This window comes from Erinaceus europaeus, chromosome 2, assembly GCF_950295315.1.
Source record: "Erinaceus europaeus chromosome 2, mEriEur2.1, whole genome shotgun sequence".
In the NCBI taxonomy this organism is placed as follows: Eukaryota; Metazoa; Chordata; class Mammalia; order Eulipotyphla; family Erinaceidae; genus Erinaceus; species Erinaceus europaeus.
The window spans coordinates 2091280-2163368 of NC_080163.1; the positions used below are offsets into that span (position 1 = coordinate 2091280).

Consider the following 72089-nt stretch of genomic DNA (forward strand, 5'->3'; position numbering starts at 1 on the left):
AGTCCTGAGTTTGATCCCTAAGCAGTGAAGGCACCAGAGTGGTGCTCTGATTTTCTCTTCCTCTCCCCATTTCTCACTAATGATACATATTTTTAAAAGTCATTGAATGGCCTCAGGAGACAGCAAAGATTCTCATATTTCAGAGGTTGAAGGGGCAAAGGAACCCTCCTGCACTGCTGGTGAGAATGTAAATAGGTCCAACCTCTGTGAAGAGCAGTCTGGAGAATTCTCAGAAGGCTAGAAGTAGACCTACCCTATGATCCTACAATTTCTCTCCTGGGGATATATCCTACGGAACCAAACACACTCATCCCAAAAGATCTGTGAATACCTATGTTCATAGCAGCACAATTTGTAATAGCCAAAACCTGGAAGCAACCCAGGTGACCAACAACAGACGAGTGGCTGGGAAAAGTTGTGGTCTATATACACAATGGAATACTACTCAGCTATTAAAAATAGTGAATTCACCTTCTTTACTCCATCATGGGTGGAGCTTGAAGGAATCATGTTAAGAGAGATAAGCCAGAAAGATAAAGTTGAATATGGGATGATCTCACTCATGGACAGAAGTTGAGAAATAAGATAAGGGAAACACAAAGCAGAACTTGAACTGGTGTTTGGTGTATTGCACCAAAGTAAAGGATTTGGAGGAGGGGTGCTTTCAGGTCCTAGTGCCTGATGTTGGAGGAGGACCTAGGCTGGGGGTGACAGTGTTTTGCAGAAATGAGAAATTTTACACATGTACCAACAACTGTATTTACTATAAACTATTAATTAATTTTTTAAAAAAAACTTTCATGCCTGAGGCCCTGAGGCCCCAGGTTCCGTCCCCAAGCATGGTCATCAGCTAGAATTTAGCAGTACTCTGGTCTCTCTCTTTCAAATACATAAATAAATAAATATATTTTAAAGCATTGCATAGTTAAGAACAGACATTTCACTTCCTTAACAAAAAAACAAAACAAAAAAAAAAAATAGGAAGAAACTATTTAGTCAACATCTCACAGACAGACCCAGGAAATTGCTAGATGATTCTATTGATGACAGGACTATCAATTTTTTAAAATTTTTTTATAAAATGAAACACTGACAAGACCATAAGATAAGAAGGGTACAATTGGGAGTCAGGCAGTAGCACAGCAGATTAAGCACACATGGTGCAAAGTGCAAGGACCAGCATAAGGATTCTGTTTGGAGCCCATGGTTCCCCACCTGCAGGGAAGTCCCTTCACAAGCAGTGAAGCAGGTCTGCAGGTGTCTATCTTTTTCTCTCCCTCTCTGTCTTCCCCTCATCTCTCCACTTCTCTCTGTCCTATCCAACAACAACAACATCAATAACAACAATAATAACTACAACAATAAAACAACAAGGGCAACAAAAGGGAATAAATAAATTTTAAAAGGGGGGGGAGGTACAATTCCCACCACCAGAGCTCTGTATCCCATCCCCTCCCCTGATAGCTTTCCTATTCTTTATCCCTCTGGGAGTATGGACCCAAGGTCATTATGGGGTGAAGAAGGTGGAAGGTCTGGTTTCTGTAATTGCTTCCTCACCAAACATGGGCATTGACAGGTCAATCCATACTCCCAGCCTGTCTCTCTCTTTCCCTAGTGGGGAAGATCTCTGGGGAAGTGGGGCTCCAGGACACCCTGGTAGGTTCCTCTGTCCAGGGAAGTCCAGTTGGCATCATGGTAGCATTTGGAATCTGGTGGCTGAAAAAGAGTTAACATATAAAGCCATACTTAATCATGAACCTAAAGGTTAGAATACTGCAGATGAAGGTTTGGGGTCTCCGTTTTGGAAATAGCTAGTAGGTCTATTTTAGATATATTCCAAATGACCCAGGACTTTATTAGTTTTTGCCTGAGCCTGACATCTAATATGCAGGTGGACCCAAGTTATTGTCTGGGAAGATGATGTCATGGCTGGAAAAAGGGCTAGAAAGCTGGATCAGGGAAGAGAGTAACTCCCAAATATGGGAAAACTATATAAATACTGTTGACTGTAAACCCTCATCGATTTGATCTAGGGTCCTTATTCAGCATAGGAGCCTATGTAACCTCTGCATCCCTGTAGGTCAGAACTTGCATTCTGTGGTCATGAGTAGGAACATTCTGAGCTGCAACAATTTCAGGACCCATCTTCTTCAGGTGGTAGGTAGAGTATATTATTCAACCCCCCTTCAGAGGATGGAACAGTCTCTACCATTGTTGATCCACACTGAGGGCAAGGTCCTATGCAGGACTCCAAAGGGGTCCATTATGTTGTTCTTGATGGAGATGACCAGTGACAATGGAGAGAGGAATCTATTCAGTGTCTAGGCTCATCATGTCTGTGTGGGAATCCTAGGACTCTCTGACTAGGGCCCCAGCTTATGGGATGGATGGAGGACTGTCAACCCTTGGGGACCCCTGTGTTCCCCAGAAAATGTCCATCTGGGCAGAAAGCTCCTGGAAAGCAAGAGGTCAGGTGTTCAAGGTGGTATAAAAGCACCAACAGATAACAAACAGGCCAAGGGACATCTCGGCTTCATCTCATTTTGTGTTAGCTCACCCTTCCATTTCCACTGATTTTTGTTGTTTTTGTTTATTTGTTTGGGGATTTTGTTTTGTTTTGTTTTACCAGAGCCCTGCTCAGTTCTGCCTTATCATGGTGCTGGGGATTGAACCTGGGACCTTTGGTGCATAATCATTAAGCTGTCTCTCCAGAGCCTCGGCTGATTCTGATAGAAATCATCTGGACAGAATACTGCCAGCTTGGTTTTCCCCTGGTCTCAGAAACCCCAGAAGACCCTGACCCAAAAGGGGTCTAGTGGGCTCTGTAGCTGGGAAGGGCCAGATTCTGAGACCCCAGAACCTGACCCAGTAGAGCCCAGATCCCCAGACCTGAGGGGCTGAGGGTGAGATGTGCAGGTGGAACTGCTGTTGGCTGCACCCCAACACCATCCTCACTCTGAGCAAAGCCAGGAGAGCACCATATCTCTGGAATTCAGGGAGGGGACTCCAGCACAAGAGTGGTCTGGGAACACCCCCCAAAAGGGCATTTGGACCACCAAGGCAGGAGGTGGGTGGCTGGGTGGGGAAGTCCCAGGAAAAGGATGAGAATAATGCTGGGCACTGGCTGGCCAATGGGACCTTTTTGAAAGGCCTCCAGGAAGGGGGTGGGAGACAAGGCTGTCTTTGGCCTTTCTAGGGTCCCCAGCCTCCCTATTCCCTCCCCCCTCCCCAGATCTTGCTCAATAGCAAAAGCATGAATGCTCAGCTCAGAGAGAGCAGGACTTGCCTCCCTCCCCCTACCCTCCCTCTCTCTCTCCTATCTTCCTTCCTCCTTTTCCCTCTCCAGCAGATGAAATGAATGAAATCAATCAGGCATGGATTTTAGTCAGTCTTAGAGAGTGGGGCTGGGAGAGGAGGCTGAGGGTGGGGTCGCCCTCCCCAGGTGGGGCAAAAGCTGCAGGTAAGAGGGTGAGGTGAGGGTGTGGCTTCTGGTGTGTTATAAAAAGCCCCTGTTGGGGGCAGGGAGGGAGATTTGAGTGGCAGAAGGTGACAGCAAGGTCCCAGAGAAGATGCCTGACGGTGTACCTTCCACAGGTGAGCTGAGGCTCCAGCGAGGGCCTAACACCAGGGAGGCCCCATATCTTTCGGAATCCCCATCCACCTCCAGTCTGAGCAGCCCTTCCAGACCGTGGGAGGGGGCAGAGGGGTGTAATAATTGAGGATAGTAAAAGATGTGAACTCAATAGGCCCAGCCTGATGCAGGACTGGTGGGTGAGAAGAAGCAAAGACTTAACTCTGGTCCCCAGGGTGCCTGTGTAGGGGAGGGGCATGAGAGAGGTGGGGCTGGGGCATTCAGAGGTGTCATCAGGTACTGTTTCTCCCTCCACCAGGTTTCCCAGCTTGTCAAAACACCAAGAGGCTCAAGCGCATCATCTTCACATGGGAGCAGCTGTACGAGCTGAAGAGACAGTACATGAGGGAGCAGTACCCCAGCTTTGCGGAGCGCCAAGCCCTGGCCCACAAGCTCAAGCTGCAGGAGTACCACGTGCGGGTAAGACCCCCTGTAGCCCCCTTAGCCACCCCCCCACCCCTTGGCACTCCCACTTACCCCAACCACAAACTCCAGGCAGAAGAGGGGGCTGAATCCTGAAGCACTCAGTGCTGCTCCCTCCCACTCCACCAGTTCAAGCTCCACCAGCCCACATTGCCGCCCCGTGACGTCATGGGTCTGGATCTAGGAGACCCTCTTCCTGAGTTTCAGGAGAACCCAGTGTTGCCGCTCCCCAGCAGCCTTAGAACCCCCGTAGCATCTGATGGATTGTGGGAAGTGGCGAAGGGTGCAGGCAGAAGCCTGGTATTTGGGGCAGCCCTGCTCACTCAGTTTATTTTGACTTTTAGTAATTTTTAAAGATAAATTTGGGAGCCGGGCGGTAGCTCAGCGGGTTAAGCGCACATGGCACAAAGCTCAAGGACCAGCGTAAGGATCCCAGTTCGAGCTCCCCACTTAACGGGGTCGTTTCACAAGCAGTGAAGCAGGTCGGCAGGTGTCTTTATCTCCCCTTCTCTGTCTTGTCCTCCTCTCTGGATTTCTCTCTGTCCTATCCAACGATGACAGCAATAACAACGACAATAACAATGAACAAGGACAACAAAAGGGGAAAAAATAGCCTCCAGGAGCAGTGGATTCGTAGTTCAGGCACCGAGCCCCAGCACTAACTCTGGAGGCAAAAATAAATAAGTTTTTATGCGGGCTGGGGGGGTGGTGAGGGCGGGCAATGGAGCACCCAACTGAGTGCACAGGTTACTATGTGCAAAGACCCAGGTTCAAACCCCCAGTCCCCACCTGCAGCGGAGGAAGCTTCATGAGCCAAGAAACAGGTCTGCAGGTGTGTCTCTTTCTCTGTCCCTCTCTAATCTCCCCCTCCGCCTTTCAACTTAATGATTTCAAGGAGAAACAAATGGATTTGCCTTATTCCCTGAAGTAGAGGATAGCTGTGGTTTATTATGTACTGTTATAGGGACTCAAACTCCGGACCTCACAATTCCCTCTGTACTCTCTCCCTGGGGTTGCAGGTTCTACGTTTTTGTCTGTTTTTTCTTTGTTTGGTTTTGTTTTATTTTGTTTTTCTGTTCCTCTCCATCTCCCAGGTGTGGTTCAAAAACCACCGGGCCAAAGTTTCCAGGACGCTGAGAAGCCGAACGGAGAGGGAGCTCGGGGGTCGGCCTGTAAGCCCCAGGCCTGTGCCTGACTTCAGCGTGGGCCCAGATTTCTGCAGCCCCGGCATCCCCGTCTGGGCCCGGGCCTGGGCACTCTCTTCCTACCTGGAATTCTGTGTGCTGAGACCCCAGAGCGTCCCACCTACCTGTCCCTGCCCAGGTAACCCGCTTTCTTGCAGCCCTTGGAGAACCCTCTCAGAAGATCCCTGCGTCTCCACGCACGGCCAGGATTGGGGGTGCCACACTGCCTCATCTTCACAGACTCACAACCAGGCTTGGGGAGGATCCCATGCAGGGCACCCAGGGAGCCCCCCAGGACATCCTAGGGCCCCCGTTCCTGGCCTTCCTCTCAATTCAACGCCAGGTTTGGGGGGGACCCTACCCCTGAGTCCCCCTTCTGGATTCAAGGCTGGACTGGGGGAGGACCCTGCCCAAGGCTCCCCAGGGGAAGTCCCTGAAACCCCTGAAGCATCCTCACCCTGGACTTGGGACTCCCACTCAGATAAAGTGGCAATTTCCGATTTTGAGAACGTGTTCATCTCTGACCCAGATGACTTTCCATTGTCATAGCCAACAGCTGAGCACCAATAAGACATGGAGCCTGAGGGCCTCTCAGAATCTAGAGGCTCAGTGGAGTTATAAGGGCACAGCACTAAGCGCCCAACTTTTTTCTTTTCTTAATCATCAGTGATTGGTTTTATTCCACAAGGTGAGTGCACCCCATTGGTCACCGGCAGGGGGCGCACTCGCGGTAGTGCCAACTGTCACACTGTTGTGTAGGGTCCCCTCTATAGTCGGGCCACTCAAGCCAGCTTTTCTGGATTCTTCTTGGGAGGAGGGATCCGGGGGTAGTGGTAGTGGGGAACAGCATTGGTGTTTTTTTTTTTTTAATTGACAGTGGAAACATTTTTTCCAAATGTCCTTCAGCAGCAGCTGTCACCTCCAGCTTTAAAGCCATTAACTTCCGTATTAACCATCCTTCACCAATTACTACAGGATCCGTTTGGCTGTTGAAGACAAAGTGTTCTGTCTGGAGATTTTTTTTTTTTATCCATTTTAAATCTGGTATTAGAAAAGACTAGGTTCCTTTTTCTTTCTTTCTTTCTTTTCTTTTTTTTTAAGAAGGAAAATACTGAGGAATTAGAATACTAGGCCTATTTCTAATGCTTCTTAGACGACAACCAAAACTTTATATGGCATTTTAACGTTTCCAAATGATCTATTTTTGTCCTGTCGCTGGGATTCAGTTGGTAGATTTCGTTTGTACGTGGGAGCTTGGTGGGGTGACGGCTCCATTTGTTTTTTTAATTCGAATAATTAATCTGCATTTCTATGGGACTTGGTCATTTGGTGCTTAATAAAGTTTTGTGGTTATTCAATCAAGTTTCATTGTTTCAGTCAACGCTTGCCTGCGCATTTAAGAACCCCCTACCCCCAGGCAGACAGACAGACAAGTGTACACACACAATCTCTTCATCTCATCACCCACTGCCTTTGCTACCCCCTGGCGACTGACCTCGGGAATCACAGTTGGTTCCTTGACCCCGTTCTGGTCCCTCTGAGCAAATGTTTCCAATCCTCTTAGGCCATCTGGGCCCCACTGGGGCAGAGAGAAAGAATTAGATCAGATTCTTTTTTGAGACGAGGAAGTGCTTGCTTATGTGATGTACTCTAGAAAGAACTGGAGCCAGAGGAAAGATTGCCAGGATAAAATGAAAGCCCCTGCCCTCATCTGGGGAGATGTACTGTTGTAAATGACATCTAATTAAAATTAACTTAGCAAGGCAAAAAATGAGTTGAAGCAAGGCATTCTTTTGCAGAAGGGCATGCTGCCAACAGTGGCTGTCGGGCAGCAGCGCACGCCCCTCAATCTATTCCCACCTCTTATTTTTTAAATTTCTTTATTGGGCAATTAATGCTTTACATTCAACAGTAAATATAATAGTTTGTACATGCATAAAATTTCCCAGTTTTCCATATAACAGTACAACCCCCACTAGGGCCTCTGTAATCCTTTTTGGATCTGGATTCTCCTCCACCCACCCACCCCAGAATCTTTTACTTTGATGCAAAACACCAATTCCAGTTCAGGTTCTACTTGTGTTTTCTCTTCTGATCTTGTTTTTCAACTTCTTCCTGAGAGTGAGATCATCCCATATTCATCCTTCTGTTTCTGACTTATTTCACTTAACATGAATTTTTCAAGGTCCATCCAAGATCATCTGAAAATGCTGAAGTTGCCATTTTTAAGAGCTGAGTAGTATTCCATTGTGTATATATACCACAATTTGCTCAGCCACTCATCTGTTGTTGGACACCTGGGTTGCTTCCAGGTTTTGGCTATTACAAATTGTGCTGCCAAGAACATATGTGTACACAGATCTTTTTGGATGGGTGTGTTGAGTTCCTTAGGATAGACCCCCAGGAGAGGAATTGCAGGGTCATAGGGTAGGTCCATTTCTAGCCTTCTGAGAGTTCTCCAGACTGTTCTCCACAGAAGTTAGACCAACTGACATACCCACCTGCAGTGTGGGAGGGTTCCTTTGACCACCTTTTAAACCTGAGACAAAACTGTCTCCTCCACCCCTGGGCTGGGCTTCAGAGCTCATAATCTCCCCATTGCCTAATAAGGAAAGGAGGAAGAGAGTCAGAGGGTCTCTGCTGGAGGATTGGCGAGCACGGCAAGGAGCTGACCTAAAGAATACAAAACTACTGGCCACAGGTGGTCAGATAAAAATTTATAGAAAGAATTTTTGTGGGAGCAGGGCAGTAGCACAGTGGGTTAAGCGCAGGTGATGCAAAGCCCAAGGACTGGTGTAAGGATCCCGGTTGGAGCCCCCGGCTCCCCACCTGCAGGGGAGTCACTTCACAGGTGGTGAAGCAAGTCTGCAGGTGTCTGTCTTTTTCTCCCCCTGTGTCTTTCCCTCCTCTCTCCATTTTTCTGTGTCCTAACAATGATAACAATATCAACAATAGAAAACAAGGGAAAATAAATGATTTTTTAAAAGAATTTTTGTACTAAACAGTTGTTCTAGTCATGTTATTTTGAAGAGAAGACCTAACCATCTCTCACATGTACATTCAAGTCCACAAACTTAAACCCCTACCCCAGCCAGGCCCTGTCTGTGGAAGGCTGGGCAGGGAGGAATCCACTTGAAAATGAGAAAACCAGAGTGTCACTCTGATACATGTGATACTGGGATTAAATTCAGGACTGTACTTGAGAGTTCAGTGCTTTATCCACTATGCTACCTCCCTGGCTATAATGGGGAGGGGATGGGATACGGAGCTCTGGTGGTGGGAATTATGTGCAATTGTACCCCTCTTATCCTATGGGGAGGGGATGGGACATGGAACTCTGGTGGTGGGGATTATGTGGAATTGTAGCCCTCTTATCCTATGGTTTTTGTCAGTGTTTCCTTTTTATAAATAAATAAATGTATGTATGTAAATAATTTTTCTTTTCACTCTTCACCAAAAAGTCCTCTCAGTAAAATGCCTTCCAAGAAGTAACCAATTAAAAGTGCAGATTAAAAACTGGTGTCGGGAGTCAGGAGGTAGCATAGCAGGTTAAAGCACACATGGTGCAAAGCGCAAGGACCGGCATAAGGATCCCAGTTTGAGCCCTCGGCTCCCCACCTACAAGGGAGTCGCTTCACAGGTGGTGAAGCAGGTCTGCAGGTGTCTGTCTTTCTCTCTCCCTCTCTGTCTTCCCCCCATCTCTCCACTTCTCTCTGTCCTATCCAACAATGACAACATCAATAATAACTATAACAGTGAAACAAGGGCAACAAGAGAGAATAAATAAATAAATAAAAGCTGGTGTCACAGTAAGCTACATTCTTTTTTTTAAAAAAAATTATTTATAAAGTGGAAACATTGACAAAACCATAGGATAAGAGGGGTACAGCTTCGTACAATTGCCACCACCAGACCACCAGACCTCTCCACTGAAAGCTTTTCCCTCTGGGAGTATGGAACCAAGGTCACTGTGGGATGCAGAAGGTGGAAGGTCTGGCTTCTGTAATTGCTTCCCCACTGAACATGGGCATTGACAAGTTGATCCATACTCCCAGCCTGTCTCTCTCTTTCCCTAGTTGGGAAGGGCTCTGGGGAAGCAGAGCTCCAAGGCACATTGGTGGAGTTGTCTGTCCAAGGAAGTCTGGTCACATCCTGCTAGCATCTGGAACCTGGTGGCTGAAAAGAGAGTTAACATTCAAAGCCAAACAAATTGTTGAACAATCATGGACCTAAAGGCTGGAATAATGCAGATGAAGAAGCCCTCCATTTTATAGATAGCTAGTAGGCATATTATAGTTATATTCCAAAGAGCCTGTGGCTATACTAGTGGGTTTTTTTTTCCTGAGCTTGAAATCTGAAATGCAGGTGGATCCTAATTATTGTCTAAGGAGATGATGCCATGGCTGGAAAAAAAAAAGGATCAGAAAGCTGGATCAGGGAGGAGAGTAGCTCCCTAATATGGGAAAGGGGTATAAATATTACTGTAAACCCCATAGATTTGATGTAATCTGGGGCCCATAATTAGCTTAGGAGCCTGTGTGACCTCTGCATCCCTCTAGATCTGAGCTCACATTCTGTGGTCATAAGTAGGAACATTCCATGCTGCATTCTTACATACTCCTTAGACCAGAGCTGTGGATGGTGGTGGCATGAAGGCTGGAAGGCACGGGCTTCTGCAGACCTGCTGCTGTGATATTAGCCACCAGGGGGCACCAACACACCGCAGCTCCAGCCCTGGAACATTGTGAGGATGTGGAGAGACCCCACATGCCAATGGGGGAGGACAAAGAGGTAGAGCTAACCTATTTGTTTCCCTTAATATCATCTCCTCCTCCTCCCTCCTTCTCCCCCTGCCCTCCTCCCTCCCCTCATCATCCTCCTCCGAGCACTGAAAAAGGGCCAGAGACAAAGAGCAGAGGATTGGTTCCCTGTTGTATATGATGCTGATTTTGAACCCAGGGCTTCATACATGAAGGAATGTCCTCTTTTTACAGATGAGTTGCCTCCCTGCCCCACACCCACTAGTGTGACTTAAAGCTGCTACCTTAAAAAAATTTTTTTTGTCTCAGTGAATGATTCACATTTAATCTTCTACATAGATGTCATGCAAACAATCACACAATGTTATATGTGTGTTATACATTTAGCATTACTCCTTTAACAGGGTTCTACTGTTGCACACACTTTGAAAAAAATCAAACATGTAATTACATAAATTTCCGTTAAGTGACCATTAATACATTATTAAACAATCCATTTTTTATATATATAAAAAGAAGTTTGTATTAAATACATATAAAGGATTTTTAGATTTCAAAACAAAACTAATCAATCATTACAGTAATCATCCCATATTCATCCTTCTGTTTCTAACTTATTTCACTCAACATGATTTTTTCAAGGTCCATCCAAGATCGGCTGAAAACGGTGAAGTCACCATTTTTTACAGTTGAGTAGTATTCCATTGTGTATATATACCACGACTTGCTCAGCCACTCATCTGTTGGTGGACACCTGGGTTGCTTCCAGGTTTTGGCTGTTACAAATTGTGCCGCCAACAACATATGTGTACACAGATCTTTTTGGATAGATGTGTTGGGTTCCTTAGGATATATCCCCAGGAGGGGAATTGCAGGGTCATAGGGTAGGTCCATTTCTAGCCTTCTGAGAGTTCTCCAGACTGTTCTCCACAGAGGTTGGACCCATTGACATTCCCACCAGCAGTGCAGGAGGGTTCCTTTGACCCCACACCCTCTCCAGCATTTGCTGCTGTTACCTTTTCTGATGTATGACATTCTCACAGGAGTGAAGTGATATCTCACTGTTGTCTTGATTTGCATTTCTCTGACAATCAGAGACTTGGAGCATTTTTTCATGTGTTTCTCGGCCTTTTGGATCTCTTCTGTGGTGAATATTCTGTCCAAGTCCTCTCCCCATTTTTGGATGGGGTTATTTGTTGTCTTGTTGTTGAGTCTGGCAAGCTCTTTATATATATTGGTTATTAAACTCTTATCTGATGTATGGCATGTAAAGATCTTCTCCCATTCTGTGAGGGGTCTATTGGTTTGGGTAGTGGTTTCTTTTGCTGTGAAGAAGCTTTTTAATTTGATGGAGTCCCATAGGTTTATACTTGCCTTAGTCTTCCTTGTAATTGGATTCGTTTCATTGAAAATGTCTTTAAAATTTATGTGGAAAAAAGTTCTGCCAATATTTTCCTCTAAGTATCTGATAGTTTCTGGTCTAACATCCAAGTCCTTGATCCACTTGGAATTTACTTTTGTATTTGGTGAAATACAGTGATTCAGTTTCATTCTTCTGCATGTTTCAACCCATTGTTTCCAACACCATTTGTTGAAGAGACTCTGCTTTCCCCATGTAATAGTCTGGGCCCCTTTGTCAAAGATTAGATGTCCATACATGTGGGGCCTCATTTCTGGGCTCTCAGTTCTATTCCACTGGTCAGTGTCTCTGTTCATGTTCCAGTACCAAGCAGTTTTGATGACAATGGCCTTATAATACAGTTTGAGATCTGGGAGTGTGATACCTCCGGTTCTGTTCTTTTTTCTCAAGATTGTTTTGGCAATTCTAGGACTTTTCTGGTTCCAGATAAACATTTGTAGCATTTTTTTCTATTCTCCTAAAAAATGTGCTTGGGATCTTGATGGGGATAGCATTAAATTTGTAGATGGCTCTGGGTAATATCTTCATTTTGATGATGTTAATTCTTCCAACCCATGAACATGGAATATCTTTCCACTTCTTTGTGTCTTTTTCAATTTCTTTGAGTAGTGACTCATAATTTTCAGTAAACAAGTCTTTCACTTCTTTGGTTAGGTTTACTCCTTGTTTTTGTTGCTATAGAAAAAGGAACTGATTTCTGGATTTCAATTTCTTCTAACTTAGTGTTTGCATAGAGGAATGCCACTGACTTTTGAATGTTAATTTTATAGCCTGACACCTTACTGTATTTCCTGATGATATCCAAAAGCTTCTTGCTGGATTCCTTAGGTTTATCCATGTATACTATCATGTCATCTGCAAATAAGGAGAGTTTGACTTCTTCTCTTCCAATCTGTATGCCTTTAATTCCTTGCTCCTGCCTGATTGCTATGGCAAGAACTTCCAACACTATGTTGAATAGTAATGGTGATAGTGGGCATCCCTGTCTAGTACCTGATCTGAAGGGAAATGCTTCCAGTTTTTCACCATTGAGTATGATGTTGGCTGTAGGTTTGCTATATATAGACTCCACTATCTTCAGGAATTTTCCATCTATTCCCATTTTTTGTAGTGTTTTGATCATAAAGGGATGTTGTATTTTGTCAAAGGCTTTCTCTGCATCTATTGATATAACCATGTGGTTTTTGGTCTTGCTTTTGGTGATGTGGTGGATCACATTGATTGATTTACGTATATTAAACCAACCTTGCATGCCTGGGATAAACAATCTTTTTGATATACTGCTGTATCCAGTTGGCTAGAATTTTGTTCAATATTTTCGCATCTATGTTCATCAGAGATATTGGTCTGTAGTTTTCTTTTTTGGTTGTGTCCCTGTCTGCTTTTGATATCAGGGTGATGTTGGCTTCATAGAAGCTGGCAGGGAGTATTCCAGTGCCTTCAATCTTCTGGAAGACTTTTAAAAGTAGGGGTATTAGTTCTTCTTTGAAGGTTTTGTAGAATTCATTTGTAAAACCATCTGGTTCAGGACTTTTATTTTTGGGAAGATTTTTGATAACTGTTTCAATTTCATTAGCTGTGATGGGCCTGTTCATGTTATCCACTTCCTCTTTACTTAGTTTTGGAAGTTGGTAGGTATCTAGGAAATCATTCATTTCTTCCAGGTTCTCTAGCTTGGTGGCATATAGTTGTTCATAGAAGCCTCGCATGATATGTTGAATTCCTGCAGTGTCTGTTGTGATATCTCCTCTTTCATTTACTATCCGATTTATTTGGGTCTTCTCCCTTTTTTGTTTTGTGAGTCTGGCTAAAGGTTTGTTGATTTTGTTTACTCTTTCGAAGAACCAACATTTACTTTCATTGATCTTTTGTATGGTTTTCCTATTCTCAATGTTATTTATTTCTGCCCTAACTTTAGTGATTTCTGTCCTTCTGGTTGCTTTTGGATTCCTTTGTTCTTCTTCGTCTAGGTCTTTAAGATGTGCAATCAGGCTGTTTATTTGTGCCTTTTCTTGTTTCCTAATGTGTGCTTGTATAGCTATGAACTTTCCTCTTAGGACTGCTTTAGCTGTGTCCCAAATATTTTGATAGCTTGTGTCTTCATTTTCATTGAACTCTCGAAACATTTTGATTTCTTCCTTGATTTCCTCTTTGACCCAGAAGTTGTTAAGAAGTGTACTGTTGAGCTTCCACATTTTGGCACTGTTACTAATCTTTTGTTGATTGTTAAGTGTTAGTTTAATTCCACTGTGGTCTGAGAAGATGCTTGGGATGATTTCAGTGCTCTTGAATTGGCTGATGCTGTCTTTGTGGCCTAACATATGGTCTATCCTTGAGAAGATCCATGTGGATTTGAGTAAAATGTGTATTCCAGTTTCTTGGGATGAATGACTCTGAAAATGTCCAATAGTTCTAGTTTATCTATCTCTTCATTTAGCTCCCTTATGTCTTTACTGATTTTCTTCCTGGATGATCTGTCAAGTTGAGAGAGTGGGGTGTTGAAGTCCCCTACTATGATTGTGTTACTGTTAATATATTGCTGTAGCTCTTTCAGTAGAAGTTTGATGTATTTAGATGGATTCTCATTGGGTGCATAGATATTAATAATTGTTAAGTCCTCTTGATTGACTGATCCTCTGAGCATTAAGTAGTTTCCATTCCTATCTTTTTTAATCTTATCTTGTTGGGTAGTATGCCACCTCCCCCTGGCTTCTGCTTAACCACATGCCTATATAGGGATTTACTGATCCCATTCAAAGCTTTGGTCTATTTACATAAATCACTTTTACATTTACATAACGCACTCCCTCCAGGGCATTGGTGGTTCAGTGATAGGATTCTCGCCTGTTCCTCCCCCTCCTTGTCACACTCTGATTTTCACCAGTCACTTTTCTCTCCACCCTCTCTATATCACATCCTGTTTCCACCCTACTTGGAGAGTATAAAAACAGCTGCTCTTCTGATTAAAGACACTTGGAAATTGCTTTCCAGCTCTGAGAGTTCCAGAGTGTATCTCCTGCAGAAGTTAGTGTGGCACGAATTCCTGATCCCTCTCCCACGCAGCAGCCTAGATCAGCTCCAGTTGAGTTCTCTCCAAGCCAGAGAGCACTAGCTCGGGAAGAAGTACCCTCAGGTTATCCCGGCATTATCTATTTTAAAGTCTATCATGTCAGATATGAGAATAGCTGTTCCTGCCCTTTTTTTGTGGGCCATTGGCTTGTATGATAGTTTTCCATCCTTTCACTTTAAGTCTGTGTTTGTCTTGTTGAGTTAGGTGAGTTTCCTGTAGACAACATATTGTTGGGTTGTGTTTTCTGATCCATCTTCCTACTCTGTGTCTTTTAATAGGTGAATTCAGGCCATTGACATTTATTGATATCAAAGATTGAAGATATTTTATCGCCATTCTTGTAGAGTTTTAGAGTGTCTTGATATATGTCCTATTTGTGGTGGTCTGGTTGTTTATAGGAGACCTTTCAGAACTTCTTTCAGGGCAGGCTTGGTGATGGTTGCTTCCTTCAACTGTTGCTTGTCTGAGAAGGTTTTGATGCTTCCATCAAGTCTGAATGACAGTCTAGCAGGATATAGTATTCTTGGCTGAAAGCCTTTCTCAATGAGCACTTGATAGATATCTTGCCATTCTCTTCTGGCCTGTAGTGTTTGTATGGAGAAGTCTGCTGCTAATCTTATGGGTTTTCCTTTGTAGGTGACTCTTTGTTTTTCTCTTGCAGCCTTGAGGATCCTTTCTTTATCCTTATTCCTTTCCAATCTAAGTATGACATGTCTTGGTGTCTTTAGGTCTGGGTTAATTCTGTTTGGGACCCTCTGGGCTTCTTGAATCTTTATGTCTTTGGTGTTATCTAGACTAGAGAAATTTTCAGCTATTATGGCCTGGATAATGCTTTCTTCCTCCCCTTCTCTTTATTCCTCTGGTAAGCCAATAATGCGTATATTGTTTCTTTTGAAGTCATCCCATAGGACTTGTTGTTTTCAGCATCTCTTAATCTCTTTTTGAGATCTCTTACTTCTTTTTTAGTTGTCTCTAATTCATCCTCAATCTTGCTAATTCTGTCTTCAGCCTCATAGATTCTATTCTCTCTGCCCTCTACTGCTTTCTGGAGTTCATCTATTTTGTTGCCCTGCTCTGATACTGTTTTAGCTTGTTCAGCTAGTTGCCTTCTTAGCTCAGCGATTTCAGCTTTCAGCTCTCTAATAACCATGAGATAATTAGAATTTTCTTCCATTTTCTCATTTGTTGTTCCTGCATTTCTGGTTACAATTTTTTCAAATTCTTTACTCACTCCTATTATTATTTCCTTAGCTAATGTTTGGATGTTGAACTCGTTTTGTGCTTCACCCTCTGGAGGACTTTTAGCTGGACTCTTGTCCTGGTTCGAGTCTCCAATATTTTTTCTTGTTGTTTTAACCATTTTATATATGTTAACAGTTTTTTCAATCCCTGAGTTGGAGTTCAGTGGTGTAAAAGCCTCTTTTTTTTTTTCTTCCCTCTAGGCTATGGGAGCCTGAGGGATTTTAAACTATCAATAGGCTTCTTAGCTTAATCACTGACTCCTGACCAAGAGATAAAGCAGAGTGTGGCAGAGATAATCTAGTGGTTATGCAAAGAGACTTTCACAGCCCCTCAGCTATGCCACCAAGGTATAGGTCTTCTCCTGAGTTTCCTGGATAGATCTCTGTCCCCTGGTGTCCCTCCCTGTTGCTGCTCCATATTCTGAGGGTAGTAGCAATGGAGACTCAGAGTTGCACTTAGTGAGTCTCTGGGGAGTCCTTTCCTCCCTTCAGCTGTTCCCTTGTTGGTGGAGCAGACTGGAGGTGGTGTCTCCACTGATAAACTGTTGAACTGTTAGCAGCCACTTAATCTCTCCTTAGGCCCCTCTCTCCTCTCTGTCACCAGCCACGCGTGTTTGTACTCACGGGTGATTTACTGGGTTCCTGTGGTCATTCTAGTCCTGTCTTGTTTCAGTCCGGGTGGTCTCCTTTGGTATTCCTAGTTGATCCCTACCTTTAAAATTTTATATCAATTTAATAAGTTAATAGCTTTTAAGAAATATTTTTTTAATAACTGGAGTTATTGTATTGCACCAATGTAAAAGACCCTGAGGTGAGTGTGGGGGAAAGTACAGGTCCTGGAAAAGGATGACAGAGGACCTAGTGGGGGTGTATTGTTATGCGGAAAACATAAATGTTATGCATATACAAACTATTGTATTTACTGTCAACTGTAAAACATTAATCCCCCAATATAGACATTAAAAAATAAATAAATAAAAACAATAAGTTGTAGTGGGAGTAACAGAAAATAAATTTTTAAAAAAGTAAATAATTTTAGGGTTCAAGCGGTGGTACACCTGGTTAAGCACTCATACTATAGTGTACAAGGACCCATGTTCAAGCCCCTGGTCCCCACCTGTAGGGGGAAAGCTTCACAAGTGGTTAAGCAGGGATGCAGGTGTCTGTCTCTCTCCATCTCTATCTCCCCCTCCCCTCAATTTCTCTCTGTCTCTATCCAATAATAAATAAATAAAATTTTAAAAAAGAAATAATTTTAATCTATTTCCCCCAAACAGTAATAAAACATAGATTATGCAAATATTTGGAGGCATAATTTATGGGAATGTATTACTATTTAAATTTATCTTAAAAATCATTTTAATGAGAGAAAGAGAGGATAAAGGGAGAGAAGCATAAACCAGAGCTTAATTCTGGCTTCTGGTGGTGCTGGGGGTTGAACGTGGGACCTTTGGTGCCTCAGGAATGAAAGATTTTTTGCGTAATCATTGTGCTTTTCTCCACAGCCCTTTTTGCTTTTTTTTTTTTTTTTTTTTTACCAGAGCTTTTTACCTCTGGCTTATGTTGGCAAGCTAAGGAACCTGGGACCTTGGAGCTTCAGGCATGAAAGCCTGTTGTGTAAACCATTGTGAAATTATCTGGCCCACTTATTTTTTTTAATAGATTTATTTATGAGAGAGAGGGAGAGCATCACTCTGGCATGTGCAGTGCCTTGGATGGAAGTCAGCATGCTCCTGATTACAACACCTACTCTCTGCACTCAATCACCTTCTGGGCCAATGGTGTTTACTACTCTGTTAAACTGGACCTTTGCACTTGTTAAACAATAACTTTCCTCTTCCTCTCCCCCCACCTCCACTCCCCAAACTTTGGCAGCTATTATTCTTAACTGCCACACTGATAGAGGTATTCTGCACTGTTTGTTCTTCTGACTAGTTAGTTAGGGACATGCCCTCTGGGTTCATCATCCATGTTGTGACAAATGAAAGAATTTTCTCCTTCTCTAAGACTCCCCTACCCCAAATCATTTCATTGAAGTGATAATGCTTTACAAGGTAGCTGTTGACACTAGAGTACGACTTCTTATCTACCCATGATTGGAGCCTGCATACCACTCCCATCTCCAATTTAAGTCCTTTCCCACCATCTTTGCACCAGGACCCAACACCAACGCCCTCTCCACCTACTCCCATCTCCTCCCCTCCACACCAAAGTCCTTTGCTCTGATGCAATCCAGCAGATTCAGTCCACTTCTGTGCTTGTTTCTTAAGTTCCTCCTGTTAGTGAAATCATCCAATATTTGTCCTTTTCACTCTTCTCACTTATCATGACTCCTTTCAGACTCATCCAAGATGAAGCAAAGGAAAATGGCTCCTGGGTTGCTTCCAAGTTTGGGTTATTACAAAGCATGCTGCTGCCTGCAGTCAGTGGCACACACCTCCCCACTGCATTTCTCTGTGTTCTAGTTTGCCTCTGAATGTCAAGAAATTTCTCTTAAATGGAGTATTTCTCAGAATATGTTCACAAACACACAGTCAAAAGTCTAGATACTGTCTAATAAACACCACATACACACAGAGAGATATAGCCACATACACTGAGAAGAGAAACTGGTTAATAAGAAAACACCCAGTAAAGATGAGTAAGGCCTTCCAAGAAGACCAACAGAAGACTGGAGACCAGTGTGCTCTGCTTCTTCACTCTAGGGGCCTGTAGGTTAAACACACCCCAAGGCAAAGAATGGTTAAGGATGGCAGGGTGCTGTTCTTTACAAGGTGCTTACTTGCTTTACCTAGTAAACTATCTCTGGGCTCTTGGTTCTCATTTTGATGAAAAGAAAATAGGACATAAATTACGGCAGGCTTACATTATTTCTGTGTCAACATCACAAAAACATTTCTTTTTTTAATTTATTTATTTTACCTTTTGTTGCCCTTTTTATTGTTGTTGTAGTTGTTGTTATTGATTTTGTCATTGTTAGGACAGAGAGAAATGGAGACAGGAGGATAGGACAGAGAGGGGAAGAGAAATATAGAAACCTGCAGGCCTACTTCACCACCTGTGAAGCAACTCCCCTGCAGGTGGGAAGCCGGGGGCTCGAACCAGGATCCTTACGGCAGTCCTTGCATTTTGCACCACATGCACTTAACTGCTACACTACTGCCTGACTTCCCACAAAAACATTTCTCTGACTTTTTAAAAAATATATATTAATTCAGGGATGTGGGGTTATGAGCAGCAGCAGATCTGTTTCTCTTCTCTCCTCTCCCAGATCAACCAGGAATACCAAAGGAGACCACCTGGGACTGCAACAAGACAGGACTAGAATGACTTCAGGAACCCACCAAATAACTGGTGAGTGGCAGGTGGACAGAGAGGAGCCTAGGGAGAGATTAAGAGGCTGGTAATGGTCCTGCAGTTTATCAGTTGAGACACCACCTCCAGTCTGTTCCACCAACAAGGGGACAGCTGAAGGGAGGAGAGGACTCCCTTCAGACTCACCAAGTGCAACTGTGAGTCTCCATTGCTACTGTCCTTGGAATCTGGAGCAGCATCAGGGAGGTCCTGTGCTGACACCAGAGGACAGAGAACTAACCAGGAAACAGCAGAAGATCTCTACCTTGGTGGCTTAACAATGGGGCTGTGAGAGTCTCTTTGCATAACCACTTGATTATTTCTGCCCAGCCTGATTATCTCTTGGTCAGGAGTCAGTGATTAAGCTAAGAAGCCTACTTATAGTTTAAAAGCCCTCAGGCACCCATAGCCTACAGGGAAGAAAAAGAACAAAAGAGGTTTTTAAGCCACTGAGCTCCAACTCAGGGATTAAAATACTATTGAAACAACTGTCAACTTCCACAACTGTGAACGCTTTAATTACCTTACTTAGACACAAGTCAATCTAGGTAAGAGTGATCAGTGATTTGAAAAGTACTGAGAGAGGGACCTCATAACATAATATATAAAATGGGTAAACCAACAAGAAGAAATATTGGAGAAATGAACCAGAACAAGGCTCCAGCTAAAAGCCCCCCAAAGGTTGAAGCACAAAATAATGATGTCAACATCCAAACACTAGCTAAGGAAATAATCACAGGAGTGAGTAAAGAGTTTGAAACAATTATCATCAGAAATGCAGAAACAACAAATGAGACTCTGGAAGAAAACACTAATTATCTCAAGGTTATTAGAGAGCTGAAAGCTGAAATAGCTGAGCTAAGAACACAGCTAGCTGAACAAGCTAAAACAGTATCAGAACAGGGTAACAAAATAGAAGAACTCCAGAAAACAGCAGAGGGGAGAGATAATAGAATAAATGAGGCTGAACACAGAATTAGCAAGAGCAATAATGAATTAGAGACAACTAAAAAAGAAGTAAGATCCCAAAAAGAGATTAAGAGATACTAAAAATAACAACAGAGACCTATGGGATGACTTCAAAAGAAACAATATACACATTATTGGCTTACCAGAGGAAGAAAGATAGGGAGAGGAAGAAAGCATTCTTCATGTCATAATAGCTGAAAACTTCTCTAGTCTAGACAACATCAAAGACATAAAGATACAAGAAGCCCAGAGGGTCCCAGACAGAATTAACCCTTAAAGACTTAAAGACACCAAGACACATCATATTTAGAATGGAAAGGAATAAGAATAAAGAAAGGATCCTGAAGGCTGCAAGAGAAAAACAAAGAGTCACCTACAAAAAAAAAACCCATAAGATGAGCAGCAGACTTCTCCACACAAACACTACAGGCCAGAAGAGAATGGCAAGATATCTATCGAATGCTCAATGAGAAAGACTTTCAACCAAGTCTACTGTATCCTGCTAGACTGTCATTCAGACTAGATGGAGGCATAAAAACCTTCTCAGACAAGCAACAGTTGAAGGAATCAATGATCACCAGGCCTGCCCTGAAAAAAAAGTTCTAAAAGGTCTCCTATAAACAGACCACTATAAATAGGCCATATATCAGAACACTAAAAATCTACAAGAATGGCCTAAAATTTCTTCAATGTTTGATATCAATAAATGTCAATGGCCTGAACTCACCTATTAAAAGACACAGAGTAGAAGATGGATCAGAAAACACAACCCAACAATATGCTGTCCAGAGGAAACCCATGTAACTCAACAAGACAAACATAGACTCAAAGTGAAAGGATGGAAAACTATGATACAAGCCAATGGCCGACAAAAAAGGGCAGGAACAGCTATTCTCATATCTGACACAATAGACTTTAAAATAGATAAGATTTAAAAAGATAGGAATGGACACTACTTAATGCTCAGAGTATCAGTCAATCAAGAATACTTAACAATTATTAACAACTATGTACCCAATGAGTAGCCATATAAATACATCAAACATCTACTGAAAGAGCTACAGCAATATATTAACAGCAACACAGTCATAATAGAGGACTTCAACACCCACTCTCTCAACTTGACAGATCATCCAGACAGAAAATCAATAAAGACATAAGGGAGTTAAATGAGGAGGAAGATAAACTAGAACTATTGGACATTTTCAGAGTCATTCATCCCAAGAAACTGGAATACACATTTTACTCAAGTCCACATGGGTCATTCTCAAGGATAGACCATATGTTATGCCACAAAGACAGCATCAGAAAATTCAAGAGCATTGAAATCATTCCAAGCATCTTCTCAGACCACAGTGGAATTAAACTAACACCTAACAATCAACAAAAGATTAGTAATAGTCCCAAAATGTGGAAGCTCAAAAGTACACTCCTTAACAACTACTGGGTCAAAGAGGAAATAAAGGATGAAATCAAAATGTTTTGAGGGTTCAATGAAAATGAAGACACAAGCTATGAAAATATTTGGGACACAGCTAAGGCAGTACTGAGAGGGAAGTTCATAGCTATACAAACACACATTAGGAAAGAAGAAAAAGCACAAATAAACAGCCTGATTGCACATCTTAAAGACCTAGTAGAAAAAGAACAAAGGAACCAAAAAGTAACCAGAAGGACAGAAATCACTAAAGTTAGGGCAGAAATCAATAACACTGAATATAAGAAAACCATACAAGAGATCAGTGAAAGTAAATGTTGGTTCTTCAAAAGAGTGAACAAAATAGAGAAACCTTTAGCCAGACTCACAAAAAAAAAGGGAGAAGACCCAAATAAATTGAATAGTAAATGAAAGAGGGGATATCACAACAGACACCACAGAAATTCAACATATCATGCAAGGCTTCTATGAGCAACTATATGCCACGAATCTTGAGAACCTGGAAGAAATGGATGATTTCCTAGATACCTACAAACTTCCAAAACAAGTAAAGAGGAAGTAGATAACATGAGCAGGCCCATCACAGCTAATGAAATTGAAACAGTTATCAAAAATCTTCCCAAAAATAAAAGTCCTGGACCAGATGGTTTTACAGATGGATTCTACAAAACCTTCAAAGAAGAACTAATACCTCTACTTTTAAAAGTCTTCCAGAAGATTGAAGATACTGGAATACTCCCCTCCAGCTTCTATGAAGCCAACATCACTCTGATACCAAAAACAGACAGGGACACAACCAAAAAAGAAAATTACAGACTGATATCTCTGATGAACATAAATGCTAAAATATTGAACAAAATTCTAGCCAACCAGATAAAGCAGTATATTCAAAAGATTGTTCATCATGACCAAGTGGGGTTTATCCCAGGCATGCAAGGTTGGTTTAATATACGTAAATCAATCAACGTGATCCACCACATCACCAAAAGCAAGACCAAAAACCACATGGTTATATCAATAGATGCAGAGAAAACCTTTAACAAAATCAAACATCCCTTTATGATCAAAACATTACAAAAAATGGGAATAGATGGAAAATTTCTGAAGATAGTGGAATCTATATATAACAAACCTACAGCCAACATCATACTCAATGTTGAAAAACTGGAAGCATTTCCCTTCCGATCAGGTACTAGACAGGGATGCCCACTATCACCATTACTATTCATCATAGTGTTGGAAGTTCTTGCCATAGCAATCAGGCAGGAGCAAGGAATTAAAGGCATACAGATTGGATGAGAAGAAGTCAAATTCTCCCTATTTGCAGATGACATGATAATATACATAGAAAAACCTAAGGAATCCAGCAAGAAGCTTTTGGATATCATCAGGAAATACAGTAAGGTGTCAGGCTATAAAATTAACATTCAAAAGTCAGTAGCATTCCTCTATGTAAACACTAAATTAGAAGAAGTTGAAATCCAGAAATCCATTCCTTTTCCTATAGCAACAAAAACAATAAAATATTTAGGAGTAAATCTAACCAAAGAAGTGAAAGACATGTATACTGAAAATTATGAGACACTACTCAAGGAAATGGAAATAGACACAAAGAAGTGGAAAGATGTTCCATGTTCATGGGCTGGAAGACTTAACATCATCAAAATGAATATACTACCCAAAGCTATATACAAATTTAATGCTATCCCTATCAAGATTGCAACCACATTTTTTAGGAGACTAGAACAAATGCTACAAATGTTTATCTGGAACCAGAAAAGACCTAGAATTGCCAACACAATCTTGAGAAGAAAGAACAGAACTGGAGGCATCACAATCCCAGATCTCAAATTGTATTATACAGTCATTGTCATCAAAACTGCTTGGTTCTGGAATATGAATAGACATACTGACCAGTGGAATAGAACTGAGAGTCCAGAAATAAGTCCCCACACTTATGGACATCTAATCTTTGACAAAGGTGCCCAGACTATTAAATGGGGAAAGCAGAGTCTCTTCAAAAAATGGTGTTGGAAAAAATGGGTTGAAACATGCAGAAGAAACTACTACTTAAAGCAAGAGCCCCCTCACAGAATGGGAGAAGATCTTTACATTGCCATACATCAGACAAGAGTCCAATAACCAGAATATATAAAGAACTTGAAAATCTCAATAATAAGACAACAAATAACCCCATCCAAAAATGGGGAGAGGACATGGACAGATTATTCACCACAGAAGAGATCCAAAAGGTCAAGAAATACATGAAAAAATGCTCCAAGTCTCTGTCAGAGAAATGCAAATAAAGACAACAATGAGATACCACTTCACTCCTGTGAGAATGTCATGCATCAGAAAAGGTAACAGCAGAAAATGATGGAGAGGGTGTGGGGTCGAAGGAACCCTCCTACACTGCTGGTGTAAATATCAATGGGTCCAACATCTGTGGAGAACAGTCTGGAGAACTCTCAAAAGGCTAGAAATGGACCTACCCTATGATCCTGCAATTCCTCTCCTGGGGATATATCCTAAGAAACCCAACACACCCATCCAAAAAGACCTGTGTAGACATATGTTCTTGGCAGCACAATTTGTAATAGCCAAAACCTGGAAGCAACCCAAGTGTCCAACAACAGATGAGTAGCTGAGCAAGTCGTGGTATATATACACAATGGAATACTACTCAGCTGTAAAAAATGGTGACTTCACCGTTTTCAGCCAATCTTGGATGGACCTTGAAAAATTCATGTTAAGTGAAATAAGTCAGAAACAGAAGGATGAATATGGGATGATCTCATTCTCAGGCAGAAGTTGAAAAACAAGATCAGAAGAGAAAACTCACGTAGAACCTGAAATGGAATTGGTGTTTTGCACCAAAGTAAAAGATTCTGGGGTGGGTGGGGAGATTCCAGATCCAATAAGGATGACAGAAGACCTAGTGGGGGTTGTATTGTTATATGGAAAACTGGGAAATATTATGCATGTACAAATTATTGTATTTACTGTTAAATGTAAGACATTAATTCTCCAATAAAGAAATTAAAAATATATATTAATTCAATAATGATTGATAAGACTGTAGGACAAGAGGGACACAACTCAACACTGCAGGAAACACCCTTTGAGGCATGAAACACCCCCAGAGGCAAGAGATGCCCCCAGAGGCAGGAAATGCCCATTCGCCTACTAGGCCCTACCCATTTGAGGCAGGAAATACCCCTTCAGGCCTCCCCTTGGCATCACACTGGTTCTTGCTGCTCTCCTACTTGTCCCTTCCTGTCTTGTGCCAGTTCTTTTGAAAACACCTGCATGATATAGGTTCCTGTTCACCCCTACATTGCTATTCCTCTGACAGATATGGAGTCTTTTACAGACATTGACCCATTTATATATGGCCATTAAGTAAGAGGGAGATGTTGGGAAATTGTGAGGATGTGGTTGAGCTTGGCAGGGCTTGAACCTGAGGGGAGTGTCCATACTGTTAGTCTCTCTCTCTCTATCGAGAGGTTGAGCAAGGAGGGACAATAGTACCCCAAAGGTGTGCCTCCTATCAGTCTTCCTGCCTCACAAAGCGCCCCTGCATTCCTGATACTATAGCCATTAGATAAAAAGAAAGGGGAAGATTTTGGTTATTACGCCAGGCTCCCTGCACTGCTTAATGCTGTGATCATTTACATAATCACTGTTTTGTCTGAGACCCATCCTGCCTGCAGGGCATTGGTTTAATCCCTACTAGTTAGATGGAATTTGTGCTCTTTTGCCCACTTCCTTTTCCGGCTGGCCACTTCTGCCTCAGAAGATATAAAGGCAGATTCTTTGCTGATCAATAAACACATTGCATTGCATTCCCACTCAGCCACGAAAGTTCCTGGTTCCTCTCCCGCATCGCTGAGTAAGCAGCAGCCTAGGATAGCTCCAGTCGAATTCTCTTCAACCCAGAGAGCACATGCCCGGGAAGAAACACCCTCAGGCTAGCCTGGCATCAACACAGTTCCCACCACCAGAGTTCCATGCCCCATACCCTCCATTAGAAGCTTCCCTATTCTTTATCTCTCTGGAAGCCTGGACCCAGGATCATTATGTGGTACAGAAGGTGGAAGGTCTGGCTTCTGTAATTGTTTCTCCATTGGACATGGGCTTTGGCAGGTGGATCCATACTCCCATCCTGGCTCTCTCTTTCCCTAGTGGGGCAGGGGTCTGGAGTGGTGGCATTCCAGAACACACTGGTCATCTGCCCAGGGAAGTCAGGATGATGCCATCGTAGCATCTGGAACCCAATGGCTGAAAAGACGAAGATAAAAGACAGAACAAACTGTTTTAACAATCAGGAACCTAAGGACAAGAATAAATTAGATGAGACCTGGGGTCTCCAACCTGGAAAAAGCCAAGAAGTCGACCCTCAGTATATTCCAAGGGCCCCATGACTTTATTAATTTTTACCTGAGGCTGACAGCTAACATGCAGGTGGGCTAAAAGTATTGTCTGGAGAGATGGTATCAGAGTTGGAGATAGGACTAGAAAGCTGGATCAGGTAAGAGAATAGCTCCCACATATGGGGGACGTATATAAATTAACTACAAACCCCATTGATTTTATCTGGGACCCATATTCAGCACAGAAGCCTGTGTAACCTCTGCATTCCTGTAGGTCTGAGCTCTAATTCTATTGTCATTTCTAGAAACATTCTAGACTGCACTCATTGCAGGACCTGTCTTCCTCGAGTGGCAGTTAACTCAGTTTCCCTTCAGAGAGCAGGGCAGTCCCTACCATTACTGTTCTACATTGAGGGAAAGGTACTATAGAGGCCCAGAGAAGGTTCCATGATGCTGTTCCTGATGGAGATGACTAGCGATGGTGGAGACAGGAATTTGTTAGAGGTCTAGGCTCATCAGTCCCTGATTAGGGCCCCAGATTATGGGGTGGCCTGGTAGTGACCAAAAGGGCCATCATTAAAATGTGCCAGTATCTTACCATTATCCAGCTTTTGTAATCCTTAATTTGACAAAGTTAGCCTTGGAGTGATTGAGGGAAGTGAAATGGAAAGTAGGTAAGGAGGGTATCTAGGTCTAAGTAGAAACTGTTTGATTAAGTACTTTATGGTATTTTTTTTTAGGTCTTTCTACTTGTTTGCTGTACTTACTGAATCACTGAAAACTATTGTGCACTTTTACTCTAAGGTATATATTTTCCTATGGATACATGTGCAATGTGCCCTATCTCATCAACCCTGGTCTATATCTAGGTTCTGTGGCCTTGTCAGGAAGTGCACCACCCAAAAAAGAATTAAGTAGTCCTATGAGCTAGGAAAGGTCTCACCAGAGTAATGGAGCTGAAGGGCTGACATCCAGGCCTGCTAACTCTATTTGTGTCTTTCTTTCTTTCTTTTTTATTGCTAGCAAGGTTATTGTTGGGGCTGGATGATGCCTGCAGAAACAAGTCCACCTCTTCTCTTGGGCATTTTTTTCTTTCTCTCTCTCTATTTGATAAGGCAAAGAGAAATTGAGAGGTGGATGGGGTTATGGAAAGAGAGAGAAAAAAAGGAGAAATATGCAGCCTTCCATAACCACTCATGAAGATGAAGACTCCTCCCAGCTGGTGGGGATTGAGAGCTCAAACCTGGGTCCTTATTCATGATAACCAGGTGCATCACTGCCCAGACCCCACACACAATGTTTCTTTGAAGCTTAGCATACCATGAACTCAACCTCAGCTTACTGGTAATGTTTATTACCAGTGAAGTCCACAAAGAAGCAAATATATGCAAACACAAAGCTCCAGGGTGAGTAGTTTTGTTCAATATGTCCACGTCAGGCACATGTGGAAAGACAGGAGATCAAAAACCAACAAGCATATGAGACCCAGGAACTTTAGAATGTTACTCCCACAGGAACAGCTCTGGAGAGAGACCTGCCATCTTCTCCTGGAATACTCTGTCAAAGGCTTCTGCCTGGGCCACCGTGAAATGATTTTTCCAGTCCCCGGAAATACCTAACCAACAGGAAACAGAAACTCAGGTCAGATCCAGGTACTGAAGGTCCCTGACTGGTGGGGAGAATCTCAGTGTGTAGAGATTGGGGAACACAATTCTCCACCTCCCCTCACCCATAGTGTAAAAATCATTTTTTTAAAAAAATCTCTCAATCACCAGCTTATAAATAATGCTTTAGAGTGAGTGTACTTCTCCTATTCTAGGACTCCTATAACTTCTAAATGTTGTGCCTATGATTTCAGCTTTGAATAATTCTGTTAGAGCTTTAGGCTATTCATAGTGGGTTTATTGTTCTAGTCATTATTGTTAACTGAGTTTATTTTTCAGTTGATTTGGAGCCTATTAGTACTTCTCCAATGAAAGTAAAGGCAAAAAGACAGAGAAAACTAGGGATTCAGAGAGAGGTTTCCTGTTCCTCCCTCTGCCTGTTTCTCTCATTTCTCCTAAAAGAGTAAAAATAAAGACTGTAGTTGATGTATTGCACCAAAGTAAAAGACTCTGGGGTGGGTGGGTTCAGGTCCTAAAACATGATGGCAGAGGACCTAGTGGGGGTTGTATTGTTATGTGGAAAACTGGGAAATGTTATACATGTACAAACTATTGTGTTGACTGTAAAACATTAATCCCCAATAAAAAAATTAAAATAAATAAAATAAAAATCACCTACCTGAGTCTATTTTCCTAGAGATAGTAAAGCCTAGACACTTTAAAATGAGTCTCTGGTATTAGAAAATCATTTCTCAGAGTCCTTCCTCTTGGGTAGTAAGCCAGCTCCCCCCTGCTAAAAGCCTCTGTCTCTAATACTGCTTAAATAAGCACCACCCTGCCCGCTTAACACTGCTGGCTATTTACATACCACTGTTAACTAAGCACTGACCTGCTTCCAGGGCATTGGTTTAATCCTCACTGGTTCACCGCTTTTTCCTTCTCCCCACCCCGTCCTACGTACATCCTCTTCCGACCTGACAGTTCCACCTCAGGATATATAAGGACAGGATTGTGATTAAAGATAGCTTAGATTGCACTGCATTCCACATGAATAACGACTGAACTGCATACCACTCAGCCATGAGTCCCTGGTCGTCTCTCTCTCCTGCTCACGAAGCTAGCCCGGCACTTCCAAGAGAACTCAGCTTATTAATGAGCTAATTTGTGTATGTTGGCTTTCAGAGGCTATAGGTTCAACTCCCAGCACCAGAGTTAAGTATTCTTGTCTTCTGTCCTTGTAAATAACAGCCCTTTATTTTCTTGCAAAAGAGCTTCTCAGTAGTTATATTTATCACATTTTTCCCAAGGGAAATAACATATAATGGAATTATTGTATAGTTTCAGTGGCAAAGGACACAGGAAGTCAGGTTGTCTGTTTATTAATAGATTGCACTGTCAAATAAAATGATCATTGATATTAACATTAGTATAGCTCTTCTACTTCTTTTACCATACTGTGAATCTTATGAGTGACTCTAAGGTAGGAAATCCAATATGGCCACCTTCTGGATGCATGCCCTAGGTCACAGGAAACACCAGTGTCCCCATTGCAAATGCACCACTGAATCACTTCTACTCTTTTTCTTGTCTCAGACAAAATTATCAGCTGCTGAATCCTATTGCCTCTTACTCTGTGGTTCCCATGCCACTAAAGCAGGTTTATTTAGACAGGTGGGGGTGAGTGGGAGCTATTTAGAATTTGACACCTTGGCTGGAACTTGTTATGTTTCTCCTTTATAGAAGAAAGCAAACTATTAGAATGTTTCTTGCTGTCCTGCGAGCATATCAGGGATGAGACAAAGTAAAGAGTTTTACTGATAACTTAACCCAGAGTTGCTCTCTCAGAGCTCGCAGCTCAGGGATTGTGAGAGATGCAAAAGGCTGAGAAAGGAAACATCCTGTGAGTTATGAGAAAATATAGTGAGAGTCACCTCAAAGACACCCACAAATTCAGAGAAACCCTGGAGGTAGTGTGAAATAAAGAAATGCAGGGCTTTCTCTTTTGTAGAGAAGGTATTTCCAGAACTTCTCTCTTGCTTAAGCCTTTTTAAAAATACATATACTACTTTTCAGCTTTTATATTTAAAAAAAATTTTTATTTGTTCCCTTTAGTTGCCCTTGTTGTTTTTCTACTGTTGTAGTTATTATTGTTGTTGTTATTATCATTGTTGGATAGAACAGAGAGAAATGGAGAGAGGAAGGGAAGTCAGAGAGGGGGAGAGAAATATAGACACCTGCAGACCTGCTTCACCACTTGTGAAGAGAGTCCCCTGCAGGTGGGGAGGCAGGGCTCGAACTGGGATCCTTATGCCAGTCCTTGCGCTTTGCACCACCTGTGCTTAACCCCCTGCACTACAGCCCAGCTCCCTTGCTTAAGCCTTTAAAAAAATATATTTCCAAGGGAGTCCAGTGATAGCACAGCGGGTTAAGTACAGGTGGCACAAAGTGCAAGGACCAACAGCATAAGGATCCTGGTTTGAGCCCCTGGATCCCCACCTGCAGGGGAGTAGCTTCACAGGTGGTCTGCAGGTGTCTATCTTTCTCTCCCCCTTTCTGTCTTCCCCTCCTCTCTCCATTTCTCTCTGTCCTATCCAACAATGATGACATCAATAACAACAATAATAACTACAACAACAATGAAAAACAACAAGGGAAACAAACAAGGAAAATAAATTTTAAAAAATGTATTTCCAGTAGAGTTGCCTAAATTCATTCTGTGACATAGTTAAAAAAAAAACCTGTTAAGACTACCTCTATCCTTTTAGTCATGTCATGAAGTTTTGTACATGAATATGATATTTTAAACTGCCAAAACTTGATGCACAAAAGACTATCTAAAAAAGGTCAATGACTCTATGCTGAGATTGCTTTTCTTTTCATTCAGAAAGCTGGAAAAGACTGACCTTTTGGGGCATTAAAACAATAGTTTAGGGCTAAATTTAAAACCCCATTGTGACAACTGCTAATTTAAAATCTAATCTCTAAATTCAGCTACATTCTGAGTTACTGGGACTCAGGACAATATATATGAGTTGAGGGGAGGGGTGGGTGTATAGAACTCTTGCTATTTCTTCTCCTGCTGACAACGATTTCTGTTGTCAAAATGCATCAAATGCAGTGAGGGCACACAAATGCTTAAGTGTCCTAACTCACTCCAACACTCACACAAAGGCATGAACCTGTGGCATCACCTAATTGCCTGTTTCCAAAATTCAGTAGTTGAAAAGCCTCAGGATAGACTATGCTATTCCCAAAGGGAGAAAGAAAAAAGACTAAGTGGACTCACTGGAGTTCCCAAACAACTCTAAAAGCTCGAATGGCCAGTCCTGAAGATCAGAGTGAGCTCGCCTAAATCCAATGGCCATGTCACAGCTCATCAACCATTTTCAGGTACCTCAGCCAAGATGCTGCAAGAGACACCTCCTCCCCCCCAAGCTGGGCAGGATGCTTCCTGTGTGGTGAGTGTGGATGTTGAACCATTCAAACACTTTTCCGATAGTGTCACGTGCCATAAGCCCCTGTGGTCCCACCCTTTGAAGGAGAGCACTTTCTTTTACCTTTTCGCATTAATGAGTCACGCATCAAAGTGGCAGCGAGAGAAGTGGCAGCGTGGGTGTAATTGGACCGCAAGTTATCTTTCATAACCTCAAAGGAGCTGTGCTTGAGGAGGGAGTTCATTTCTGCACGTTCCAATTTCTTGCCCAGGAACCAGCAGATCTTCTCAACCGTGCTTCTTGTGTCCTTGGAGAAGAGAAAAATGAAAGATAATATGGAAAAGAGAAGGGTCCGGACAGTAGCACAGCGAGTTAAGCACACATGGTCCTGGCACAAGGATCCTGGTTTAAGCCCTGCTGGTCTAGCTTCCCCGGCGGGAGAGAGATGACCAGGGACTCATGGCTGAGCTGGACACAGTTCAATCTTTATTGAGCGGGAATGCAGTGTGATCTATCTCTAATCACAATCCTGTGCTTATATATCTCCTGAGGCAGAAGTGTCAGGTCAGAAGAGGATGTAAGTAGGATAGGGGGTGGGGAGAAGGAAAAAGTGCATGAACCAGTGGAAATTAAACCAGTGCGGGCAAAACAATGTTTATGTAAATAGACCACAAGCAATGCAACAGAAGGGGTCTTAGAAGCAGAATTTAGAAGCAGACCAGCAGAACCCCTGGCTCCCCACCTGCAGAGGTGGTGAAGTAGGTCTGCAGGTGTCTGCCTTTCTTTCTCCCTCTCTGTCTTCCCCTTCTCTCTCCATTTCTCTCTGTCCTATTCAACAACAACAATAACAATAATAATAACAACAATTATAACAAGGGCAACAAAAGAGAAAAAGTGGCCTCCAGGAACAGTGGATTCATAGTGCAGGCACTGAGCCCCAGTGATAACCCTGGAGACAAATAAATAAACAAACAAATAAGGAAAAGAGAGTGTTGGGGAACTGGGCGATATCACAGCGGATTAAGCGCACTTGGTGCAAAGCGCAAGGACCAGCGTAAAGATCCCTATTGGAACGCCCCCTGCCCACATGCAGGGGGGTCGCCTCACAAGCGGTGAAGCAGGTCTGCATGTATCTCTTATTATCTCCCCCTCTGTCTTCCCCTCCTCTCAATTTCTCTCTGCAATATCCAACAACAGCGCCAGCAATAACAACAGTAACAATAGTAATAATAATAATAATGACAACAATAAGCAACAAAAGGGGGAAAATAGCCTACAGGAGCAGTGGATTTGTAGGCCAGGAACCAAGCCCCAGCAATAACCCTGGAGGCAAAAGAAAGAAAGAGAGAGAGAGAGAGAGAGAGAAAGGAAAAGAGAAAAAGAAAAGGGAGGGAACAAACCTTTAGAATCAGACCTAGTAATGAGACCGAGAGACAGACATGCAAAATGGGGAGAAATTTATTCCATTCCTCCAGAGAGCTAACATTCTGGATCTCTCCACAATGAGACTGTGCCCTATTTGCAGTACAGCCTTTATATATGACCCAGTAAGCAGAACTTTCTCTTTTTAGCAGGCAGTCAGTCCCCACCCCTTGGGAGTGTCTTTTTCATTGCAGTTACCTACTTCCCTTCTTTGACCCCGCCTCTCTTCCTGACTTTCTTGACATATGGTTCACTTCTTGACTTAACAATCAGAGAGGCTGGGGTGTCTCCTGTCACTCTGCCCTTCCTGTTTTTCTTGATATCTGCTTCCCTTCTTGACTACCAGTCAAGATGGGAACTGGGCCCCTCCTCCCTTCTTTCTGTTTTTCTTGATGTCTGGCAAATTTCTGTCTCAGTTTACCTATATAACTTTTATCTTAGCTAATTCTATCACCAGAGATCCTAAAGAACATGAGATGGAAGGAGGGTGAAGAGGCGAGAAGACCAAAGATATCTTGTCATGAGTTGTATGTGAAGAGAGCAGAGACACAGGTGGTGTGGGGCAGGTAGAGAAGAGGCAGATGGGGGGGTGCATGGCAGCCCCAGAACCATAGTTACCCTCTTCAGCTCTTCATAACTCAGCATCAGGTAGTTCTCCTTCCCTCTCATGGTCATCCAGCCCAGAGTGTGCTCAAACCAGGACCCATACATGACTGCGTAGGAAAGGTGGAAGAGTAGTTAGAGTACCAAAATCTCTGTCGTCCAAAGCAGAACTTGGACTGAAGTTGATGTACTCCACCAAAGTAAAGGACTCTGGACCTGGGATTAGTGTTCAGGTCCTGGAACATGATGGTGGAGAGGTTAGAATGTTATGCAGAAAACTGAGAAATGTTACACATGTACTAATTACTGTATTTTGCTGTTGACCATTAATGTACATATTACACATTATATTACACATATATTACACATATTACACAAATGTACCAATTACTATATTTTGCTGTAAACCATTAATCTCTCCAATAAAGAAAAATTAATAAATAAATAAAGGGCCAGGTTGTGGCACACCTGGTTAAGCACTTACATTACAGTGCACAAGGACCTGAGTCCAAGCCCCTGCTTCCCACCTGAAGGACGAAAAGCTTCATGAGTGGTGAAACAGGACTGCAGGTGTGTCTCTCTGTCTCTTTCTCTATCTCTCCCTTCCTTCTCAATTTCTCTCTGTCTCTAACCAATAATAAGTAAATAAATAAATTTTAAAATACACCAATAATAAATTTGTGATCCAGGAAACATCCATCGCGTCTGAACTTTGACACAATTGCTAGCACACCTGTATTGTCAAGGAGTCGTTGAGTTGCAACATGACCAATTCATAAGTGAAAATAAGATGGTCAGACTCAGACAACAGATCTGATAATGGGAACTGCTCAAGGTGAGATGATTTGCAGCTGTATCCAGAAGAGTTCACAGGCAGGCCATGAAGACTCCAAGGACTGTGATTTTTCCTGTATTTGAGGACAATCACCCATAGCCTTGTTATAGGGGTGCAAGCCGTCGCTTGCTTCCACCCATTCCCAAAGTTTCTCACACTGATTTCAGCACAGAATTGATGGGAAAGCATGATTATTCAGGGAAACTAAACTTTTATTGAAAACAAAACATGTTAGGGAAAAAGAGAGAAGTAGAGGAAAAGAAAGAAAGAAAGAAATAGGACTGAAAAGTGTTCACATGTTAGTCCCAGGAAAGAGAGAGACTTATATTGTTGCCAGGGCCAAAGAGAGCACATGCCCTCAGTTTCTGGGTTATAAACTCAAAATCCCGCCTATACCTTCTACGTCACACCTGTGACCACGCCCACTTCTGGGCGGTAACTCCTGTGACTTCTGCCTCAACAGCCTGGTTAATGAAAACCAATGAGAGAGAAGCCAGGCCCCTTCTCCCCACCTGCAGATGGGGGAAGCTTCATGAGTGCTGAAGCAGGTTCACAGGTGTCCTTCTCTCCCTGTATTCCCTTCCTCTCTCAATTTCTCTATGTCCTATCAAATAAATAAATATTTTTTTTAAAAAAGAGTTTCATACAGAAGCTAGACCTTCCGCCTTCTGCACCCCATAATGATCCTGGGTCCATACTCAGAGGGATAAAGACTAGGAAAGCTGTCAGGGAAGGGGATGGGACACTGAGTTCTGGTGGTGGGAATTGGGTGGAGTTATACTCCTCTTATTATGGTTTTTGTCAGTGTTTTCTTTTTATAAATAAAAATTAAAATAAAAGAGGTTCATATAAAAAAAGAAACTGAGGATAGGAATAGACAGCATAAAGGTGATGCAAAGAGACTCATGTCTGAGGCTCCAAAGTCCCAGGTTCAATCCCCCACACCACCATAAACCAGAGCTGAGAAGTACTCTGGGAAAAAGAAAGAAGGAAAGAAACGAAGGAAGGAAGGAAGAAAGAAAGAAAGAAAAAAAGAAAAAGAAAGAAAGGGAAACTGAGAGGGGAGAGGAAGATAGAGAAAGGAGAGAGACATTGCTTTACTACTTGGCCATGGGGGAGTGGAGGTTCAAACATGGATCCCTGAGCATGGCAATATGTGTATTCAACCACATGTGCCACCACCTGGCCCCCTAAGTGATGCATCCTGCATGATGAAACACACAACCCCCAAGTTATTGTGCACATTTTAAGATACATGACACAAGAGATTATAAGAATTGGCAAAGATGCCTGGGAAGTAGTCAGAGAGAGTTGTACTGGTGAAGGGTGGGGGGGAAGGGGATGACTTCAGGGCCTCCAACATGGGTCCAAAGCAGCAGGGCAGGGTCGTCATGCTCTCTGTGAGCCTGGGAAGACCTACAGACTCAGGGAGGGCCATGGAGGGCAGGGGCAGCTGACAGGGCTCTGCTGCTATGCAGGTCAGGCCATACTCTGAGCAGCTATGGCTCCTGGCACTGAGCCTTCTGCCATAGGAAGGTAAGAGATAGAGCCACAGGAGGGCTGTTACTTGAGAGTGACAGGGGACTCTGCACCCCAGCTCTGCATCCTGCCCACTCACCATTTCCTTGCAGGAACCACTGGAAATACTGTTCAAATGATTCCGGCTGCTTACAAACAGGCATAATGCTGGTGAAAAAATAACCAGATACAAGCACGTCTCTGGGGTTTCTGATGACATAAATCACCTAAAATGGGGAAAGGAAAAAAAAAAAGGAAGAAAAGTGGGGTAGTGGGGGTGGGGGAATCAGAGAATTCCCTTCCAGTTCTTCTTTCTGGAAAAGGTGTGGACACTGCAGTCACAGAGGTTTATGGCACATCATTCTGCAGTCACAGAATGATGCACAGGGGTGCAGCATTCTGATGTCCACTCTGGTTACCTGCACAGTGATTATTCGTCACCCAAAGTCAGGATTATTGGAGGGAAGCTTTGAGAAAGCAGCAACCCCTGCCTCTGCACTCTGCAGAAAGCCAGAAAAGAAGGCCCAGAGGCAGAGTCCTTAAACTCAGAGTCTGCATATCTGTGTGTCTGCTTGTCCTGTCCCAGCACTGCCCCCCCCCCCCACTGCAAAGGCCATAAAATGCAGGTGGAGGCAAATATGACACCTGGGGACAAAGGCTGAAGCACATCTCCTGAGGGCCCTGCCCTTCCTCTGAAGGGTCTATAAAGCTGGAAATACCAGGAAGCTAGGGGCCTTCCTGTCTGCCTGCTTGTCTGTCTATCTGTCTGTGTGTCTGTCTGTCTCTGTCTCTCTCTCAACCTATCTGGGTCTACATGCCTACATGATTTATATTTTCTTCTCCTTTTATGTCCTTACTTTCTCCCAATAAACACTCATCTTCTCCCTGCAACATGATTGGCTTTCTTTATGATTCTTCCATGTAGAAGTCAGTCTAGAACACCATGGGAAGGAATTGAGGAATGGCCCCAGTTAACTGCTCCTTTCCCCTCAACAGGGTGTCCATCCATCAACATGTTGAAGTCAGAAATGACAGAGAGTACGTAGGGTAACACAGACACTGATGCACCATGCCAGAACACATGTTCCCCAGGCACACATGATCCCATATGATTGGGGAAGGAAACTGTTGCACAGGAAATGGGAGTGTGACAGATATATATAACATATATAACAGATATGGGTATGACATAGAAAGGAGTTGAAGGTGGGGCTTAGATGTTTATAAGCTAGTTCTGTGGACATAGCTCTCTCTCTCTGTCTATGTGAGCCTGTCAACTTGTAAGGGCTCTCCCCCTCTTCTCTCTCTCTCTCTCTCTTTTTATCTCTCTTTTTCTCTCTTTTGGCCCACATGTAACCCATCATGTGAATGTTTTCAGTTTTCCTGAATAAAGTTTAAAATTCCTGAAAAATCATGCTTTCTCCTCAATTCTTTAATGGGATTATGTGTAGCAAACTTTTAAACATGTAGGGAACAAACTTGGCCTCTAATACAACCACACACTGAGCCTCCTTTACCATCAATCCCAGCACTTCCAAGAACCAGTGCTGTGCTCTCTGTTTCTAAGGCTTGCATTGTACTTTGCTTTTGTTTAGTTTGTGTCTTTGTATGGCACCTCTGGGTGAAATCAAGGAGTATTTTCTCTCCCTGTCTGATTGAATTGACTGAACACAAGACTCTCACCTTCCTTCTGTGGTGTCAAAACAAAATGCTTTTTAGAATCTTTTGTGTATCAAATGTGTTTGCTATGTCAAGTCTTTCTTTATTAAAGTTGACTTTCGGGTCCTAATGGTGGCACACCTGGTTTAATGCATATGTTAAAATGCACAAGGACCCAGGTTGAAGCCTCCAGTCCCCACTTTCAGGAGAAAAGCTTCACAAGTGGTCAAGCAGTGCTGCAGTCCTCTCTCTCTCTCTCTCTCTCTCTCTCTCACCCTTCTTCTCAATTTCTGGCTATATAAACCAAATAAATAAAGATAATTTTTAAAAATTTAAGTTGAGTTTTGTAGAGTGAGAAAGAGCCCATGAGGTGGAGAACACCTGTCAAGCCGACACCAGCAAATGGAGAGTCTCAGGCCCACACAGACATTTTCCACTGCCCACCTTCTCCGAAGAGAGCAGGTTTCACCCAGACATTCAGGTGAGCCCTAGGCACACTGCAGTCTGTAAACCACTGATCACACATGCCTTGATCACAGAGCACTGACCTTGGCTTTGGAAGTAAAGAGAGACTTGGGGAGGAGCTGGATCGGGAGGTGGGTGGAGATGAAATGCGGGCCATTGTTGTCCTTTAGCAGTCTATATCCTCGCTTAAACTCTAGCCAGGGTGAACGTTCCCAGATGGGCAAAGAATGGTTCCACTTGGGATCTCCCTTTTCATAAATAAGGCCAAGAATTTCTTTCATCCAGTGTGTCCCTGAACAAGAAAAAAATATTTTCATATTTGTTCTTAGATATGTGTCACAGGAAACATCCCCATTGAGGCCATTTTCATGGACGAGTTCAACAGAGGCCAGAATACTGATTTGTAGGGCTAGTGGTGCTGTTAAAATTTTTGCTCAGTACATTAACACCTAAGATACCTTATTGTAACTATCAGTCAAACACTGAAAAGACCCTTGAGCTTAACTTAGGCTCCTCTAAAATTTAAGTATTTCTTAACTCAAGGCTGAACACCATAGATATACCAACTAGACTTAAGTCCAGCAGATTATGTTATGGTTATTCCATTATTGTATAACTGGTATTCAAGGCCTCAACTTCTGGGATAAAGTTAGAAAATATTAGATAGAGGATGGACTACAGAAACCGGATGGTGACAAGAGACAGGTTTCCCTAGTTTGGCTGTTTCAGCCAGTGGTTGGCCACTTCACCACTTGGAGTTCTAGTCCTAGTCACAGATAATGGGCCCAGACCTACACAGTGCCTCTGTCATCACTCATCACTTCCTTCAGGGATGTCTTTCTCTCTGCCCTATAGTGGGCCTCTCAGAACCTTGTCCTCACTGTAAGTAACACTGATTAAGACTGCCCCACTCTCTGGAGGGAGGCTGGATCACTCTACTCTGATTTGAGGCAAAGATGTTACACAGCCTATAGATGTGGCCCCAGCTGTGCCTACAGAGTGAGCTTAAACGTATAGGACTCAGAGGTCATATAGGCTCCTTAGTAAATATTAATAGATATGGGCCCCAGGTCAGATTGATGTGGTACAGTTAAATATATATATATATATATATATATATATATATATGTATATATATGTACATATACATATATTTATCTTCTACTTCAGTATGGGAGCCACTCTCTACATTAATTGAGTTCTCAAGTCCCACACTATACTCTTAATACCATCTTCCCAGATGTTTCTCAATCCTGCCTTTATGGCAATAGCTCAAAGATCATTAGAGTCCTAGTATCTTAAAATTTTTTATATCTAAATAGATATCATAGCTACCCCTCATCCTGAGTTTCTTAGCTCTAATTAACTCCACTCTTATGCTCTGACCCCCTGCTTACTAAACATTTTTGTGCCTTGTTACCTTTCAACCATCAAGTCCCAAATGCTGCCACAACCCCTCTCTGACCTCCCTGCACAGATGACCACCTGGTGAAGTGTCCAGAAACCTCAACTCTTCAGAGCCCTAGCCTACAAGGGAAGTATTATGGATATCACAGGTCTGTCTAGGAGTACAGATCAACCAGGTAACTGTTCACATATCAGCAAGAAGAAGCTACAGAAGTGTGAAACTCTCTCCTCCAACATCCCAAAAAGTATTTGGGGTTCATGCTCCTAGAGGGGGGAATGTTGAGGAAGAGAAGGACCACCCAGAAATGGAAGTGGTTGCAGGTGTAGGTGGGACCTTTGGCTTTAAAAAGACTTGATCTTTGTGGGCACACTCACTCCCAGAACCACCATGTGAGCTATATGGAAGTCAGTTTTCAGTCCCCTTGCTTTTCCTTTTCTCTCTGTCTCTCTCTTTCTCTCTCTCTGTCTCTCTCCCTAGCATGTTTCTGTGTCCAGTAAAGTTTAATTTACATGGATAATCATGATTTCTATCAGTTGTTTGTTGGAAAAATGTCTGGCAAACTCTCAGAATGGGGGACAAATGCTGTCCCCCCACTTATTCCTTTAACAATCAGGGTACAGCTTCATGTAACCCCAAAATACCACATAAGGTCTGGTGACAGATACTCCCCCCCAATACACACACACACACACACACACACACACACCACAGCCCACCTCTGTCTCTGCCCTGCTCTCTTACCTGACTTGGGGTAAGTCAGTAACAGTACATCATCTTCCTTGAACACAAACTTCTTCCACTCTTCACTCAGGAACTCAGGTGAAATAAGTTCAGTTAACAAAGGGATTCCTTCAAACCATGTGTGTTTGTCAGACATTATGGTGACTATTTGTGCTAGGCCCTAGATTGTCAACCACTGCCACTGCTGTAGGTTGCAATGTGCAGGGAGATTCACTTCTATGATGCAACACAGTTAATATTTCCTCTGTCTCTTGAACATTTTTCTGCTGACAAATCATCATGTACCTTACCCATGGAAGTTACAACAATGAAGCTACTTAGAGAACATCAAGTAAACTTGTGTTTGAATTCCAGAGAGGGATCCAAGATTTCAGAACATACATGGAAGGTAATCCACTATACATCCTTCTCTTCCCAACTCATCCACCCCTAACAGTTTTCCTTCAGATTCAACCAAGATAAGGCAAAGATTGGAATTTTAAAGTTTCTGGTCAAGTATCTAGGTTTTTTTTTATTTTATTTATTTATTTTCCCTTTTGTTGCCCTTGTTGTCTTTTTATTGTTGTTGTAGTTATTATTGTTGTTGTTATTGATGTCGTCATTGTTAGGACAGAGAGAAATGGAGAGAGGAGGGGATGACAGAGAAGGGGAGAGAAAGATAGAAACCTGAAGACCTGCTTCACTGCTTGTGAAGTGACTCCCTTGCAGGTGGGGAGCTGGGTGCTCGAATCGGGATCCTTACGCCAGTCCTTGTGCTTTGTGCCAAGTGCGCTTAACCCACCTAATTCCCATATCTAGACTTTTAATAGTTGGCCTTTTTTTGTTGCGATGGTCTGTGTTCCCACTTCTATTCTACCACTAATGAACTTTTGCAGAGTTGGAGTTTCTTTGCTTCTTTACATGTAGGACTCCTTTCAGTAATTCTTGCAATGAATGAATGATGGTGATTAATTCCTTCAGTTTCTGTATGTTTGGGAAAGTTTTAATTTATCCTTCATACTTGGATAATTTGGCAGGGTAAACTCTTCTAGGAGGCTGGTAATTTCTTTTCTTTTCACACTATGAATATGTCATCCCAATTCTTTCTTGCCTCTAATATTTATGTTGAAAAATCTTATAGGAACTTTATGATTCTACCATTGTATATCAGATTCTTCCTCCTCCTACTGTCCTGAATTATTTTTTCCTTATATTTGTTTTGGGTTAAGATTCTTGTGTGTTTGTCCAGCTTCCTCCATGATTATATGTTGAATGTTGCACAGGTGTGAAGATTTTCTGCTGTAATTTTATCAAATATGTTCTTCACTCCTTTTTTCTCTGCATCTTCAGGTATCCCAATAACTCTCATATTCTGTCCTATGATGGTACCTGGTATTTAACCAAGAATTACTTCATTTTTCCTTCTTTCTTTCCTTCCCTCCTCCTTCCCTTCCTTCTTTCTCACTCTTTTACATTTTTTTGTTCTTACCAGAGCACTGCTTAGCTCTGGTTTATGGTGATGCCAGGGGATTTAACCTGGAACTTGGAAGCCTCAGGCAAGAGAGTATCTTTGCATAACCATTATGCTATCCACCCCCACCTGCTTAATTTTCCATGAATCTTTCCTCTCCAACAGCTTTGCACTGGGATATTCTCTTCTCTTGCCCTGATATTCTCTTCTGTTAATCATTCTACTTATTAGGCCTATTATGTAAGCCCTTACACCCTGTTCACTTCATTTAGCTCTGTATGAAATTTTCTTTCTGAATTTTGTAACAGTTGTTTGAACTTATCTCAGAGGTCATGAATTTGTGTATGTAAGTAATGGTTGGAGTCTGGAATTGTCTTAATAGTAAGTTTTTTCCTAAATCCTTGTTAGTTTCAACAACTACCTTTTTGTGGGACTATGTGAAAGCTTGGTAGAGCTTAGAAAAAACTCCCCCATCTTTGGATGGAGGTCTGGAAAAGACACCCCCTTGTTAGCCTCTCTCATAGAGATGAGCCAAGGGGAAAATTCTCCCAGACTCAGTTTCCCCTTTTAAGACTCTCAAGCCCACAGAAATCTCACAGTTTCTCCCTGCTAGCAGCAGGCCACATGGCTGCCTGCTTTAAGGTTCATTTACTCAAAGTTCACCTCACATTCTGATCACAAAGAAGGACACACCTTATCACCCACTCCTAACAATGTTCCTTGATGTCCTTAATTTACATCAAACCTTGTTTATCTTCTTTCTATCTCACCTTAACTGGTTTAACCCCTATTCTTCTCTCAAATGCCTTTGGGTAATTAAATGCCTGCATCGGGAGACTAATTACCTTGGCCTTTATGTATCTGCATCAATTCTTGTCATACCAGCTCCCTACCATAGGGGCAAGCTGACCTTTAAGAAACCTGTAATTTCTGACATATTTAAAAAATGTTCTTTGTTTAACTTTCTCTATATATACTCAAGCCCATCCCTTAATAAATGGAGAGTGGTCATATCAGAACCCTCCCTGAGTCTCTTTCTTTATCATGTAGTCTCTTGAGCTAGTGATGGAATCTCGGTAAGCTTACCTTCCTGGCTGGAGTCAACATGTGAGCCCCCAGCATCTGGCACCCAGATCGTGGGGCAGGAATACCCACCCTAAGAAGAAGAAAATTGGTCCACGAGACCCCAGCAATCCCCAATCAGATCGTATAGCTGACAGATTGGAAAGGAGGGAAGAGGTGTCAAGGCTCCAGCAACTTAAGAGTGAAAAGATAAAACGGAGCACACCAGAAGGTAAGCAGGGCTTCTGTTTAAGCCCCCTGTGATCTCCCCCCCTTTCTCTCTCTCTTTTCATGCTTGAGGGAAGCTCATAGAGGGGACGCAGTAGGAGAAACTCAGTGAAACGTAGCCCTGGCCAAGCTCTTGGAAACTGGGTGTTCTTCCCCGTTTTCGTCCCCCAGCCATAAAAAGGTGACAAGGCTGACCTATTTTTTTCCTCTCCCATTAGGAGTGGCATTTGTTCTAAGTCCCTTGCCTAATTTCTGAATGAAATGGACATGGAAAAACCTTCTTCCAAGCAGAAGGATAGTGGGAATTACCTATACAGGTTTTTTTTTTTTTTTGCTGTTTTAAAGCAGTGTGCAAAGAAGGATGCCCTAAGAGGCAGCATTCCCTTTTCAGATTCAGTGGGGGACAGGGCCCCTCCAGCCCCTCTGATACAGACCTCTGTAGGAGATGGATCAGACTCTGAAACAGCAATAACTTAAAAAGACTGAGTTGCTGATCTTAACCTCCCCCCCCCGTGTCTCCCTGGTGCTGCGAGGGAGAGTAAGCTTCCCTAAAATATCCCCTTAACGCACCAAAAATGTCCTGACCAGTCAGGTGCTATGGTTTTTATTTTCCTTGCTTAAAATCCATGCCCTATACAAAATCCATCCTTCATGGCATGGCACAAGATTTAAAAACACCCTAAGAATCAGAGAACCAGTACACATTTTTTAATGTTTTGCTAAATTTACCTTTGCCAAAGATTTTTTCTTTTCTCTGTGCCCTTGTGGTGGCCTGGCCTGCCTCTTCCATCCCACGCAGCCAATCACGTCATTGAGCTTCTACTCCAAAAGACTGGCGGAGACTTCAGTCAGTCATTCCCCTGACCATGCCTGCCCCCTCCTTGGGCAGGGGAGCTGCTGTGAGCTAGGAATCCAATCCATTTTTTAAAGGCAAAATATTTTTTTCAAAGGCAAAATTTTCCTTTCACCAAGACTGTCTGTTTTAAGTGTAAGTCTGTGTGCTAACCTTGTTTTCATTGATGTGTGTTAACCCTCTAAAGTAACCAGAGTTTGTTTTAAGTTTTAAGTATGGTTTAAAAATCCCTATTCACAGAGATGGCACTCTTCTGCCAGACTTTGACAAAGATTTAAACTAGACATGGGACATCCTTCATAGGGAATTGAGCTGCAGGCACCTCCATTAAGTAATCAAAAGCCCAGCTCAAGATCCTATTCATTGTCACTCTCTCCTCTAAAAAAGGAGGGGGAGCGCTCAGTGTATGGGGGCTCCCAATGTAAAAACAACAGGCTGGGGCAAGTAGAAGGTGCAGATTCAAAGCCTCAAATTTTGTGGATTACCCCTGTTATATAGAACAGGGCCATCTGAATTTGACAAATCTGAATTGACAAAGTTATACTGGAGTAGACAGAACCTATTGTGAGACAAACAGAAGTCCCTAAGTGCTGGGAGAACTTCTTCTTGGACCTAGACTTAGTAGAATTCCCTTGTGTGGGAAAAACTCCAAAACTAGACTACTGGACACATTCGTCCTTTGATAACTAATAAAAGCACCAATGTTGGGGAATTATACAGATGCAGTCTTTGCCCTCAGGTTTTGCCACTCCCTGTGATATCCTTGCAGTGCCCTTTTCAACCAATCCTGTCCCGACATGTCACTCATGGTTGTTGCCCTATAAAGCCCTCCAACTTCCTCTCTCTCTCTCTCTCTCTTGCCTGGTGGTGAGGTATCAGAGGACGGCCATTTTCGGCTGACTCCACGTAGCCTGAACCACCCATCTGACCCAACAATAAAGATCTGTGTTGCCTCTTTGCTCCGGATCTCCTCTCTCTCTTCTCTGTGGTGCAGCCTGACATCTGGTGCCCAACGTGTCCTGCACTCAAGTCCTGCTGGGTGGCCCGGCCTGAGGTCCAGAAAAGTCGCCCAGACACAGGTAAGTGGCAGCTGCCTGACTCTGCGGCCCCGCGTTTCCCCCCACCATGGGATTTTTTCCGCTTTAAGAGGAGGTGTCCCAGACATCATATCCTTCTCTCATGGGACAGGCTGTCAATCTCAGAGACACTTTAATTGGAACTACACTGTGGGTTCTCTTGGCAATATTTGCAACTTTCATGATATATACAAGGAGTCCTGCCAAAAGGTTAAGAGACCTTGAGTCTGAGATACAAGAGTTAAAGGATATGTGCTCAGCACTTAAACACCCTAAGCCTCCTGCAGTCAGCCCCAAGAGTTCTGCCCCCACAGACACATGTTCAGTTTCTCCTATGGTGGCTTCCGCTTCCATGACCCCTCCCCCCCACTGATACCTCATCATTAAGAGACCTTGAGGCTGAGATACAAGAGTTAAAGGATATATTCTCAGCACTTGAACACCCTAAGCCTTTTGCAGTCTGCCCTGAGTGTTCTTCCCTCGCAGATACGTGTTCAGTTTCCCCTGTGGCCACTACAGCAGCTTCCACTTCCGTGACTCCTTCCCCCATGTCATCAAACCAAGTCCACATCTTCCCAGTAAATGTGGCCCCCAATAGACAAAACACTCAGGTGTGGCATCCATACTCCTCCAAAGGACTCAGAGTACTCAGGCAGGCAGTGAAGGAGGATGGATTTCATGCCCCATGGACCAAGTCCATTTTATGAAACTTTTTCCAGCACCTTAATACCCCCCAAGATTGGAGAGACTTAACTCGTGCTGTGCTCCCAGACCCATTCTACCTGCAGTGGGAGGCATGCTTTCATGATGAATGCTCTAGACAATCCCAGGAAAATAGTCACAAACAGCTAGAGTGGAATTTTGATGCTTGTTTGGAGCAGGAGAGTTTGAAACTGTAATTCAGCAGGCAGAAGCCAAGTTTCCAACTGGTTATTTTGAACAGGTATGTATTTGCGCAACACAAGCATGGGAAAGGTTAATCCCATCCACAGGAGAGGCCTCAGTCACCATTAATTCTCTTCACCAAAAAACCGATGAATCCTTAGTGGACTTCATCTCCAGGGTGCGGTCAACCTTAGAGAGAAAGATTTATAATCCTGAAGTCCATTCTCTCCTCCTGTGTTCTATTCTCTGGGATGGCATGATTCCACAATTCCATCAGGCATGCCTTAGTCTTAAACACCAACACCCAGATAATTGGATTTTAGCAACACAGGAACTTAGATCAGGCTCTTATGAGGCACCCATTATGACACAGGCTTATGCAGTTACTCCACGTAATCAAAATGGGACCTGCTTTCAGTGCGGTCGCCAAGAGCATTGGTGTAAGTATTGTCCAGATAAGCTCCAGTCAGGGCAATGATGCCTCCAGTCAGGGCAACCACGCCTCCAGTCAGGGCAACCATGCCTCCAGTAAGGGCAACCAAGCCTCTAGTTAGGGCAACCACGCCTCCAGTTAAGGCAACCACACCTCCAGTCAGGGCAACCTCACCTTCAGTCAGGGAGCCAGAGGCCACGAACACCTTGTCCTAGATGTCAGAAAGGCTTTCATTGGAAGAGAGATTGTTGGTCCAAATTTCATAAAGATGGCATGCCCTGAATGGTACAAATTCAGGGCCTGAGATTTTGTGGACCACTCCTGTTTTAGAACGAGGTCACCCTACCATGACAGTAAGAATTGGCAATATTCTTTTTAAGTGTTTGATTGACATGGGGGCAGAAAAGACGATTTTAAGGCAAGCAGAGGTTACCCAAAATTGGGAACTCCTCCCAGGACCCCATATACACAGAGTTGGAGGGGTGACCCAAGCCTTTCTCACACGAGATTCGCTCATGTGGGAAGACCCGGAAGGGTCTACCGGACACTTCCACCCTTTGGTAGCTGATATTAGCACTGACCTACTGGGCAGGGATCTTCTGGAATGTCTTGATGTTAGGATATCCACTGATGCCTTTGCAGAGCCTAACACCTGCTCCTGCAAGACTAGATCTAATCAGCACCCCCAATACTAACTGCCACTGTTCGTAGCCAAACTCCCTGCTTAGACTGGCTTTCTAATGAGCCTGTCTGGGTGGAACAGTAGCCTTTGCCTAGGGATAAGCTAGAAATTTTAAAAGAGCTCGTCCAAGAGCAGTTGTCCTTGGGAAACATTCATCATTCTCAAAGTCTGTGTGAATACTCCTGTCTTTGTGATTAAAAATCGATCGGGAAAATGGCACCTTTTTCAAGATTTCCATGTGGTAAATAAAACCATGCAGGTCTGGGGCTCCCCTCAAAGGGGTTTGCCTCTTGCTTCTGCAATTCCCACGGGAATTCCAATCATAGCTATTGATATACAAGATTGTTTTTTCTCTATTCCCTTGAATCCGCAAGATTGTAAACTTTTTGCCTTCTCTGTTCCTTCTGTTAGTAACGCCAGCCCTGCCGATAGATTTGAATGGGTGGTGCTGCCCCAGGGCATGGCCAATAGTCCTACAATTTGTCAAGAGGCTGTTAAATCTGCCCTTTTTCCATATATTCATAAGGGCCTTAATGTTTTCACTACATGGATGACGTATTAATATGGGGAGAATGAGATACAGATCTCTGTGCCCTACATGATTTTCTCATTTCTGCATTAAAGAAAAGTGGCATTAATGTAGCTCCTGAGAAGATACAGCTAATTCCTCCAATATCTTTCTTAGGTTCAGAGATTTCTCTAACGCAAATTCGTCCCTTAAAAACTAGTGTTACTTTTCCTTCTAACCTCACTCTTGCTTCTTAACAAAGTTTTCTTGGAAATTTAAATTGGCTTAGGCAGTATCTTTATCTGCCTACGATCTGCCTCCAACCACTGTTTGACCTGTTAAAAGGAAACAAACAGCCCTCCTCAAAATGTAAGTTAACTCCCGAGGCCTCCTTGGCACTGAAAAGGGTTAACCAGGCCCTCCAGGACATGCACCTTGTTTGATTCTCCCCCTCCTCTCCGGTAAACCTTCTAATCTTTAACTCCACCCCCACAGTAGTGGGGGCATTGTGGCAGAACCATGGAGTTCTCGAGTGGCTTCACACGCCAGTAGGTGGAGCTCCAAGACTCCTCACTGAGATAGACACGTTAGCATTCATGGTTCGCCAAGGAAGAAATAGGTCGGTGCAGGTCTTAGGGAAAGAACCAGATTTAATTAGTCTTCCCTTTTCTCTCACAGATACAGAGTGGCTCATACACCATCATTCCCATTTTTCCATAAGATTCGTGGAGGTTCCAGTACAAATAGATAACCATTTTCCTTCTAATAAATTGATATCTTCCTTACCTCTTTTGCCTATACTAGTACCTAAACTTTTCTCTAGAGATCCCATCCCCTCTGCTTCTACAGTCTTCACATATGGTGGAATAAAGGGAGCTGGTCTTCTTATATGTTACCCAGACAAACAATCCCCTAAACCTCTCTTTACTGAGCTTCCTGATAATTCCCCTCAGTATGCTGTTTTCCTTGCATTAAAAGCTGTACCAGAATCCTTCTACCACTGGAGGTCTATGTGCCTACTACCTCCTAGATACAGTATTCCACAGTACCCAGTATTCTACAGTATTCCACAGTCTGAATATGGGATGAATTTTTGTTTGTTTCAAGTTTATGTGCTCAGTTTTCTATATTCCACATATTAGTGAAACCCTCCTGTAGTTGTCTTTTACCTCTTATCCAGTCATCTATCAAAAGGGCATTTTGGCTGCTTCCATATTTTGGCAGTTGTGAATAATGCAACTATGAACATGGAGATACATGTCTCCCTTCATATTCATGTTATTATCTCTTTTGGATAAATGCGTAGGAGTGGGATTTCTGGGTTTTGACGTATTTCCATTTGTATTTGTTTAAGGATTCTTTATACTGGTCTCCATAGTGGTTGCACTAGTTTATATTCCCACCAGCAGTGTAATTGTGTTCCTTTCTCTCCACATCCTTTCCAACAATTATCCTCTCTTGTTTTGTTGATGAAGGACATTCTAACAAGTGTGTTGTTGGACCACAGCTTCCTTAATCATTCATCTGGCATGGAACATCTGGGTTCTTTCCATGACTGAACCATTATAAAATGTGCTGATATGAACGTAATTACACAGGGTTTTTTTTTTGTTGTTGTTTTTGATAGGTGTTTTTTTGTTCTTTGGTTAGAAACATATTTTCAAATTTTGGATTTGTGGTGGCTTTGTATTTTTACTGATGACAATCTGATATCCCTGCTTTTATATGTCATTTTATTCCTTTCCCTTATAGTCAACATCTTTATTTTCCCCTTCCCTCTCATTAGGAAATAAATAAAATATTCAAATATATATTTGAACAAATTGTTTAATAATCAGGAATGTAATGTAAAAAATATTGCAAATGAGATTGTGGTCTTCCTTTTGGAAAAAGCTAGGAAATCAATTTTAAGTATATTCCAAGGGGCCCATGAATATACTAATTTTGCCTGAGCCCAACAGATAACATTCAGGTGGGCTAAAGGTATTTTCTGGAGAAGTTGATGTCAGAGCTGGAAATAGGACTAGAAAGCTGGGTCATGGAAGAGAGTTGCTCCCAAATATGTGAAAAGTATATAAATACCATTAACTGTAAACCCTATTGATCTGATCTAGGGCCCATATTTAGCACAGGAGCCTGTGTAACCTTTGCATCCATGTAGGTCTGAGCTTGCATTCTGTGGTCATATCTAGGAACATTCTAGTCTTCACTCACTTCAGGACCTGCTGGGCTAGCCTGAGAGTGTTTCTTCCTGGGCACGTGCTCTCTAGTTTAGAGAGAACTTGACCGGAGCCAACCTGGGCTGCTGCTTACTCAGCGACTCAGGAGAGGAACCAGGAAACGTGGCTGAGTGGGAATGCAATGCAATCCTTTATTGATCAGAGAAAAATGCCTTTTATATCTTCTGAAGAGGAAGTGGCAAGTGGGAAAAGGAATGGCTAGGAAAGGGAGTGGAGTGCAAAATCTTCCATAGCAGCTGTTGTGAAGGTTCTCACCAGTGGGGATTAAACCAATAGCCTGCAGGCAGGGCGGGTCTCAGGCAAAACAGTGATTATGTAAATAGACCAAAGCAATGCAATGGATCTGGCATAATGACCAACAAGGACCCATCTTCCTCAAATGGCAGAGTATGTTGAACTAGTCTCCCTTCAGAGAGTAGAGCAGGCCTGCCATTGTTCTACATTGAGGGCAAGGTCCTGTAGAGGCCCTCTGGAGGGTCCATGATACTCTTCCTGATAGAAATTGCCAGTGATGGTGGAGAAAGAGATTCATTAGAGATCTAGGCCTATCATATCTATCTGGGAATACCAGGATTCCCTCACTAGGGGTCTGGATGATGGGGTGGCCCAGTAGTGACCAAAAGAGCCATAATTTAAGTAAGCCAGTCAGAGTTTCTTTAGAAGACCTGGCTGCTTTCCTGTCTGAGTAATAAGATATTCTGAACTCAATTTTATGAGAAAATGCCCTCAACCTCTACAACTTTAACACCCGGTGTTCTCCATTTCACCCTTTCACCTTCCTTCCTCCTGGTCAACCAGCTCAGACAGTTCTCATTTCTACACTTTGTATCTTCAGTATTTCCCTTCCCTTCTACTCATACTGCTGCTTCTGTACTCTCATCCTTCTCTGGAATCTTTCCTTTTCCTGTCATCACTCTGATTTCTCCAAGGACACAAGGAGCACCATAGAGAAGATCTGCCAGTTCCTGGGCAAGAACTTAGAGCCAGAAGAGATTAACTCAGTCCTCAAGCACAGCTCCTTCCAGGCTATGAGAGACAACAAAATGACTAACTACACAATTCAGGATGACGCTTATTTTAATTTGAATAATGGTCCATTTCTGAGAAAAGGTAAAATAAATGTTTTACTTCACTGGCTATGTCAATACATGGATGGGCTTCTGTTTAATGTTGATAGTAATTAGGACTGGGAGGTATTTGAGTTGTGTCCTGGTGGGAGTGTCTCTTTCATAGTCAAGAAGTGAACACTAGGGGGTTGGGTGGTGGCGCAGTGGGTTAAGCGCATGTGGCACAAAGTGCAAGGACCGGTGTTAAGATCCCGGTTCAAGCCCCTGGCTCCCCACCTGCAGGGGAGTCGCTTCACAAGCGGTGAAGCAGGTCTGCAGGTGTCTATCTTTCAATCCCCCTCTCTGTCTTCCCCTCCTCTCTCCATTTCTCACTGTCCTATCCAACAACGACATCAACAATAATAATAACTACAATAAAAAAGGCAATAGGGAGTCAGGCTGTAGCGCAGCGGGTTACGCACAGGTGGCACAAAGCACAAGGACTGGCATAAGGATCCCGGTTCGAACCCCGGCTCCCCACCTGCAGGGGAGTCGCTTCACAGGTGGTGAAGCAGGTCTGCAGGTGTCTATCTTTCTCTCCTCCTCTCTGTCTTCCCCTCCTCTCTCCATTTCTCTCTGTCCTATCCAAAAATGACAACAACACTAGTAACTACAACAATAAAATAACAAGGGCAACAAAAGGGAATAATTAAATAAAATAAATATTAAAAAATTTTTTTAAAAGGCAATAAAAAAAAAAGTGAACACTGCATTTGAGAAGTTGCTGAGATCTGTTCTGTTCCCCTGACTCAGCTGAGGTGACTCAGCCAGTTTTGTCAGATCTGACAGTAGCCTTTCCATTCCACTAAGAGTGACCAGATGAACCCCTACTCCTGCCCAATGATCAGCTGGGATTGATCTGTGACAAGTCATGTTGGTTTATCCCCACAGGTGATTGAGAACTATCTCACACCAAGAAATGTAAAAAGGAAAAGGAGAAACAAACATCTTTCCACTTAGCTGAGAGCCCGTGTTGCTGTCAGAGACTGGGAGAACCCTTGTAATGAAAAGTCCTTGGCCCATTCCTGATTCAAGTAGAGAATTTTTCCTGATTAGAGAAGGATGATTCCATTTGTGCAGCTGAGAGAACCCACCTGTAGATGAGAGAAGGGAATCCACCTGTCTAGTGGCTAAGTGGTTAGAGCATTAAAAAATGTCTTTTTTATAATTTTTAAAGCATAGTGGGATTTGTCTAGGGTGTTTGGTTGGCTTGGACTCTTTAAATCCTTTATAGGCCATTTTTTTATTTAAGGGTATTTAAAAAATAACTCCCCAATTTTCTGTTGGCTCATGGGCAGCTCTCTTAATCAGTTTTGCATTTCTTAAGTTCCTGAATGCTTTGCTCTAGGGAAGATGTTTGTTTAGAACATTATCCTTAACACTCTCTCCTACCTTCTTCACCACATAAAGATCCTTGGTCCATACTCCCAGAGGGGTAAAGAATGGGAAAGCTTAAGTGCACATGAAGCAAAGCACAAAGGACCACTGTAGGGATTCCAGTTCAAGTCCCCAGCTCCCTACCTGCAGGAGGTTGCTTCACAAGCGGTGAGCAGGTCTGCAGGTGTCTCTCTTTGGGGATTCAGCAGTAGTGGTGTGGGTTAAGAATGGGAAAGCTTCCCCCACACCATTATAAGCCAGAGATGATCAGTGCTCTGGTTATAAAAAAAATAAATAAGTCCTCTCTACCTTGGTTAATACCTCTATACTTCCTGAGAAGCAAAGAGCACACTATTTTTATCCTTTCCTCTCAGAAAGGATACCACAGTGTTTATGCTAAAGACTTGCATAGCTAAGATCCCAGATCTAATTATTAGCACCACCATAAACTAGACCTGGACAATTATCTAATAAAAAGTAAGTAAGCAAGCAAACAAACAAGAACCAGAAACACAACTCCTTCCAGTTAAGAGGCTAAATTGAAAGGGACAGCTCCCATAACCTCTGCCTGTGTAACTGAGCCTGCTTTAATAGTATGGATGCTACAAAAGGATAGGCAATGGAATTTAACAATCATTATGTTGCCTGTGACAAGACAGAGTCAAACAGTGAGCTTCCTCTTGTGCACCTTTACCTCCCGTTGTTCAGAGCTTCTCCTCCAGGAGGCAGCCATATTGGATTTCCAACCCAGTCATGGATTTCTGTATAGATAAGGGAGCAGAGGGCAATATCTTCAAGAACACTGACAACAATGATGGACTAAAACTGCAGTGTGGTTCATACAATTTAGCTGGTGATATGACTTACTGTGTAGTTGGAATTAAATCTGCACAATTTTATAGGCTGTGAGAAAATGGATAGAAATTCATATATATATATATATATATGTGTATATATATCAAATCTATCATCTATCTATCATCTATTTATCTATCATCTATCTTTTTTTAAACATAACTCCAATGCTTGTAAAGCTTCTCCATATTCTTTTAATTGTTTTTATCTTTATTTATTTATTTATTGGGTAGATACAGCCATAAATCAAGAGGGAAAGGGGAGGTAGAAAGGAAGAGAGACAGAGAGACACCTGCAGCATAGCTTCACCACTCATGAAGCTTTCCTCCTGCAGGTGGGGACTGAGGGCTCAAACCTGAGTCCTGTGCATTGTAACATGCACGTTCAACCAGTTGTGTCATCACCCGGCCCCTATCTATCATCTATATCTATCTATCTATCTATCTATCTATCAATCATATATCTATCATCTATCTCTATCATCTATCTACCATCATCTATCATCTCTCAGAAGCCTTATCTGTGTCTTTTTTTTTTTGATCTGGAAAGTACAAAGAGATACATTCTAAAAATTAATCAATATCCACCATAGTGAAGGAAGTCATAATTATTATTGAGATGTTCTGAGAGACACGTTAAATATGGCTGTTCTTATTGGGGCTGTTCTATTGATCCCCCTAGCATGATATTTAGATCCTTTCTATCTGGGACCAGAACAAATACTTCATCTTACCCTCAGTGGATCACACAGCAAAGCACTGAGGGGCTTACTGGTGGTGATTCCATCCACTCTAGTGGGACATATCTCACATTCAGGTCAAAACAGAGAGCTTTACTTTTAGCCATGAAAGTAGCTATTAGCCTCACTGTTTATAGCAAATGGAGTGTGCCTGGTATCAAGTTGGCATACTGTCATCTTTATCAAATAAGAGGAAGAAAGGAAAAAAGGAGGGAGGGAGGAAGGGAAATGATAGATGAAGACATAAATATATTTCTTATTAATGTCTCTTTTTAATATTTTTTATTTATGAGAGAGAGGAGAGACAGGAGAGAGAGAAAGAGAGAGAGAAAGAGAGAGAGAGGAGTACACTTAGCACTGGCTCATGGTGGTCCTGGTAATTGGATCCTGGACTACTGCACCTCAGGCATGAAAGAGTTTTGCATGGCCACTATGTTATTTTCCCTGTTTTTCATACTAATTTCTTACAGAAACATTATTTAGAGGCCCAGGCATTGGTGCAACTGGTTAAACACACACATTATAGTGTGCAAGGACCCAGGTTCAAGCCCCTGATCTCCACCTGGAGGGGGGAAGAAGCTTCACGAGGTGAAGCAGGACTGTAGGTGTCTGCCTCTTTCCCTTTCTATCACTTCCTCTTCTTTTAATTCCTCTCTATCTCTACCCATTAATAAATAAATAAAAATATTTAAAAAATATGATTGAATGTATTGAAATCCAGTAGGCAGGTAGCCTTTCCCTTCAGGATGTTAGAATGAGTCTAACCCAGTTGCAGACAGATGTGAAAGTCAAGAAAGTTCAGCTGTTAGTGCTGCAGGACTTTGAACCTGCTGAGTGAGACCTCAGCAGCAGGTGCTGGAGGAGTGGGGCCGGGACTCACAGCCCTGAATCTCACCTGAATGTCTGTTTCCTGTGGGTCAGGCATTTCCGGAGACTGGAGAAACCACTTGACGGTGGCCCAGGCAGAAGCCTTTGACAGAGCATTCCAGGAGAAGATGGTGGATCTCCCTCCAGAGCTGTTTCCCTGGGAGTGACGTCTGAACCAAGTCTCTAGATTCCTTGTGGCTGTTGCCCATTGTTCTCTCATCTTTCTATGTGTACGTGATGAGGGTCATCAAATAAAACTACTTATTTTAGGTGAAACATGGACTTCTCAAATCCAAGAACCTTCAATGGCTTTGAGAACTATTGTAATGGATTCCCAATTCATTTTTTCCCCTTTCTACCTTTATTTCTCCCTCCTTTCCTTCCTACCCTCCTTCTTTCCTCCCTTCCTTCCTTCCTTTCTTTGTCTATGAGGGTTTTTTGATGGGACTCTGCACCCACAAATTTTCACAGCTCAAATAAGACAATTTTTTTATGTAGGCTCATATAAAAGATAACAGACAGATGTAGAAAGATATGGTGGGTGAATGAGAGATACCACAGCCCTGCTCTACCATTAATATATCTTGCACAGATGCTCCCAAGATGGCTGGGGCTGGAGGCTCAAAATCCAGGCCCCTGCATGGTAAAGTGTGACTGTATCAGATGAACTCTCTTTCCTATTCCCATTTACCTCTGTCGGTCTAGCTTCGCAGTTGGGAGACAGACCACCAGGGACTCATGGCTGAGTGGTACACAGATCAGTCTTTATTCATGCGGAACACAGCACAATATAAGCCATCTAAACTAAACTAAAACTAATCACAATCCTGTACTTATATATACACTAGCCAAGTAGGGTGGGAACAGGCTGTGACATAGAGAGGGTGGAGCAAAAAGTGACTGGTGCAAATCAGGGTGTACTACAAGAGGGGGCAGAGCAAAAACACATCAAGAACCAGTGGGGATTAAACCAATGCCCTGCAGGCAGGGTAGTGCTTAGTTAACAGCAGTTATGTAAATAGAATACAGTGTTAAGCAGGGGGGATTAAACCAATGAAACAGAAGGGGTCTTAGAAGCATACCAACACACCTCTTTGCTTAATGAGCAGGAATAAGGCATGTGAAGGTGTACCCATCGTTTCCAGGCTATGTGCACAGAATCATGGTAGCACTTGCTTGCTGGGGTTTCAATTCACTTTGCCCCCTGATCTCCAAGTTAAGTTTCATTCCTTAAGATCTTCTCCTTCTGATGTTTGTTATTCCATATAGGAACTGTCCTCCTGCTCTTCTCTTTCTCCTTATTCTTCTTCTCTTCCCCTCTTCTCTTTCTCCTTCTCCTCCTTCTCCTTCTCCTCTTTCTTCTCCTTCTTCCTTCTCTTTCTTTTATTAGCAATTTAATATTGATCTACGAAATTATAAAATAACAGTGATATAATTCCATAATGTGCCCACCACCAGAGTTCTGTGTCTCATTCTCTCAAATGGAAACTGATGTAATTCTCCCAAGGTCACAGATATGGGCTCATTCTATAACTATCTCCCTGTATCTATGTATCTATCTATGTATCTATCTATGTATCTATCATCATCATCTATCTATCATCTGTCTATCATCTATCTATCATCTATCTATGTATCTAGATAAACACACACACACACACACACACACACACACACACACACACACACATCTACCTATATTCCACAGTCCTGCCTTTATTTCCTTTCTAGTTTACCACATATATATTACTACTTCCAAGAGTCTTTCCTTGATTCCTCTTCTCTCTCAAGTGAAACCATGCTTCGTTTCCTCTGGTGTTTTCCAGATTTGCTTCCCATTTAGGGAATATTTACATGGGGTAGTTGGCCATTTGTCATCCCAGGAAACTGGATACTGGTCCTGTGTCCCTGGCAATGGGTGGTCTGTGTTTTCACAATTTTGTCCATCTACTGTGGTGGCATAGCTGTAGCTGTGGGAAGAGGGAAATGAGGTCCTCAGCAATTGGCCATCTTGGCCACACCTTTCTACATCCTCTTTAATGTGGATCTGTTCTTATGACATGGATTTCCTCCCATTTAGTCAACATATCTCACTTTCAGATTTTGCTGCTTTCTGTAAGTAAAACTGAGAAAACTTTTCATTTGTAAATCAGAAACCCTCAAGGGAAGGAATGAAGTTATTGTGTGTGAACTTTTATTTGTTTTTGCCACAGGACTGCTCAGTTTTGGCTTAAGGTGGTGCAGGGGATTGAACCTGGGACCTGAGAACCTCAAGCATGAGACTCTGTTTTCATAACCATTATGCTGTCTCCCTGCCTGAATTTTTGACATCAATGCATACTGCTTTCTCAGAAGAGAATTCCTTACTCCTGCATTTAATTTATCTGGATTTTCATCAGGGGAAAACATGCATGCATTTCTAAATGTTTATGTTTTATAAAGGATTTATTTCTATATTGCTTTAATTTTTTTTCAGGATCAGAAGATTGTATCTATGCTTTCCTTCATTTTCCTATTTAGATTAGTTGAATTTGTCTTTTGGCTGGCGAAATAACTCAGGTGGATAGTGCATTGCTTTGCCATGTGCATGACCCAGGCTTGAGTCTGGCCCCTGATGCATTGAAAGGAGCTTCAGTTCTGTGTTCTCTTTCATTCTCTTCCTCTTCCTCTGTCTCACTAACGCTATCTTCAAAAAAAAGTGAAGTTTTTTCTTTTATATTTAAACTTGAACAACAGAAAATTTTAATATTTATTTATTTTCCCTTTTGTTGCCCTTTTTATTGTTGCTGTAGTTATTATCATTGTTGTTACTGATGTCATAGTTGTTAGATAGAACAGAGAGAAATGGAGAGAGGAGGGGAAGACAGAGACAGGGAGAGAAAGATAGACTCCTGCAGACCTGCTTCACCGCCTGTGAAGTGACTCCCCTGAAGGTGGGGAGCCGGGGTTCCTGAGCTACCACCCGACTCCCCCCCCGAAATTTATTTTTATATGACAAAAAAGTTATTGTAACACTTACTTCCTCTCAGTAGATACCAGTTATCACAAGTGGATGATACAAAAGACTTCTTTAAAAAAACATTTGTGATTTAATACTGATTTATAAAATTATAATATAATACTGGTATAATTCCGTAATATGCCTATCACCAGTATTCTGTGTTCCCATCCCCTCCAGTGTAAATTGCAGTAGTTCTCCCATGGTCACATATATGGGTTGACATTATAACTATATCTATCTATAATCTATCAATCTCTGTATATAGTTTTGCCCATATTTTATTTCATTTTATTTTGGTTATAATAACAGTGTAGTTTAATTTACTTTATGCTTGACAGAGTTAGTTTCTGTCGGGCTGAGCTTCATTGACGGGAGACAGACGACCCGGGACTCATGGCTGGGTTGTACGCAGTATCTCTTTATTCATGCAGGACGCAGCGCAATCTATACCAAGCTAAGCTAAAAACTAAAAACTACAAACAATCTTATCCTTATAAATATACTAGCCCAGTAGGGTGGGAACAGGATGCGACACAGAGAGGGTGGAGAGAAAAGTGACTGGTGAAAATCAGGGTGTGACAAGGAGAGGAGCAGAGCAAAAACATATCATGAACCAGTGGGTATTGAGCCAATGCCCTGCTGTGGTTATGTAAATAGAATACAGTAGTTATGTAAATAGTATAGTGTTAAGCATACCAACAAGTTTCCTTTTAAATTTTTTTATTAATGATTAAATATTAATTTACAAAATTACAAGATAACAGGGATATAACGCCACACCGTTCCCACCACCAGAATTCTGAATCTCCAGTCTCTCTGTTGTAAGCTATAGCAGATCTCTTAAGGTTGTAGATATAATATAATAATAACTATTATTTTTTCAACTGTCAGTCTATATTTGTATATATTTGTCCTCCTTACCCCTTTTTTCCTATGGCCATCTTCTCTTCCTTTCCAAGTTACACATACACATATTACTACATCCAAATGTCCCTCTCTTTTTCCTCTTCTCTTTGGGTCCTAATGGAGTTGGAGTTCAGAGCCCTCTGGTCATCTTCCCCACTGTTGTTTCTCTCCCACTGGGAATATGGATCAAAATTCTTTTTGGGGTACAGAAGGTGGGAGTTTTGGCTTCTGCTGTAATTGCTTCTCTGCTGGACATGGGTATTGGCAGGTCAATCCATACTCCCATCCTGTTTCTATATTTCTCTAGTGGGGTGGTTGCCCATTTTTTACCTATGTTCCTGCCTTCACTTCCTTTCTGAGTCATACCCACAACTATTATTACTTCTGAGAGTCCTTCCTTTTTTCCTCTTCTCTTTGATAATGGACATAGTTTCTGCTTTCCTCTGGTGTTTTCTAGATTTGCTTCCCTCTCTCTGATGGTACAAACACAAGATTCATGGTTACAAATGCTTCAAGTCCTAGTGGAATTGGGATTTAGAGCCCTTTGGTCTTCTTCCCTTATCCTCTCCCTTTCTGAGAGTATGGACCAAAGTTGGGTTTTTTGTTTTTTTTTTTTTTGCAGAAAGTGGGAGGAGTTCTTCTTTTGTGATTGCTTTTCCATTAGACATGGATGTTAGCAGGTCAATCCATGCTCTACCCTGTTTTTTTTTTTTTTAATTTTTTATTTAAGAAAGGATTAGTGAACAAAAGCATAAGGTAGAAGGGGTACAACTCCACACAATTCTCAACACCCAATCCCCATAACCCACCCCCTCCCATGGTAGCTTTCCCATTCTCTATCCCTCTGGGAGCATGGACCCGGAGTCGTTGAGGGTTGCAGAAGGTAGAAGGTCTGGCTTCTGTAATTGCTTCCCCGCTGAACATGGCGTTGACTGGTCGGTCCATACCCCCAGTCTGCCTCTCTCTTTCCCTAGTAGGGTGTGACTCTGGGGAAGCTGAGTTCCAGGACATATTGGTGGGGTCTTCAATCCAGGGAAGCCTAGCCAGCATCCTGGTGGCATCTGGAACCTGGTGGTTGAAAAGAGAGTTAACATATGAAGCCAAACAATTTGTTGAGCAATCATGGATCCCAAGCTTGGAATAGTGGAGAGGAAGTGTTAGGGAGGTACTCACTGCAAACTCTAGTGTAGTCCTGCTTTCAGGTATCTACCCTGTTTTTATAAGAGATCTCTCCTTTATTTTGATATCCAGATGAGTCAGATCAGATAAGGGTCTGTGGGTACCTCTGTGATCAGGGAGAAGCGCGGGGAGCATAGGGACCCACAACCTGTACATGGAATTTGAACTCCTGGGAGGAACATAAGCCTTGGTTTTAAGGTCTTATAAAATTGGGAGGGGGTCAGAAATCAATGGAATTTGTTCATTCATTTAGGCCCTGGGAATTGTCTGGTGTGAGGGCAAACCTCACCCAAGAGTTTTGGTGTGGGAGAGGAAGGAGACTTTCTGGGGAAAGCAGAGTGCACAGGGGGAGGAGAGAGTGGGATTCTGTCTGCAGAGCTGGTGGGGGAGTGGACTCCTTTCTGTCAGGTTCCTCTTTCTCCCACAGGTAGATGCCACATGTGTCTCCTTAGTTCTGGCTGCTTGGGTCTGGGTCTCCCTGGCTTGTAGGGGGCCCCTCATTAGTCTTCAGAGTCCTGTAGAGAACAGATGCTCAGCCAGGAGCTGCCAGATTGTGCAGAACAACATTCCCCAAGGCACAAGTGCCACAAACAGCTCCCTCATTGTATCACTGGGGCCTCAGGCTCAGGGGCAATATTTACTTTCTTCCCCAGCGATATTTGAGATGACGCTATAACTGCCATCTTCTTTTGGGTGCTCTTGAGTCCCCTCAAGTCCAGAAAGGGGACTTGCTGTCAGTTTTCCAGCTTCCTCCATTCTCACCTCCCACCCATTTGTACACAGTCTACTGTTTCTCTCTAAGAGCACAAAAAATGGTATGAAACAGATCTAACTTAAGTCTGTAGACTTAAGCCTCCAAACTGTCAGTTCTAGCTTGGGCTCTGGAGCCCTGGTCAGTGGATATGACAGATGGTGACTCTTGCCTTGCTGATCACATAACATCAAGCACAGCTGTCTACAACCTGGAGTTCTGGATCACTGTTGGTGGTTGGAATTTAACTTGACTAAAGTCATCAAGGAAAGTGGAAACCTGCATGTTCCAAATCCTCCTTGGGTCTGTGTTCTGTCACCCTGGGCTCTTTCTCCCTGCTGTGTCTGTAAACTTCTGAGTCCTTTGTCCTTTTGCCCTCACCCCCCCCACTGAGGACAGAGCCCAGATCAGGAATACTGTCACTGACATCATGGACTCCAGTGTAGTGTGAGAAGCCTGTGAACTCAGTTCCCAGAACTTAATAAAATTTACTGGATAAATATTTAGTGTATTCTTATTTCTTAACTTCCATCCCTGAGTGAGATAAGAATAATAAAGGGACAAACAAAATAGAACATGAAATGGGTTTGATGTGTTGCATCACAGCAAAGGATTCTGGGTGGAGGGGTGCTTTCAGGTCCTGGTGCAGGACGGTGGAGAAAGTCTTAGACTGGGAGTGAGAGTGTTCTGCAGAAAATTTAGAAATTTCACCCACATACGTATTTACTGTAAACCATGAGTCCTGCCCAATTAAAAAATTAATTGAAATGCTCAAATGAAAGAAAACGATGTTCATTATGTAAATCATTAAATGGCAAAAAGAGAACCATGTCCTATAATCCAGTAGTAGTTTAACATATTTCAACCCTGTATCTCTGTGAGTCTAAAGCAAGTTTTGACTTTAATGAACAAAAGAGAGATTGGGGTTCTTTCTTTGAATTTATGGTGATCTATCTCTGTGATGATTCATTAAATCTCATATATCACTTTCCATTGTCATCCAAATTTATATCTTTCAAGAAAGAGCACATTATAATTCTCAATGATTTGCCAGTATTAATACTTTGTAGCATTTACAGTATCATTTTCTCTCTTCTTTCAAATTAAATTTGGAGTAATCTTTAGAGATTAAGGGGCCATTCCCCCTGTCTCTCAAAACAAAAATTTTTCTTTTTTTTAAATTTTTTATATGTTTTTAATTCATTCTGAATGAAACATGGCTCCACCCCACCTCTGTGAGAATGTCATACATAAAAAATGACACAAGTAACAAATGCTGGAAAGGTTGTGGGACAAATGAACCCTCCTGCACTGCTGGTGGGAATGTAAATTGGTCCAGCCTTCTGGAGAACTCTCACTAGGCTAGAAATAGACCTCCCATATGACCCCGTAATTTCTCTCCTAGGGGCATATTTTTCTAAAAGCAAAGATATTTCCTATAAATTCACATCAAGAGAGTAGCAGCAACTGAAAGATTATGCCTGGTAACAAGCAGATACAGCAACAAAAAAGCACATGGGATTTGACAACACTGCAACTGCTAAGTCTGAGGAAATTCACTGAGCCACAGGTGGGTGCAGCATATGGTAAGGGCCCATGGGGGGGAAATAAAACAACTTTACAAACAAGTTTGAACAGGGAGATGGCAGCAGGCAGGCAGCAGGTAGGCAGCACTATTTTAGTCACAGGGTAGAATCCAGAGGCTCAGCTGCTAAGAATGTATACTGGTCACTGCTCAGACACTAAATGTGTGTCCTGCTCAGACTGAGATAATGAGCTGCCAGAGACCAGAGTTAAGTCTGAGACAAGGCAACAAAAACCTATTCAGTCCAAAGCTGCCCCAAGCAATATGAAAGATCTCCTTTCATCACCCACCATAACCACAATTTAGAAACAAAATAGACACAGGAACCACCTGCTTGATGAACAACAGATTCCATTCTCAACCAAAACATGGAGGGAGAAAAAAGGTGCTGGGGCTCACATGGGGTGACTCCAGCCGGGAAGATAGGCTTACCGAGACTCCATCACCAGCTCAAGAGACTATGTGATAAAGAAAGAGACTTGGGGAGGATTCTGATATGAACACTCTCCATTTATTCAGGGGTGGGCTTGGGTATATATAGAGAAAGTTAAACAAAGAATATTTTTCAAATACATCAGAAATTACAGGTTTCTTAAAGGTCAGCTAGCCCCTATGGTAGGGGGCTGGTATGACAAGAATTGATGCAGATACATAAAGGTCAAGATAATTAGTCTCCTGATGCAGGCATTTAATTACCAAAACACAAACAGAGGAGGTGCATACACATTAAAAGTCAAGGTGAAGTTCCTTGAACATTGAGGAACCTTGAGAAAAAAAGAAGAGGTCAATAAACATGTAAGAATGAAGTCAGAGCTAATGGCTTCTGTGTAAAGAGGAAGTGAAGTCAGTGGTGGTAGGTCAGCAGAGAGAGAAGACTTGGGCAGGCTGGTGAGGTTAGCTGGAGTATTGTTTATTGGTGAGGTTAGCTGGAGTATTGTATTATTATTTATTTATTGTTAGTGTAGCAGCTAGAAGAGGCTTAGTGAGAGTGACACTTAAAAAGCAATTGGAGGCATTTGGAAGAGCAGGGGTTTGTTCAACAAGAGAGACAGCATACTGAAGATAGTCTAGCCATGAGATATCATAGCTAGAATGAGAAGCAAGAGCTTTAGAAAGAGCCTGCTCTTGTTTGGTTATTGTGCTCTGAACTTGAATTTCTCTAGAGGCAAGGACTAACTGTTGAGAGATGAAAATGTCAGCAGAAGGAGAGTTAGAAGCAGCACTATAGTAAAGTTTTCCAGTGACCCCAGAGGCCCACCTTGGTGCCAAGGGTCATGGATAGTGAATCTGAGAAATCCCTCACCAGAAAAATATTGTTGGGTAGGGTTATACACTGGCATGGAGGCAGCTTTGTAACACTGAATATAACTAGTAGGAGCTCTGTGGATTTTGCAAGACCAATAATGGCATCCACCATAATAATTCATGGCTGTGAGAAAACTGCCTGAATTATCAAAAGGAAAACAAACATATAAACATCTACAGTTGAAAAAAAATGTCTCTTTGACTGCAAGAGTGGTTAGCTTTGACAATGAGATATAATAGATGGACAATTCAAATTTTTGTAAACATTAAGAAGGTTTAGTGTAGTTACTTCATTAATACTTTAGCAAACTGGATATTGGGGGTTCATTCCCCTTCTTTTTTATTTAATTGAGCCTAAAGGTTATAGTATAGGGTATACTGTCATGAGAGTAATGTTCTAAAGGGAACAAAAGTACATGGAATGGGTATGTCTGTTGAAGCAAAACAGGAAAGCATGTGGCTCATAAGGTTTTTGAGCTTTCACACGTTTGAGCTGTAGCCCACATCAATTTAGAAAAAGTATCAATTGAGAAAAATTGAGAAAAAAAAAAGACATTTTTGTTTACCAAACATGGGCAGGTGAGTCACATCAATCTGCCAGAGAGCATTGGCTTTTAAGCCACGGGGATTAATCCTGAAAGTCTGAATAGCAGACGTCTTAATTAAACTAGCAAAGCAGGAGCCAGTAAAGTGCTCTCACTATGGCAGGGCAGGAGTTAAAATTAAAGAGGCTTGTAAAAGATGAGAGAAGTATATAAAAATTTAAGGATATGAGTGACTTTAGGAGTCAGTACACACCCATGAATAAAATATATGAAAAAGAAAAGTTTTTAGTTTTAAATCTTATCATATGAGCAGTCAGTTTTTCATGTGGAGATTATATTTGTAATCATCTACGTAAGAGGAAGAAAACTTGTACCAAGTTAGAAGTGCACTAGAATTGATGATTTGATGGTTAGAATTGGCTTAAGTACCTTCATATGATTTTAGAAGGCTCTTTGTTTATTAAAATATACCAGTATGTTATAGAAAGTCAATACCTAATATGTTGACATGATAAAATTATTACTGTTGTCTTAGTATGATTTAAAAATCTCTTGCCAGTCCCTGTTCAGGGCACCATTATGCTGGGCTAGTTTTGTGGGCGGGAGAGAGATGACCAGGGGACTCATGGCTGAGTGGTACGCACTTCAGTCTTTATTCATGTGGAACGCAGCACAATCTAAGCTATCTCTAATCACAATCCTGTCCTTATATATCCTGAGGTGGAACTGTCAGGTCGGAAGAGGATGTATGTAGGATAGGGGATGGGGAGAAGAAAAAAGTGCGCTAACCAGTGAGGATTAAACCAATGCCCTGGAGGCAGGGTGGTGCTTAGTTAACAGTGTTATGTAAATAGACAGCAATGTTAAGCCGGCAGGGCAGTGCTTAGTTAAGCAAGATTAGAGATAGAGGCTTTAAGCAGGGGGGAGGTGGCTTACTGCCCAACAATCATATAAACAATTTTAAGTAAAATGTTAAAACTTAGTTTGTTGTTAGGATCTTTGCTTATCACAAAGCTTATCACACCATTGGGGCAGCTATGAGCAAGGGAGGGTACAAGATTTAATAGATTTTACACTTTGATTTTGACATGTAACTTAAAAGGCTAAGATGAACCTCATAGCTTAAATGTTTAAAATTGTTGGTATGCTTCTAGTTCTGCTTCTGGGATCTAGTTCTCCTTCTGTTACATTGCTTGATGTTGTGGTCTATTTACATGGCCATTCTGTTATATTGGTTTGGTCTCACTCCCCTGCCTCTGGGAGATTTTGGTTTAGTCTTTGCCTTTTAGCACTTCTTGCTTCTCCCCACCCCCTATCCTACGTACTTCCTGAGTTCCTGATTCTGCTGCCGGAGAAGAAGGAGGCTGGAAAGAATGGTGTGTGATTAGATTAGATTAGTTTTTTTGAACCATTTGCTTGTGAATAAAGAAATACTGCTTCTCTGCTCAGCCGTGTGTCCCTGGTCTCTGTCTTCCACCTGCGAAGCTATCCTGAACCTTGACCAACACAAAATAAATTTTTACTGTTACATTTCTTTTAGATGACAATTTTACACTAAATAATTTTGTTAAATCAAATTTGCTGAACATTAAAAATTTTTTTATCAGGCCAGGAATACCATGTTTAACTTTTTTCCTGGCAAGGCCACTGCTCCACCCAGACTGGGTTATTAGAAAGCCATTCCAAGTGTGGAGTTTGTTACAAACAGTGGCAGTTGGTATTGGGGTGCTGGTAAGATTTATAATTCTCACAAAAGTGAGAGCAACTCCACAGGTGTCTTACCACATCTAGAGATCTCAGCAAATCTCTACCTGATAAATTGGTGTGTCGGGCTGCGCCGTGGAGAAGAGAGGAGATCGGGAGCAAGAGGCAACACAAATCTTTATTGTTGGGTCAGACAGGTGGTTCAGGCCACGTGGAGTCAGCCAAAAATGGCCATCCCCTGCTACCTCACAACCAGGCAAGAGACAGAGACACACAGAGAGAGAGAGAGCGGAAGTGGGAGGGCTTTATAGGGCAACAACCAGGAGTGATGTGTCGGGACAGGATTGGTTGAAAAGGGCACTGTGAGGATATCGCAGGGAGTGGTAAAACCTGAGGGCAAAGACTGCATCTGTATAATTTCCCAACATCTCCTCTTTTTCCTTTATATCTAATGGACACAGTAAGGAAATGTAGAATGGAGCAGGCTTAAATGATTTTAAGGAATGCTGTGCTCAAGTGGGAAGATGTAGGACATTTTTGTGAGGGAGGGAAGGCTTAAATGGCTGCCAACCTTGTGAGATTTATGTGTCACCCCCGTGCTCAACCCCTCTTTAGAGAGAGAGAGACTTACCTGGAGGGACTCATCTCATAGGTTAAGCTCTGCCTGCTCAACCAACTCCTCACAATATCTCTACATCTTTTTCTATCTTTCCTTCTAGTCATCGCGTTGGAGGGGTGACCCAATCCTTTCTCACACGAGATTCTCTCATGTGGGAAGACCCGGAAGGTTCTACTGGACACTTCCACCCTTTGGTAGCTAATATTAGCACCAACCTACTGGCCAGGGATATTCTGGAATGTCTTGATGTTAGGATATCCACAGATGCCTCTGCAGAGCGTAACACCCGCTCCTGCGAGACCAAATCTAATCAGCACCCCCAATACTGACTGCCACTGTTTGTAGCCAAACTCCTGGCTTAGACTGGCTTTCTAATGTTTTTGTTTTTGTTATAGGACAGAAAGAAATTGAGAGGGAGTGGGAAATAGATGGAGAGACAGACACCTGCACACTTGCCTCACTGCTCATGAAGCCTCTTTCCTGCAGGTAATGCACAGGGATTTGAACCCATGTCCTTGCATATGGTAATTTTTGCACTCAACTAGGTGGACCTCCACCCATACCCTATTGTTTTGTTTTAATTGCCAGCTCACTCTACTTTGGGAAAAATAACGATTCACAAGACTGAACATGTGAAATGGAAACAAGATGAAAGAAATGGTACAGAGTCAAACCAAAAAGCTTCTACACAAGAAAAGCAAACTAAGGGGCCAGGGGTTGACACACCCGATTAAATGCTCAGATTACCATGCGCACGGACTCAGGTTCAAACCTTGGTGACCACAGAGAGTTTGAGAAACTTCACAAGGGGTGAAGCAGGGCTACAGGCACCTCTCTCTATATATATCTCTCCTTTCACTTTCCCTATGAATTTTTTGTTGGTATGCATGAGACCCCTTCTGTTTCATTTGGTTTAAATCCCCCCTGCTTAACACTATTCTATTTACATAACCACTGTTAACAAGTTCCACCCTCCCTCCAGGGCACTGTGGTTCAGTGATAGGATTCTCGCCTGCTCTGCCCCTTCTTTGTCACACTCTGATTTTCACCAGTCACTTTTCTCTCCACCCTCTCTATGTCACATCCTGTTTCCACCCTACTTGACAAGTATATATAAAGACAGCATTGTGAGTTTTAGAGTACTTTACCTTGAGTTTAGCTTAGCTCGTCTTAGATTGTGCTGCGTCCTGCATGAATAAAGAGATACTGCCTACAGCTCAACTATGAGTCCCTGGTCGTCTGTTACCTGCCCGTGAAGCCAGCCCGGCGAAAACAACCTAACCCGTCGAAAACGAAATATGGCGCAACAACGTGGGACCAGACCTGCGCAACTCCCAGATAAGTGAAGACTTTGCCTACCTATGCACTATGGTCTTCTCTTCTACTTACGAAGAGGTTTGCCAAAGCCTCTACTGTTTCATCATGAGACAGTTACTCTGTCTCTGGAACATTTTGCTCTGGGCCAAACTTTGTTTCCCTGACCGGGAACTTTGGTTTCTTATGACCGGGATAATAGAGCTTGGGAGATGCACGGAGATTTCTCCTTGGACTTTCTGGATTCCCTCTCTCATGTTTCCCGAGGAAAAGGACTACATTTCGCTCCAGGCCATAATTCCGTTCTTTATGACCGTGATCGTAGACCTTGGGATATGCATGGGGATTTCCCCTGGGACTTTCTGGACTTCTTCTCGAATGTTTCCCGTGGAGAAGGACTACTCTAGTTTGAGGAGCATTCTCGAGTACCCTGGCAGTTCCCAAGTATGGAGACACGTGGTTAGTTCTACTCTCCTGATTGGATTCTTTCTTCGATGGGAAGACACTTTTAAAAATGGGTGCCTGAAGCAATCCAGCAGGAACAGTCCGAAGCACCCTAAATGGAATTTCGAGGAGCTTTTTGAACTAGGTCGCCCTCCGGGGATTCTTAATCCTACATGGTGAGATCTTGATAATCTGGTTCAAGTTGCGTTTCATAAGAGAATGATTTGAATGACTGAATTTTTGTTTGACATTGACTTAAAAAAAATGCTGGACGCAGCCATGATTTCTAGAGACATCCAGAAACAATTCAAAAATTGTTTTTTCCCTCCTATGATTTCTCTTTTACGTCTTGACATGAATCTGAAACGTTTAATCCTGAAAACTGTATGAGTTATGGGTGGGGCAGATAGTGCAATGATTATGTTCATTATTCTCATGCCTAAGGCTTTTAACCGTGGTTCTTCTGTTTACCTTTCCACATTTTATTGAGTTTAAAGTGTTTTAACAACCTTGAAATGATACTAGAAAGGACTTCCAATTATAATGGAGTTATCAATGATAGTAAACTTCTAATCTGCTACAAATTTTGTTTGACAAGTAAGTGAATTTCAGCTGTCAAGTCTTCACATGAAAAAGCATCTACTCAAATGGAATTCCCGGAAATCCATTTGGACCCCTGTTCTCTGACATCGCCCCTGGAAACCAATGATGTGACCTGGCACGGCCTGAAGAAACAGATTCACAGACTCGAAAGCTCACTCTCTACAGAAAAGCAGAATTCTGGTGGCCAACATTCCCCATCGAGACAGACGTGCAGCGTTTCATCCTCCGGCATTTTCTTCTGTGGTCAGCTACTTTGGACTGACACCTCCATCGGACTTACTGGTACACACTGCTGTGTTTCTCAAAGACTAACTTCAGCCAATTGCCTTGAAACTTTATAGACCATGTCCCCTCGCCTGCAGGCTCTGTCCCAGAGGCAGAAAACTCCCCCTCCTTATTAGGTTATGCCCACAGAGGCATGAAGCGCCCCAAGAGGCAATAGATGCCCACAGAGGCAGGAAACGCCCTTTGAGGCAAGAGATGCCCCCAGAGGCATGAAGCGTTCCCAGAGGCAAGAAATGCCCTTTCGCCTGCTAGGCCTTGCCCTTTGAGGCAAGAAAAGCTCTCCTTGGCATCACACTGGTTATTGCTGCTCGCCTATTTTGTTTACCATGTCTTATGCCAGTTCTTTTGAAAACGCCTGTATGATATACATTTCTGTTCACCCTACAATGGCCATTAGTTAAAAAGAAAGGGGGAATTGTTGGTATGCATGAGACCCCTTCTGTTTCATTTGGTTTAAATCCCCCCTGCTTAACACTATTCTATTTACATAACCACTGTTAACAAGTTCCACCCTCCCTCCAGGGCACTGTGGTTCAGTGATAGGATTCTCGCCTGCTCTGCCCCTTCTTTGTCACACTCTGATTTTCACCAGTCACTTTTCTCTCCACCCTCTCTATGTCACATCCTGTTTCCACCCTACTTGACAAGTATATATAAAGACAGCATTGTGAGTTTTAGAGTACTTTACCTTGAGTTTAGCTTAGCTCGTCTTAGATTGTGCTGCGTCCTGCATGAATAAAGAGATACTGCCTACAGCTCAACTATGAGTCCCTGGTCGTCTGTTACCTGCCCGTGAAGCCAGCCCGGCGAAAACAACCTAACCCGTCAAAAACGACAATTTTTAATAAAAATAATTTTTTGTCTTTTTTTAATTTTTAATTTTTTTGTTTATTTTACCAGTGTACTGCTCAGCTTTGGTTTATGGTGATGTGGGTGACTGAACCTAAGACCTTGGAATCTCAAGCAAGAGAGACTCTGTGCATAAAAATTATGCTGTTCCCCCCCAAAAAAAAAAAACCAAATATTTTTTTAAAGGAGGAAGGAAAGAAGTTCCCTCCCATAGCTCAGAGCCTGCTGGTATCATCTACTTTGAGACTCTGACTGGAAGGTTCAAATTCCTTTAGCAACTGACCCTCCTCCCCACACTCCCCAGCCACCACCTCCCCCCAAAAAAAAAATTCCTGGCAGAGGGAAGGGTCACTCTTGTCTATAAAAGCTGAGCTTCCAGCTGTCCTTATGACTCCCAGCACTGACTGCTTCCAGAGCTCCTAGTTCAAGTCCAAAGGGCATCATGTCAGAGGATTACATATGGCTGGAAGGGGTCCCCCTTTCAAGGAAGTATTTGACATCTAAATACCAGACTGGAGAGTGGAGGAATTTTATGTTCAAGGAAGATGACATCCTGACAGTGAGTTACCCTAAGTCAGGTAAGGAGGCAGAGCAGAGTAGAGACTGTCTGTGGGCATGTGTGTGTGGGGGGGGGGAGGACGGGGGTCTTCACTCACTCAGCAGATGACAGGCATCTCTGTAATCAGACCATGTGTGTGACATTTTGGGGGCACATGGAGCTGTACTCTGATGACAATCACAGAGAAGTACTGGAGCCGGACAGAGATGCCATAAGAACTTCTGAAGGGACAGGGGGTGTTGAAGGTATCCAAGGAACCCCCATCAGTAGTAAGCCCTAACCCAGATTCCCATGTTATACAGAGATGGAGGAGGACATCCAGAAAAGTCACAGGAAAGAACAGAGAGGAGGAGGCAGGAATTGGTGCACCTGCTTGAGCCCATATATGATCATGTGTTGTTTTCGATGGGTTATGTTGTTTTTGCCGGGCTGGCTTCACGGGCGGGTAACAGACGACCAGGGACTCATGGTTGAGCTGTAGGCAGTATCTCTTTATTCATGCAGGACGCAGCACAATCGAAGACGAGCTAAGTTAAACTCAAAGTACAGTACTGTAAAACTCACAATGCTGTCTTTATATATACTTGCCAAGTAAGGTGGAAACAGGATGTGACATAGAGAGGGTGGAGAGAAAAGTGACTGGTGAAAATCAGAGTGTGACAAAGAGGGGGCAGATTAGGCAAGAATCCTATCACTGAACCACAAATGCCCTGGAGGGAGGGTGGAACTTGTTAACAGTGGTTATGTAAATAGAATGAAGTGGTTATGTAAATAGAATAGTGTTAAACAGGGGGGATTTAAACCAAATGAAACAGAAGGGGTCTCATGCATACCAACAATCATGTGCAAGGGAAAACACTTCAGGGTTCTTCCTGCAAGAGGGGTCTAGAAAGTCAGCCCCAAGAACACAGATAGCAGGATGGTGGCTGCCAGGCGGCTGAAGGTGGATGCAGGGGACTGGGAGAAGAATTGATTCTTGGGGGCAAAGTTCAGATTGAACAGACCTGGTATTAATGTAACAAACACACACACACACACACACACACACACACACACACCTGAGATCCACTCATGAAAGTGTGATGTATTGATAGGCAGAATTAATAACAAAATGTCTTCAATCAAATCCAAAGCTGTGAGCTTCGTATATCCTTCTCATCTAGGGACTCACTGGATGATTGAAATCCTCTCCCTGATCCAAAACAAAGGAGATCCCAAGTGGGTCCAATCTGTGCCCATCTGGGACCGCTCACCGTGGTTAGAGGCCAGGAGACTGTATGAAGCCTTAGAGGCAAAGGAAGGCCCACGTCTCATCACCTCCCACCTCCCTATCCAGCTCCTCCCCAAGTCTCTCTTCACTTCCAAAGCCAAGGTCAGTGCTCTGTGGTCAAGGTCTGTGTGGCCAGTGGTTTAAAGACTGCAGTGTGTCTAGGACTCACCTGGAGGCCTGGAGAAATCTGGTCTCTCTTTGGAGGAGGAGAAGTAGGGGTGGAAAACACCTGTGTGGGCCTGAAACTTTGTGTTTCCTAGTGTCAGCTTGCACACCTGAGGACAGGTGTCCTCCACCCCACAGGCTCTGCACTGGCAGGTGTCCTCAGGGCCAGAGAGTGTCTCATCAGAGTCTAGGACACCCCTGTTGTGCGTCCAGCCAGAGTCTGGGGCAGGACTGTGCACTAGACAGCTGCCTTTGCTGCATGAAGAAGCAGCAGGCTGAGTGGATGGAAGCTGGAGGCCTGTCCTGAGGGGTGGGGGGAGCCCCAGGCCCAGCCTGGCTGTCAGGAGAAGCAGCCCCTTCAGACACAGCACAGGGACCTGGGCTCCTCAGCTGGCTCAGGGAAGGTCCTCACAGCCCAAGTCAGCAAAGGGAGCTGTGTGCTGGTGTCAGCAAGCACAGTCTTTCCTGGGGACAGGCAGGGGGCAGGTAGGGTGGGGGGCTAAGGGTGGGGGGCATATAGTGGTGCTGATCCCTCCAAACTTTCAGTTTCTGACCCCAGGGGATGTTTATTCAGAGACAAAAGAGCAGACAAAACAGGCAGAGAAAATGTCCAGGAAATGGGGATAGTCAGGAGTTTTTCTGGTTTCTTCTCTGGGACTTCACCCACTTGCCCTCATTACCCACCCCCAGCACTCCCAGAACTCCCTCAAGGGCATACTCTAGGGGAAAAGGAACCCTGAGGAGCACAGAGCACCATGGGAATTGTAGTTTCTGCTCCCCTTGTGTATGGACTCTTGGCTCCCAAGCTCATCAACCATGGTGCTGAGATCAGTGTTCCCAGAAGGGGCACAGAGACCCAGGATGAAACCTCCCTACATCAGCTCTGAAACCTAACTTCTGGAAGGTGGGGCTATTTTTCTTTCCACTAAAGGTGGAGGCTTAAATATATTGTGCATCTTAGAATTATTTTTCTTGGGGTTGGCAGTGGCACACCTGCTAGAGTGCATAGGTTATCACTGGTGAGTACCCAGGCAAAGATTCACACCCCACCCAGCTCCCATCCCCATCTGTGGGGGGAAGCTCCACAAGTGA

At 42.9% G+C, this 72089-nt stretch overlaps 2 protein-coding genes and 1 long non-coding RNA gene across 3 annotated transcripts in view; 2 read left to right on the plus strand and 1 right to left on the minus strand.

Moving 5' to 3' along the window:
* Positions 1-27342: 27342 nt before the first annotated feature.
* LOC103127693 (sulfotransferase 2A1-like) lies at positions 27343-39754 on the minus strand. Its single transcript, XM_007538574.3, has 6 exons — positions 39553-39754; positions 37487-37695; positions 35380-35506; positions 32942-33036; positions 31025-31208; positions 27343-27478 (listed from the first exon to the last, which is right to left on the minus strand). The coding sequence occupies exons 1-6, from the start codon at positions 39686-39688 to the stop codon at positions 27366-27368; spliced, it is 864 nt and encodes a 287-aa protein (XP_007538636.1). The 5' UTR covers positions 39689-39754; the 3' UTR covers positions 27343-27365.
* An 8560-nt stretch (positions 39755-48314) lies between these two features.
* LOC132533113 (uncharacterized) lies at positions 48315-54195 on the plus strand. Its single transcript, XR_009544999.1, has 2 exons — positions 48315-50079; positions 53968-54195. It is a non-coding gene; the product is annotated as an uncharacterized LOC132533113 (long non-coding RNA).
* Positions 54196-69376: 15181 nt separating this feature from the next.
* Positions 69377-72089, plus strand: part of LOC132533115 (sulfotransferase 2A1-like) — a 16494-nt gene continuing 13781 nt past the window's right edge. The window contains exons 1-2 of the mRNA XM_060173113.1: positions 69377-69581; positions 70726-70934. Of these exons, the coding sequence (XP_060029096.1) occupies positions 69446-69581; positions 70726-70934 (345 nt within the window). The 5' untranslated portion in view covers positions 69377-69445. The remainder of the gene's footprint in view (positions 69582-70725; positions 70935-72089) is intronic.

Excerpts from the sequence above, each read along its gene's own strand:
- LOC103127693 (XM_007538574.3), bottom strand. The coding sequence starts at position 39,688 with ATGTCTGACAAACACACATGGTTTGAAGGAATCCCTTTGTTAACTGAA. Across the intron at positions 37,696-39,552 it reads ACTGACTTACCCCAAGTCAG|GGACACACTGGATGAAAGAA; the intron begins GTAAGAGAGCAG and ends TTTCTTGTTCAG. Across the intron at positions 31,209-32,941 it reads GTTATGAAGAGCTGAAGAGG|GACACAAGAAGCACGGTTGA; the intron begins GTAACTATGGTT and ends CTCTTCTCCAAG.